Source organism: Salmo trutta, chromosome 13 (genome assembly GCF_901001165.1).
Source record: "Salmo trutta chromosome 13, fSalTru1.1, whole genome shotgun sequence".
Taxonomy (NCBI): domain Eukaryota; kingdom Metazoa; phylum Chordata; class Actinopteri; order Salmoniformes; family Salmonidae; genus Salmo; species Salmo trutta.
Window position 1 is genome coordinate 753,152 of NC_042969.1, and position 72,089 is coordinate 825,240.

Consider the following 72,089-nt stretch of genomic DNA (forward strand, 5'->3'; position numbering starts at 1 on the left):
CTTTATTCTAAAATTGATTACATTATTTTTTTCTCATCAATCTACACACAATACCCCATAATGACAAAGCAAAAACTGGTTTTCAGAAATGTTAGCAAATGTATTAAAAATATAAAACAGAAATACCTTATTTACATAAGTATTCAGACCCTTTGCTATGAGACTCAAAAACAAGCTCAGGTGCATCCTGTTTCCATTGATCATCTTTGAGATATTTCTACAACTTGATTAGAGTCCACCTGTGGTAAATTCAATTGATTGGACATGATTTGAAAAGGCATACACCTGTCTATATAAGGTCTCACAGTTGACAGTGCATGTCAGAGCAAAAACCAAGCCATGAGGTCGAAGGAATTGTCCGTAGAGCTCAGGATTGTTTCCAGGCACAGATCTGGGGAAGGGTACCAAAACATTTATGCAACAATGAAGGTTCCCAAGAACACAGTCGCCTCCATCATTCTTAAATGGAAGAAGTTTGGAGCCACCAAGACTCTTCCTAAAGCTGTCCTCCAGGCCAAACTGAGCAATCGGGGAGAGGGCCCTTGTTCAGGGAGGTGAGGGCTTTGGTCTCCAGAACTCCACCAATCAGGCCTTTATGGTAGAGAGGCCAGAGGGAAGCCACTCCTCAGTAAAAGGCCACATAGCAGCCCAATTGGAGTTTGCCAAAAGGCACCTAAAAGACTCTCAGACCATGAGAAACAAGATTCCCTGGCCTGATGAAACCAAGATTGAACTCTTTGGCCTGAATGTCGAACGTCACGTCTGAAGGAAACCTGGCACCATCCCTACGGTGAAGCATGGTGGTGGCAGAATCATGATGTGGGGATGTTTTTCAGCGGCAGGGAATGGGAGACTAGTCAGGATTGAGGGAAATATGAACGGAGCAAAGTACAGAGAGATCCTTGATGAAAACCTGCTCCAGATCGCTCAGGACCTCAGACTGGGGCGAAGGTTCACCTTCCAACAGGACAACGACCCTAAGCACACAGCCAACACAACACAGGAGTGGCTTCGGGACAAGTCTCTGAATGTCCTTAAGTGGCCTAGTCAGAGCCCGGACTTGAACCCGATCGAACATCTTTGGAGAGACTTGAAATAGCTGTGCAGCTGTGCAGTGCCAATTTATCCTACCATTTCTAAATATCTGCGTGCCAGTTATGATTTTCCTGTATGCGTTTTAGGCTACCTACCTGTGCCCAAAACATTTTTAACTGCCCACAAACTAAATTGCTGGCTACTAGAGAGAGGTGCTGTCCATTCAGCACCACGGCACAGAGTTCCAGTATACCTACCTGTACCGAGGCGCTGAATCACTGGTGCGGCCTTAGCTCCCAATTATAAGGCATGTGTAGATTTTCCTTTTGTATTTCCTGATTTTCGCCATTCTTTGGTCAGGTTCGTTTGTCTTCATGCATCCTTGTCAATTGTAGGCCTAAGTAAGTCCATTGATGTAGGCTATGCCTTTTATTTCAATGCATGTGTAGGATTTATCTGGCATACTCAGCTGTTATATGCACCAGTTACTTTCACATTGATGTCGACATTTGAAGTTGGCCTTGTTGTGACTTGATAGCGTGCATTATGCAGCTATTTCATGTTCACTGTATGCGCCGTTCCACAAGTAAATTAGTCAATTTCTGATGAAGTTGAGTAGTGGTTGACATTGTAGCCTACACGCAGTTCCACAGACCTTAAAGATAATATTGTGGTGAAGAAATACACATTAGACATGGGGTGGGGGAGATCATTTTTGTTTGTTTTTGCTGTTCTACAAAATAGCATTTTAGAGTTTAAAAATGATGTAGAAATGCAGTAAATTACAATTTGCCATACCCTAGGTTTAGCTGAGGTGATGCTACTGAATACCAGTAGTTAAAAGGTACTGCAGTCTGTATTTGTGGGAGCATGGCTAATGTAATGTAGTATTTTAGTATTGTTATAGTATTAAACGGCTGATCTTAAAGTTAGACGGTTGGGTCAAGGTAAATGTATATAATGTAAAAACATATAGTACATTAGCCCGGTCCCAGATATGTCTTGCCAACTCCTATCTATGGTCATTGTTAGATTTGGGACCAGGCTAACAGTGCATACCCCTTTGTCCAGATCATTGTCGTAGTAGGCGATCTTGTCCGGTGTGAGGATGAACAGCCTCTCCTTGAAGTTTAAAGGGGAGGTCTTCTTCTTCTGCTGGGAGCGTTTTATAAAGATCTCTTCCAGGAGATTGTCTGACATGGTCTGATCAGATGTTATTTCCCTACCTGGAGACAAGACCCATTAATATAACAGCTACAGTCAGAGATGGAACTTAACGGGCAATGAAATGTAATATTTTTGTCCCATAAATTCAAGGCCTTATAAGGTATAAAAAGAGACCAGTGGCTTCAACCACATCAAGTGCTGTAGCAAACCTTGATAGTGATCATAGCTATTGAAGGAAATGTATGGTTGACTGTTCGTCATCGGGAAAATCATTAATGCTGTACTGTACATGTACTTTACTCATAATATGCATGGGTTTCCCTGAAACACAGCTTATCACATGCACCCAGGCTGTTTTCACATCTAAGAACTGTGACTGTGTGAAACCAGTTCCCACAGTGCTTAACAGAGTATGGCGAAGTTGCCCTCTAGAAACACATCGTCACCCCTCATGGTTAAGGTTAGGATTTTGGGACAGTAAAGCTGATCCTAGATCTGTGCCTATAAGACCAACTAATACCCAGTCCTTATACTACTAACTACTTACCCACTATTCATGAGCTCTGTGCTGTGCCACTACAGCATAGATCTGAAAGCATATAGAAACTATAGTAACAGATGAGATCCGAAGCAGGTATCAGTGTATGACTAACCCCTGGTTTGCATGAGCACTCCTTCTAATGCCAATGACACCCTTGTTGCCAGTATTTCCTCCTTCGCTGTGGCACAACTGTTTCCTTTACCGACCACTTCCGGCTTCTCTGTGTTCCATACCACATTGACCCACTTTTTCCCCCCATACGATGAAGGCATGACATGTCTGATATAGTTAAAGGGAAAGTTCACTGAAGATTTGAGTTTGTTGACTTACTGTTTAGTGTTAATGTTGCTTCGTGAAAAACAATGTGGATTTCTGTTGGCATGCTGGCATACACTATCCCTTTTATTTGATAAATGTCCACAAACTCTATTTTTGGTAATGCAGTTCTATTGAAGATACAATACTTTGTTGAACAAATATGAAATATGGGGAGAAATAGGTCCCTTTTGTACTTTGTTGAAATCATAAGACACAGAGACTAAAGGAATCCTATTGTAACGGTTGTCGTTGGGTGGAGAGGACCAAGGCGCAGCGGGTTGCATGTTCATCATTATATTTTATTAAATAAATGTGAACACAGAAAAACAAGAAAACAAAGAACGACAGACCGACAGTTTCACAGGCTAATACTCACAGCAGTGCGAAATACAACTACCCACAAACTACAATATTCACACTCAACCTAAACCATACAAAACAAATACCCTTCTGCCACGTCCTGACCAAATACTAATACAATTACTCCCTCTGCTGGTCAAGACGTGACACCTATGCTCGCTGTATCTACCCAAAGGAGGCTCATTGCACCTTGCAGGGTTCACGAACCACACCATTATAGCTGTGAACCTCCCACACAAGACAAGGCCTCTTTTAATCCGTTCCAGCATCAGATGGAAGTGGAGCAAGTTTGACAGATAGAGAGAGAGATAGTGACAGGCATTTGTTAATTATTTAGGGATCAGAATAATGGCTCCACTATGGATAGTGGTGGGTGGTGTAACCTCAGCTGATACCATAGGCCAAAAATGCACAGAGTATAATCATCTGATAACATCAAATATAAAGCATGAAAACACCATACAGCTGACCTGGGTCCAAATTCATATGTCAAATGCTTTGTATTTGAGGTACTCTTGATTTACTGGTATTTTGAGGTTTGCACTTTTATGACTATTCCATTAGATACACTGCACACTTTGGCAAACTAAATCAAGCACACCTCAATTATTCTGTATTTGACCTGTTTACCATGCAATTCACAAAATCAACATGTTTTTTGTTGTTGTTGTTGATTTAACCCCATTGAGGAATTCTGTCAAACAACCATGTACAATTCCCTGCTGCATCATCAATACAACCCTTTAGTTCTCTCCTAATATAGGCAGTGTCCTAAAATGAACACGGCACTCAAAAAATAATATTTCAATGTCACAGACATGTAATGGCAGATCAACTCCAATTCACCCATGTTCCTAAAGGGCCTCTCATGTCTCCATGTTAGAAGTTCACTCAGCTCAGCTCAGCCTATTTTAAACACCCTCCTCACTTACTGGTTGCATCTGCTGCTGATACCCCCTTTCCTTTCACACCACGATACAACTGCCACATCCAACTAACCATGAGTGTCATCTTTTTTTCACTCTAGCTTGCTGACTTGCAGTAACCTCTCTCCTTTTCATAATGTGCAGTATGCCAACAACAGTATTATCATTCCCCGTAAGGTTACAAATATTCTTATTTGATACACACATAATCAAACCACTTACCTCTGCTGCAAGCGCATATACTGTACAGTACACAAAATATGTCAAATGAATGTCATTAACATGCAGATATAAGCCTGGGGAAACACTGACCTAAAGCTGCTAGGTAGAGCAAGTACCAATTTATCTTTGGCTGCAGCTGTCCTATCACTAATCTAAATATCTTGTATTACAACAGTTGTGTTTAGCTTGTCAGCCACACAATTGCTAGGCTTTTTCCCGAGTCACTCGGGCGGACACAGTAGAATGTATAGGGAAGTTGCAACAATGCGAAAGGAAAATAGACTATGTTTGAAAGGATCAGTGGTGCCACAGTGGTTCAACTTGTCACTGTTACATACCATAGTGTGTCCCTATTTTGATCCTATCATAATACAAATAATACATAGCCTGTTACTATCTTATAGGATGCAACATACCACCACAGTATTTATTTGTTTGATACAAGCCTTGTGCCAATTTTTGCCAATAATGAGGGACAACAAAATTCCAGGGACACAGCATCCAATCAATGACACTGAGGATGTGTCTCTTATATCTACCAACAAATGGGGAGGAGGAATACAGACTTGGTGCACAATAACATATATGGGTTGAGTATCATTTTATGAAGTACTTTGACTTATTTCAGTACAGATTTCTCTTATTTTCAATCACATATCTCTCTTCCAATGAAAGTGTTGGTTTGATGACACAAAAACCTTGCAAAAATGCTCTCTCAGGACGTTTCCTGTCTGATAAGTGTGTTTGTGTGTGTGTGTGTGTGTGTGTGTCGCATGTACTCTTTATAACACACACACACACACACACACTGAGTTTATCTGACCACAAAAGGAACCTAAAGCGAGACCGATTCAAGACAGGAGCAAATTGAGTCCAAGTCAAGACCAAGACTGGAGGGGGGGGGAGACAGAGTCAAGGCCCAGACCAGAAAAATGCCAGGCCACTTCAAGACCATGATTGTAATTTTGTCAAATCACCACCATAATAAGAGTTCAAACTCTCCAGTATTTCTGTGTTCATACTTCAGAACAACATGTGGTTTCTTTAGACATTCAGAATAGTGAAAAAAATCATAATGAGGGAAAATAGATCCACTCTATAAATTATTACTAACCCAAACACAATGGGGAACAATGGGCCTTCTACGCCTTCAGAGAAGGGCTAAGGATTTATAAAATAATGATTATAATAATAATGATAATTATATTATTATTATTTCCAATGATGTTCTGATTTAATCTCTTCACTTATTGTTGAAAATGAAAACTTTAACACTAAAGACAAAAAAAATATCCAATCAGGACTTTTCTTTGCTGGTTTCTGGGGAGATAAATCTAGCTAACTAAGTCAGCCATTGGCTAGGCCATCAGAAGCTACAGTGCCTTGCAAAAGTATTCACCCCCTTGGCATTTTTCCTATGTTGTTGCATTACAACCTGTAATTTAAATAGATTTTTATTCAGATGTCATGTAATGGACATAAACAAAATAGTCTAATTTGGTGAAGTGAAATGAAAAAAATAACTTGTTTAAAAAAATTCTAAAAATAAAAAAACGGAAAGGTGGTGCATGCATATTTATTCACTCCCTTTGCTATGAAGCCCCTAAACAAGATCTGGTGCAACCAATTACCTTTAGAAGTCACATAATTAGTTAGATTGCACACAGGTAGACTTTATTTAAGTGTCACATGATCTGTCACATTATCTCAGTATATATATACACCTGTTCTGTAAGGCCCCAGAGCCTGCAACACCACTAAGCAAGGGGCACCACCAAGCAAGCGGCACTATGAAGACCAAGGAGCTCTCCAAACAGGTCAGGGACAAAGTTGTGGTGAAGTACAGATCAGGGTTGGGTTATAAAAAGATATCCAAAACTTTGAACATCCCACGGAGCACCATTAAATCCATTATTAAAAATGTGAAGAATATGGCACCACAACAAACCTGCCAAGAGAGGGCTGCCCACCAAAACTCACAGACCAGGCAAGGAGGGCATTAATCAGAGCGGAAACAAAAATACCAAAGATAGCCATGAAGGAGCTGCAAAGCAGAGATTGGAGTATCTGTCCATAGGACCACTTTAAGCCTTACACTCCACAGAGCTGGGCTTTACAGAAAAAAGCCATTGCTTAAAGAAAAAATATGCAAACATGTTTGGTGTTCGCCAAAAATTTGGGAGACTCCCCAAACATATGGAAGAAGGTACTCTGGTCAGATGAGACTAAAATTGAGCTTTTTGGCCATCAAGAAAAACGCTATGTCTGGCGCAAACCCAACACCTCTCATCACCCTATCCCCACAGTGAAGCATGGTGGTGGCAGCATCATGCTGTTGGGATGTTTTTCATCGTCAGGGACCGGGAAACTGGTCAGAATTGAAGGAATGATGGATGGTGCTAAATACAGGGAAATTCTTGAGGGAAACCTGTTTTAGTCTTCCAGAGATTTGAGACTGGGACGGAGGTTCCCCTTCCAGCAGGACCATGACCTTAAGCATACTGCTAAAGCAACACTCGAGTGGTTTAAGGGGAAACATTAAAATGTCTTGGAATGACCTAGTCAAAGCTCAGACCTCAATCCAATTGAGAATCTGTGGTATGACTTAAAGATAGCTGTACACCATCCAACTTGAAGGAGCTGGAGCAGTTTTGCCTTGAAGAATGGGCAAAAATCCCAGTGGCTAGACGTGCCAAGCTTATAGAGACATACCCCAAGAGACTTGCAGCCTGAATTGCTGCAAAAGGTGGCTCTACAAAGTACTGACTTAGGGGGGGGGGGTAGTTATGCACGCTCAAGTTTTCTGTTTGTTTCACAGTAACAAATATTTAGCATCTTCAAAGTGGTAGGCATGTTGTGTAAATCAAATGATACAAACCCCCCCAAAAATTCATTTTTAATTCCAGGTTGAAAGGCAACAAAATAGGAAGAATGCCAAGGGGGGTGAATACTTTCACAAGCCACTGTAGATAAAGGCATCTGCCATTCAACTGTATTAGGGCAACATTTTGTAGTGATAGTGGATATAACCAATCACATTTTGACTTAATGAGTGGGACCGTTTTCACAAAAAAACGTATTTAAGGCCAACAGGTCACTGCGCATTTGCAAGCTGTAGTTTTCCCACGGTCTAGCTAACTAGCTTTTGTTGTCGACTAGTTTGCAGTGGCTGTAGTAGGTGTCATCAAAGAGGATGTTGCTAATTTGTTAGCTTCTCCCTTTTCAAGAACAACTTTCAACAAGAAACTACGTTTCAAATGATCATCATCTGGCGAGTGGAACTGTGGTTTTTTTCATTGTTTTACAAAGAGTGCACTCCTACTGTAAAAGGGTGGCTACTTTGAAGAATCTCAAATATACAACATATTTTGATTTAACACTTTTTTGGTTACAACATGATTTCATATGTTATTTCATAGTTTTGATGTCTTCACAATTATTCTACAATGTAGAAAATAGTACAAACAAAGAAAAAGGTGTTCGCCTTAGCAATCTCACTAGAATAAAGACCTCCTCCATTCCTGCCATTATTGAAAGAGATATACAAAAATCAGTTAACCACCTAACTGAAGAACTCAATTTAACTTTGCGCAATACCCTAGATGCAGTTGCACCCCTAAAAACTAAAAACATTTGTCATAAGAAACTAGCTCCCTGGTATACAGAAAATACACGAGCTCTGAAGCAAGCTTCCAGAAAATTGGAACGGAAATGGCACCACATCAAACTGGAAGTCTTCCGATTAGCTTGGAAAGACAGTACCGTGCAGTATCGAAGAGCCCTCACTGCAGCTCGATCATCCTATTTTTCCAACTTAATTGAGGAAAATAAGAACAATCCGAAATTTATTTTTGATACTGTCGCAAAGCTAACTAAAAAGCAGCATTCCCCAAGAGAGGATGACTTTCACTTCAGCAGTAATAAATTCATGAACTTCTTTGAGGAAAAGATCACGATCATTAGAAAGCAAATTACGGACTCCTCTTTAAATCTGCGTATTCCTCCAAAGCTCAGTTGTCCTGAGTCTGCACAACTCTGCCAGGACCTAGGATCAAGGGAGACACTCAAGTGTTTTAGTACTATATCTCTTGACACAATGATGAAAATAATCATGGCCTCTAAACTTTCAAGCTGCATACTGGAGCCTATTCCAACTAAACTACTGAAAGAGCTGCTTCCTGTGCTTGGCCCTCCTATGTTGAACAGAATAAACGGTTCTCTATCCACCGGATGTGTACCAAGCTCACTAAAAGTGGCAGTAATAAAGCCTCTCTTGAAAAAGCCAAATCTTGACCCAGAAAATATAAAAAACTATCGGCCTATATCGAATCTTCCTTTCCTCTCAAATTTTTTTGAAAAAGCTGTTGCGCAGCAACTCACTGCCTTCCTGAAGACAGGTTCTCTAGGTTTCTTCCTAGGTTTTGGCTTTTCTAGGGAGTTTTTCTTAACCACCGTGCTTCTACACCTGCATTGCTTGTTGTTTGGGGTTTCTGTACAGCACTTTGAGATATCAGCTGATGTAAGAAGGGCTATATAAATAAATTTGATTTGATTTTGATTTGAAAAACCCTTTAATGAGTAGGTGTCCAAACTTTTGACTGGTACTGTATATATTTTTTTGTAAATGGAGAACTTGTCCCCCTAGATCAGCGGCCCCAACTGGGGACCCCATTTTCTCTCCAAGAATTTCTTGCGACCCCACCCCAAATCTAATGTCAGAACCTTAAAATCAGTAAACTTAGATTTTTTACATCAACAAATAACCTTCAATTCATTTTAATCTCTTATCAAAATGAAAAGAATCCAATAAATACATTTAATCAATAAAAGGTGTAGACTTAATTTTAAGGGGTCCTTATTCCAGTGTAATTACATGTGTGATTACACTCAAGTATTGTAGTTAACTGTAATAACTCATAGTTACAGTGTAATATCAACATGTAACTGGTAGTAATTGTGGTGTGTAATTACAGCGGTGTAACATGGATGCTTGTTAAGTTGCTTGTTACAAATGGTTAGGTTTCCACAAAATTCACCAACATACAGTAACAACTGTCAGAAAGATTGTGATCTCTCGTGGATGTGCTGGGTGTCTGAGAGATTATAGCCTAAACTCAATGGGCTCTAATTACTTACCCTTAAACGTGGACTGCTCAAACCATATTGCCACTGTGTTATTGCTAACACTTGCCCCCCAAATAATGTCTACCGTCTGGGTAAACTTGATTGAGCTGCTAAAAACAGTAGGCGATCTAATATGGGCAGTAGAGGTGCCTGGGTAAAATCACCGGGGAAGCCAAGTCTGAAATAAATTCCATATTACAATTTGTGTGATGTGATAATTGCGTTATTTTCTATATAACCTGTTAGTTAGCCTTGAAGTCGGAAGTTTACATACACTTAGGTTGGAGTCCTTAAAACTCGTTTTTCAACCACTCCACAAATATCTTGTTAACAAACTATAGTTTTGGCAAGTCAGTTAGGACATCTACTTAGTGCATGACACAAGTCATTTTTCCAACAATTGTTTACGGACAGATTATTTCACTTATAATTCACTGTACCACAATTCCAGTGGGTCAGAAGTTTACATACACTATGCTGTGCCTTTAAACAGCTTGGAAAATTCCATAAAATTATGTCATGGCTTTAGAAGCTTCTGATAGGCTAATTGACATTATTGTGGATGTATTTCAAGGCCTAGCTTCAAACTCAGTGCCTCTGCTTGACATCATGGGAAAATCAAAAGAAATCAGCCAAGACCTCAGAAATAAAATTGTAGACCTCCACAAGTCTGGTTCATCCTTGGGAGCAATTTCCAAACGCCTGAAGGTAGCACGTTCATCTGTACAAACAATAGTACGCAAGTATAAACACCATAGAACCACGCAGCCATCATACCGCTCAGGAAGGAGACGTGTTCTGTCTCCTAGAAATGAACGTACTTTGTTGCGAAAAGTGCAAATCAATCCCAGAACAACAGCAAAGGACCTTGTGGAAACAGGTACAAAAGTATCTATATCCTCAGTAAAACGAGTCCTATATCGACATAACCTGAAAGGCGGCTCAGCAAGGAAGAAGCCACTGCTCCAAAACCGCCATAAAAAAGCCAGACTACGGTTTACAACTGCACATGGGGACAAAGATTGTACTTTTTGGAGAAATGTCCTCTGGTCTGATAAAACGAAAATAGAACTGTTTGGCCATAATGACCATTGTTATGTTTGGAGGAAAAAGGGGGAGGCTTGCAAGCCGAAGAACACCATCCAAACCGTGAAGCATGGGGGTGGCAGCATCATGTTGTGGGGGTGCTTTGCTTCACAAAATAGATGGCATCATGAGGGAGGAAAATTATGTGGATATATTGAAGCAACATCTCAAGACATCATTCAGGAAGTTAAAGCTTGGTCGCAAGTGGGTAGTCCAAATGGACAATGACCCCAAGCAAACTTCCAAAGTTGTGGCAAAATGGCTTAAGGACAACAAAGTCAAGGTATTGGAGAGGCCATCACAAATCCCTGACCTCAATCCTATAGAAAATGTGTGGGCAGAACTGAAAAAGTGTGTGCGAGCAAGGAGACCTACAAACCGGACTCAGTTACTCTAGCTCTGTCAGGAGGAATGGGCCAAAATATCACGACTTCCACCGAAGTCGGTCCCTCTCCTTGTTCGGGCAGCATTCGACGGTCTACGTCACCGGCCTTCTAGCCATCACCGATCCACTTTTCATTTTCCATTTGTTTTGTCTTTGTCTTAAACACCTGGTTTAATCCCCCAATTACTTGTTAATTATTTAACCCTCTGTTCCCCCATGTTTGCTTGTGAGTAATTGTTTGTCTTGTATATGGTCCGTTATTTGTGGGCCCGGTATATTGTTTTGTATTTTGTTGAATTGTTGAGTAAATACGTTGATTACTCATATCTGCTGTGCTGCGCCTGACTCTCTACACCAGCTACACACAGGCCGATTACAGAATTACTCACCAGTCAAATGGAGTCAGCAGGAGCAGACGCCCTCCCTGTGGCGGTAGAGGAGCGCATCCAGCAGCACGCGACCATGTTGCAACGTCTGGGCACAGCCATGGATCGCGTGCTGCAGACGATGGATCGTTTGGAGAGAGGGTGTTTTCCAGCTCCTCCACCAGCCCATCTACAGCAGGTCCCACTGTCCACCCGTCCTTCACCCGGTCCCAGCGGGATTCGATTCCCGCTCCCGAGGGAGTATGATGGGACGGCTGCCGGATGCCAGGGGTTTCTACTCCAGCTGGAGCTCTACCTGTTGACCGTCCACCCGGCTCCTTCGGGGCGTGAGAGCATGTCCGCCCTCGTCTCCTGCCTCTCAGGCAAAGCCCTGGAGTGGGCCAACGCCGTATGGAGTGAGGGAGACACGGCGTAGGACCATTACATAGAGTTCACCTGCCGCTTTCGGGCAGTGTTCGACCACCCACCTGAGGGTCGAGCGGCGGGTGAACGTCTGTTCCACCTGAGGCAGGGGACGAGGAGCGCTCAGGATTTCGCCTTGGACTTCCGGACCCTGGCCGCCAGCGCGGGATGGAACGACAGGGCCCTGATCGATCACTACTGGTGCAGTCTGCACGAGGACGTCCGTCAGGTGTTGGCCTGTCGAGACACCACTTTCACATTGGACCAGCTGGTGGACCTGTCCATCCGGCTGGACAACCTGCTGACTGCCCGCGGATGTCAGGATCGGGGTCTGTCAGTTCCATCCCCCAGCACCTCCGCTCTGACGCCCATGGAGCTGGGAGGTGCTGCACTTAGGGCGACCAGAGGAGGGGCCATTCCCTGCACCATCTGTGGCGGCAGAGGGCACACTGCTGGTCGGTGACGGAGGGGTTCCTTAGGGAGTCGAGGTAGCAGGCAGGGCACTGTCGTGTCACCCCAGGTGAGTCGGCACCAGGCTCACCCAGAGCCCCCTGTTGCTCACATGTATGTGTTTATTTCATTTCCTGAGTTTTCCCTGCATTCCCAGCATAAGGCGCTCGTAGATTCAGGCGCAGCTGGGAATTTTATTGACCATTCATTTGCCCATAGTTTAGGGATCCCCCTTGTTCCTGTGGATATGCCCTTCCCTGTGCATGCCCTAGATATAATTTTTTGTGAAGAAGAAGGATGGGGATCTGCGCCCATGTATTGACTATCGAGGTATCAATCAGATCACTGTCAGATCGCCAGTGTGATTGAGTCAATGCACGGGGCGCGCTTCTTCACAAATTGGATCTCAGGAGCACTTACAACCTGGTGCGTATCCGAGAGGGGGACGAGTGGAAGACAGCATTTAGTACCACCTCAGGGCACTATGAATACCTCGTCATGCTGTACGGGTTGATGAATGCTCCATCAGTCTTCCAGGCCTTTGTTGACGAGATTTTCCGGGACCTGCACGGGCAGAGTGTAGTGGTGTATATCGATGACATTCTGATATACTCCGCTACACGCGCCGAGCATGTGTCCCTGTTGCGCAGGGTGCTTGGTCGACTGTTGTTGCTTGACCTCTATGTCAAGGCTGAGAAATGTCTGTTCTTCCAACAGTCCGTCTCCTTCCTAGGGTACCGCATTTCCACTTCAGGGGTGGAGATGGAGAGTGACCGCATTTCAGCCGTGGGTAATGGCCGACTCCCACCACGGTAAAGGAAGTGCAGCGGTTTCTAGGGTTTGCCAACTACTACCGGAGGATTATCCGGGGTTTTGGTCAGGTAGCAGCTCCCATTATCTCACTGTTGAAGGTGGGACCGGTGCGGCTGCAGTAGTCGGCTAAGGCGGACAGGGCTTTTGTTTACCTCGGCTCCCATGCTGGCTTATCTGGATCCCTCTTTGGCGTTCATAGTGGAGGTGGACGCGTCCGAGGCTGGGATAGGAGCCGTGCTCTCTCAGCGCTCAGGCACGCCATCAAAGCTCCGCCCCTCTGCTTTCTTTTCGAAGAAACTCAGCCTGGCAGAGCGAAACTATGATGTGGGGGACCGGGAGCTGTTGGCTGTTGTCAAGGCTCTGAAGGCGTGGAGACATTGGCTCGAGGGGGCTAAACACCCTTTCCTCATCTGGACTGACCACCGCAATCTGGAGTACATTTGGGCGGCGAGGCGACTGAACCCTCGCCAGGCAAGGTGGGCTATGTTTTTTACCTGTTTTGTTTTCACTCAATCCTACAGACCAGGTTCCCAGAACGCTAAGGCAGATGCACTGTTCCGGATGTATGACACAGAGGAGCGGTCCATGGATCAAACTCCCATACTTCCGGCCTCTTGCCTGGTGGCACCGGTGGTGTGGGAGCTGGACGCGGACATCGAGTGGGCATTACGCACCAAGCCCACTCCCCCCCAGGTCCAGCTGGGCACCTGTACCTTCCGTCTGCTGTCCGCGACCGTTTGATATATTGGGCCCATACGTCACCCTCCTCTGGTCATCCTGGCATCGGTCGGACGGTGCATTGCCTTAGTGGGAAGTACTGGTGGCCCACCTTGCCCAAGGACGTGAGGGTTTTTCCTTCTGCTTGGTGTGTGCCCAGTGCAAGGCTCCCAGGCACCTGCCCAGAGGGAAATTACAACCTCTACCCATTCCACAACGGCCATGGTCACACCTGTCGGTGGACTTCCTGACGGGTCGTCCTCCCTCACAGGGCAACACCACGATCTTGGTCGTTGTGGATCGGTTTTCTAAGTCCTGCCGTCTCCTCCCTTTGCCCGGTCTCCCTACGGCCCTACAGACTGCGGAGGCCCTGTTCACACACGTCTTCCGGCACTATGGGGTGCCTGAGGACATAGTTTCTGATCGGGGTCCCCAGTTCACGTCCAGGGTCTAGAGAGCGTTCATGGAATGTCTGGGGGTCTCGGTCAGCCTCACCTCAGGTTTTCACCCCGAGAGTAACGGGCAGGTGGAGAGAGTAAACCAGGATGTGGGTAAGTTTCTGCAGTCATATGGCCAGGACCGGCCGGGGGAGTGGGCAGCGTTCATCCCCTGGAAAACTCACTCCGACACTCCTCCACTAACCTCTCTCCTTTCCAGTGCGCACTGGGGTATCAGCCGGTTCTGGCACTGTGGCATCAGAGCCAGATCGAAGCTCCTGCGGTGGATGAATGGTTTAACCTCTCTAGGGTAGGTGGGACGAAATCGTCCCACCTACTCAACAGCCAGTGGAATCCCGTGGCGCGTTATTCAAATACCTTAGAAATGCTATTACTTAAATTTCTCAAACATATGACTATTTTACACCATTTTAAAGACAAGACTCTCGTTAATCTAACCACACTGTCCGATTTCAAAAAGGCTTTACGACGAAAGCAAAACATTAGATTATGACAGCAGAGTACCCAGACAGAAATAATCAGACACCCATTTTTCAAGCTAGCATATAATGTCACATAAACCCAAACCACAGCTAAATGCAGCACTAACCTTTGATGATCTTCATCGGATGACAATCCTAGGACATTATGTTATACAATACATGCATGTTTTGTTCAATGAAGTTCATATTTATATCAAAAACCAGCTTTTTACATTAGCATGTGACGTTCAGAACTAGCATACCCACCGCAAACTTCCGGTGAATTTACTAAATTACTCACGATAAACGTTCACAAGAAACATAACAATTATTTTAAGAATTATAGATATGGAACTCCTTTATGCAATCGCTATGTCCGATTTTAAAATAGCTTTTCGGTGAAAGCACATTTTGCAATATTCTGAGTAGATAGCCCAGCCATCACGGGCTAGCTGTTTAGACATCCACCAAGTTTAGCCCTCACCAAAGTCAGATTTACTATAAGAAAAATTGGATTACCTTTGCTGTTCTTCGTCAGAATGCACTCCCAGGACTTCTACTTATATAACAGATGTTGGTTTGGTTCAAAATAATCCATAGTTATGTTCAAATATCCTCTGTTTTGTTCGTGCGTTCAAGACACTATCCGAAGGGTGACGAAGGGTGACGCGCCCGACGCGTTTCGTGACAAAAAATTCTAAATATTCCATTACCGTATTTCGAAGCATGTCAACCGCTGTTTAAAATAAATTTTTATGCGACTTTTCTCTGAAAAAAGCGATAATATTCCGACCGGGAAACCCTGTTTACGTTCAAAGACAGAGAAAATAAAAACATAGTGTCGCCTCGTGCACGCGCCTCAGTCTCATTGTCCTCTGATCGACCACTATCCAAATGCGCTAATGTTTTTCAGCCAGGGGCTCCAAAGACATCATTCACCGGTTTGCCGCCTTCTGAGAGCCTATGGGAGCCGTAGGAAGTGTCACGTTACAGCAGAGATCCTCAGTTTTCAATAAAGAGAGTGTAGAAGCCCAAGAAATGGTCAGAGAGGGCACTTCCTGTAAGGAATCTTCTCAGGTTTTTGCCTGCCATATGAGTTCTGTTATACTCACAGACACCATTCAAACAGTTTTAGAAACTTTAGGGTGTTTTCTATCCAAAGCCAATAATTATATGCATATTCTAGTTTCTGGGCAGTAGTAATAACCAGATTAAATCGGGTACGTTTTTTATCCGACCGTGCAAATACTGCCCCCTATCCCCAGGAGACCTGGGACACCGCCCATGTGCACCTACAATGGGCCGTGAGGCGGCAAGAAGCGAGCGCCAACTGCCACCACAGCGAGGCCCTGGTGTTCGCACCGGGGGACCTGGTCTTGCTCTCGACCCAAAATCTGCCCCTCCGCCTGCCCTGCCGGAAGCTGGGTCCACGGTTTGTGAGGCCATTTAAAGTCCTGAGGAGACTGAACGAGGTATGCTACAGGTTACAGCTTCCCCCAGATTATAGTATTAATCCCTTGTTCCATGTGTCTCTCCTCAGGCCGGTGGTGGCTGGTCCACTCCAGGAAGCTGAGGTGCAGGAGGTTCCTCCACCCCCTCTGGACATCGAGGGGGCCCCGGCGTACGCTGTTCGAGCCATCCTGGACTTGAGGCGTCGGGCGAGGGGCCTTCAGTACCTCGTAGAGTGGGAGGGGTACAGTTCGGAGGAGAGAGGCTGGGTGCCGGTGGAGGACATCCTGGACCCTTCGTTGCTGCTGGATTTCCACCATCTCTATCCGGATCGACCTGCGCCTCGTCCTCCGGGTCGTCCCCAAGGTTGATGTCGGCGCACTGCTAGAACCACGCGTCAAGGGGGGTACTGTCACGACTTCCGCCAAAGTCGGTCCCTCTCCTTGTTCGGGTGGCGTTCGGCGGTTGACGTCACCAGCTTTCTTGCCGCCGCTGATCCATTTTTCATTTTCCATTTGTTCTGTCTTTGTCTTACACACCTGGCTTCACTCACCAATTACTTGTTTATTTTTTAATCCTCTGTTTCCCGTGTTGTGTTTGTGAGTGTTTGTTTTGTTGTAATTCAGTCCGTCTTTGTGGGCTTGTGATTTACTTTGTATATTTGTCTCTTTGAGTAAAGAACTTTGATTATTCATATCTGCTGTCCTGCACCTGACTCTCTATACCAGCTACACATAGGACCGTTACAGGAGGTGATATGATACTTGACTAGTCTCTCAAAGCACTTCATGATGACGGAGGTGAGTGCTTCGGGGCGATAGTCATTTAGCTCAGTTACCTTATCTTTCTTGGGAACTGGAACAATGGTGGCCCTCTTGAAACATGTGAGAACAGCAGATTGGGATAAGGATAGATTGACTATGTCCATAAACAGCCAACTGGTCTGCGCATGCTCTGAGGATGTGGCTAGGGATGCCGTCTGGGCCGGCAGCCTTGCGAGGGTTAACACGTTTAAATGCTTTACTCACGTTGGCTGCGGTGAAGGAGAGCCTGCAGGTTTTGGTAGCGGGCCGTGTCGTTGGCACTGTATTGTCCTCAAAGCGAGCAAAGAAGTTGTTTAGTTTGTCTGGGAGCAGGACATCGTGGTCCACGACAGGGCTGGTTTTCTTTTTGTAATCCATGATTGACTGTAGACCCTGCCACATACCTCTCGTAACTGAGCCATTGAATTGCGACTCTACTTTGTCTCTATACTGACGCTTAATTAGTTTGATTGCCTTGCGGAGGGAATAGCTACACTGTTTGTATTCGGTCATGTTTCCGGTCGCCTTGCCCTGATTAAAAGCAGTGGTTCGCGCATTCAGTTTTGCACGAATGCTGCCATCAATCCACAGTTTCTGGTTGGGGAAGGTTTTAATAGTTGCTGTGGGTACAACATCACCGATGCACTTTCTAATAAACTCGCTCACCGAATCAGCATATTCATCAATGTTATTGTCCGATGCTATGCGGAACATATCCCAGTCCACGTGATCGAAGCAATCTTGAAGCGTGGAATCAGATTGGTCGGACCAGCGTTGAACAGACCTGAGCACGGGCATTTCCTGTTTTAGTTTTTGTCTATAGGCTGGGAGCAACAAAATGGAGTTGTGGTCAGATTTTCCGAAAGGAGGGCAGGGCAGGGCTTTGTATGCGTCGCGGAAGTTAGAGTAACAACGGTCCAGGATTTTTTATGCCCGGGTAGTGCATTCGATATGCTGATAAAATTTAGGGAGTCTTGTTTTCAGATTAGCCTTGTTAAAATCCCCAGCTACAATGAATGCAGCCTCAGGATATGTGGTTTCCAGTTTACATAGAGTCCAATGAAGTTCATTCAGGGCCATCAATGTGTCTGCTTGGAGGGGTGGATAAATACGGCTGTGATTATAATTGAAGAGAATTCTCTTGGTAGATATGCGGTCGACATTTGAATGTAAGGAATTCTAGGTCTACATCTAGCTACATGTTGAACTTCCATCTTCTCAGTCCAGGGGCACAATGTGTGAATTTATGGTTGGATCAGAATCGCCGTCATAATCATTGGACAGTACGAAGAATTAAGTAAAACCACAAGTCCAAATCCTTATCTCCATCCATGTCTAGTTAACTAGCTAGCCACCGGAGGACAACAACACAATGAGATGCAACAAATTGCAACAAGGTGATGTGATTGGTCTGAATCCAAATCCAAACTGGCTTCCCTTTACACTTTTTTTTGGTGCGGCAGGACCATTCACAGTTGAGCTCTCTCAGTTTAGCTCAATGCTGATTGGCTATTATTTTATTTATTTTTATCAAGGGAGGCCAAATGCCCGCTGGCATCCCTTGCATTGAATGCTGTGGGCTGCAACAATGTCATATTATTTTTTACAAGACAGCATCAGATATATACGCTAGACATACTGAGACAGAGTGGCACTGTTTTGCTCGCTCGGATGCTTTCTCCAGTGAGATACATTCAGCCTCTTGAGAATTGAAGGACATTTTTGAAACACAAAGAGACGAAAAATAAATTATTGTTTTTATATATCTTTTTTTTTATTGGTCAATTTTATATGGGTGGTATTCCAGATGTGTAAAAATACACTATTTCAAAGCATAGTACAAGCATAATACATGCAATGTAATTACTAGTTGTTATGCAGGATTTAGCTAATTAAAATTAAGCGAATCTTGAGGGGTACTTACTTGTAATTAATGTGTACTTATACAGTACATTACCCATCCTGACAACCTAGTCCTCATTTTAAAGCTTCTGGAAGATTCACTTCATTTCTGTACCTTATTGTGAATTGAAGTGAAACTTCCAGAAGCTTTAAAATGAGGACCAGGTTGTCAGTACTTTGTAGGTATACATTAATTACAAGTAAGTACCTGCTCAAGATACACTTCACTGTAACTAGCTAAATCCTGTATAACACCTAGTAATTACATTGTACTTATACAGATATTACATGTACTCTGTGGTGTACTAATGTCTCTATCCTCCCACTTGGATCACGCTTCCAGAAGCTTTAAAATGAGGGCCAGGTTGTCAGGATGGGTAGTGTACTGTATGAGTATACATTAACAACAAGTAAGTACACCTCAAGATACACAGGATTTAGTTAGTTAAAATGAAGTATAACACCTAGTAATTACATTGTGCTTAGGCAAACATTACATGTATTATGCTTGAAATAGTTTTTTTCCTAATCTGGGATGACCAAATTAACCCAGATGGTACACTTTATTCTGGTGGCAAGTGCTAGCAATAACGTTGAGTGTAGATATATTTTTAACAGTGCACATTCATTGGTAAGTAATTAGAGCCTAATGAGCATAATCTCTCAGACATCCAGCGCATGGACAAGGGGTCACAACCCTTGTAACAGTGGCTACTGCAGCTGAGAAGTAACAAAACACTAAGTTTGTGAATTTAGTGGAAACATGCCCATTTGCAACAAGCATGGTAAGAAACATGAATTGTTACACCTTTGTAATTACAGACCACAATTACTACCAGTTACGTGTCATTACAGTGTAACTATTGGTTGTAACAGGTAACTACAAAACTTGTTAGAGTGTAATTACACTGTAATAAGGACCCCTTAAAATAAAGTGTTACCTAATAAATATTGATCTTTCAAATTATCTTTCTCATAAACATTTGTATGTTGTCCCATACAATAATCTATACTCTTAATTTTTTGTGTTTTCTAAAAGCTAAAATAACGATAGACTGTTGTTTTTCTTTGCTTATTTGAGCTGTTCTTGACATAATATGGACTTGGTATTTTACCAAATAGGGCTATCTTCTGTATACCACCCCTAACTTGTCACAACACAACTGATTGGCTCAAACGCATTAAGAAGGAAAGAAATTCCACAAATGAACTTTTAACAACCCACACCTTGAAATGCATTCCAGGTGACTCCCTCATGAAGCTGGTTGAGCGAATGCCAAGAGTGTGCAAAGCTGTCATCAAGGCAATGCGTGGCTACTTTGAAGAATCTCAAATATAAAATATATTTTGATTTATTTAACACTTTTTTTGGTTACTACATGATTCCATATGTGTTATTTCATAGTTTTGATGACTTCACTATTATTCTACAATGTAGAAAATAGTAGAAATAAAGAAAAACCCAAACTTTTGACTGGTACTGTATATATAAAAGTATGTGGACACCCCTTCAAATTAGTGGATTCAGCTATTTCAGCCACACCACTTGTTGACAGGTGTATAAAATTGAGCACACAGCCATGCAATCTCCATAGACAAAGATAGGCAGTAGAATGGCCTTACTGAAGAGCTCAGTGGTTTTCAACGTGGCAACGTCATAGGATATTATGACCCTTCTAACAAGTCAGTTTGTCCAATTTCTGCCCTCCTAGAGCTTCCCCGGTCAACTGTAAGTTATGTTATTGTGAAGTGGAAACATGTAGGAGCAACAACGGCTCAGCCGCTAAGTGGCACACAAGCTCACAGAACGGGACCGCTGAGTGCTGAAGCTGCATAGCAGGTAAAAATCGTCTGAAGTGAGAGATCCAAACTGCCTCTGGTGGCAATGTCAGCACAAGAACTATTGGTCAGGAGTTTCATGAAATGGGTTTCAATGGCCAAGCAGCCGCACACAACCCTAAGATCACCATGCGCAATGCCAAGCGTCGGCTGGAGTGGTGTAAAGCTCGCAGCCATTGGACTCCGGAGCGGAAAAGCGTTCTCTGGAGTGATGAATCATGCTTTACCGTCTGGCAGTCTGGCGGACAAATCTGGAATTGGCGGATGCCAGGAGAATGCTACCTGCCCCAATGCATAGTGCCAACTGTAAACTTTGGTGGAGGAGGAATAATGGTCTGGGGCAGTTTTTCATGGTTCGGGCTAGGTCCGACTGCAAGCCAGGCCTAATCGCCCAACATCAGTGCCCGACCTCACTAATGTGGTTGAATGGAAGCAAGTCCCCACAGCAATGTTCCAACATCTAGTGGAAAACTTTCCCAGAAGAGTGGAGGCTGTTATAGCAGCAAAGTGGGGGACCAAATCCATGCCCATGACTTTGGAATGAGATGTTTGACGAGCATGTGTCCACATACTTTTGGTCATGTGGTGTACCTTAATAGAAAGTGACTCAAGTAAAAGTCACCCAGTAAAATACTACTTGAGTAAAAGTCTAAAAGTATTTGGGTTTTAAAATAGGCCTAGTTAAGTATCACAAGTAAATGTATAAATAATTTCAAATTCTTTATACTAAGCAAACCAGACCGCACAATTGTTTATTATTTTTACATTTATGGATAGCCAGGGGCACAGTCCAACACTTTGACATAATTTACAAACGAAGCGTTTTTGTTTAATGAGATCAGAGGCGGTAGTGTTGGGTTGTGTCAATCGAATCTGGTATTAGGATATAAACAAACCATGCAACTTAGTTTTGCAATGATTATTTAATTCATCTTTAAGTAAATAGAATGATAGTACAAATGGTAAATATGATGTTCGTATATACGGGCTCACTGCACCACCTCGCAGGGTATACAGAGAACTCACTGTTTAAGCACAAAGTTCTTCTTTAATACTCTGACAGAGATAGTTCCCGCTCAACGTAGAGGCTGAGCGTGGTTTAGACCTACTCAGCTTATCGCAGGCGCACAGGCTGGTCCAAGCTTCCTGGCGCATCACATGTTGCCAGGCGTTGGATCTTATCTTCTTAGTGTATACTCAAGAGTCAGCAACCACTCAATTTCCAGTGATTTACTTATACAGTTGTTTCTCCACTCTATCTGCTCCTCACATGCTCCCCTTGTGATGGGTTTCACAACCTCCTATCACTAAGTCAGCTGCCTACACCTTGTTACACAATGTTCTCTTTCTCTACCCATTATGCTGTCCTGTTTAAGTTCTGATATACACTGCTCAAAAAAATAAAGGGAACACTTAAACAACACAATGTAACTCCAAGTCAATCACACTTCTGTGAAATCAAACTGTCCACTTAGGAAGCAACACTGATTGACAATAAATTTCAAATGCTGTTGTGCAAATGGAATAGACAACAGGTGGAAATTATAGGCAATTAGTAAGACACCCCCAATAAAGGAGTGGTTCTGCAGGTGGGGACCACAGACCACTTCTCAGTTCCTATGCTTCCTGGCTGATGTTTTGGTCACTTTTGAATGCTGGCGGTGCTTTCACTCTAGTGGTAGCATGAGACGGAGTCTACAACCCACACAAGTGGCTCAGGTAGTGCAGCTCATCCAGGATGGCACATCAATGCGAGCTGTGGCAAGAAGGTTTGCTGTGTTTGTCAGCGTAGTGTCCAGAGCATGGAGGCGCTACCAGGAGACAGGCCAGTACATCAGGAGACGTGGAGGAGGCCATAGGAGGGCAACAACCCAGCAGCAGGACCGCTACCTCCGCCTTTGTGCAAGGAGGAGCAGGAGGAGCACTGCCAGAGCCCTGCAAAATGACCTCCAGCAGGCCACAAATGTGCATGTGTCTGCTCAAACGGTCAGAAACAGACTCCATGAGGGTGGTATGAGGGCCCGACATCCACAGGTGGGGGTTGTGCTTACAGCCCAACACCGTGCAGGACGTTTGGCATTTGCCAGAGAACACCAAGACTGGCAAATTCGCCACTGGCGCCCTGTGCTCTTCACAGATGAAAGCAGGTTCACACTGAGCACATGTGACAGACGTGACAGAGTCTGGAGACGCCGTGGAGAACGTTCTGCTGCCTGCAACATCCTCCAGCATGACCGGTTTGGCGGTTGGTCAGTCATGGTGTGGGTGGCATTTCTTTGGGGGGCCGCATAGCCCTCCATGTGCTCGCCAGAGGTAGCCTGACTGCCATTAGGTACCGAGATGAGATCCTCAGACCCCTTGTGAGACCATATGCTGGTGCGGTTGGCCCTGGGTTCCTCCTAATGCAAGACAATGCTAGACCTCATGTGGCTGGAGTGTGTCAGCAGTTCCTGCAAGAGGAAGGCATTGATGCTATGGACTGGCCCGCCCGTTCCCCAGACCTGAATCCAATTGAGCACATCTGGGACATCATGTCTCGCTCCATCCACCAACGCCACGTTGCACCACAGACTGTCCAGGAATTGGCGGATGCTTTAGTCCAGGTCTGGGAGGAGATCCCTCAGGAGACCATCCGCCACCTCATCAGGAGCATGCCCAGGCGTTGTAGGGAGGTCATACAGGCACGTGGAGGCCACACACACTACTGAGCCTCATGTTGACTTGTTTTAAGGACATTACATCAAAGTTGGATCAGCCTGTAGTGTGGATTTCCACCTTCATTTTGAGTGTGACTCCAAATCCAGACCTCCATGGGTTGATAAATTGGATTTCCATTGATTATTTTTGTGTGATTTTGTTGTCAGCACTATGTAAAGAAAAAAGTTTTTAATCAAATTATTTCATTCATTCAGATCTAGGATGTGTTATTTTAGTGTTCCCTTTATTTTTTTGAGCAGTATATTATAAACCGTAATTATAGTTGCACATTCAATATCTGCAGAAGCATAAAACCGAAAAATAACCCCACAGGGGATGACCAGTGATCGTGTAGTAGGCTATTCTATATTATTTAATTTGTTTCTGAACAGACTTTGGCAAATGCATCTCAATTCATCAGGGGTGCTGCAGCTCCTCCAGAACCCTTCTCGCAGGTTGCAACGAGAGGGAGATAGATCGTAGAAAGTGAATCTCATTCTAGTTCCGTGAGAGATACAGGCGGGCTTCTCACGCAGCCTTGCTTTGGTCTCAAACATAGATTGCAAAATTGCACAAACCCTAAACCTGTGTCGGCTCAACCCGAATCAACTCAAAATATCAGGCCAGGGCTGAAATTCTACTTTTTCACATTAACAAAGAGAATTAACAAAGAGTCAACTCGAATTAACTTTGATCGATTTTATTATAATTTTTTTACATTGCAAAAAGTTGACATTTTTCATGCCACGAGAAGTACTGGATCCGGCCAAATCGTTTCCGGTGTTGTGCCGAAAATCTCCCCCTGCCAGAACCCCCCCCCCTTCTAACTAGAGACAAATACTTTCTGTGGCACACGTCAGAGTTAAATACTTTCTATAGAACAAGCTTCACGTCAGGATAGGCAACCGAAATTAATAATAAATGTATATGTGTTATATTAAACATAGAGGATGGGAGTAATATGTTGGTAAGCAATAAACATTTCAGAAAAACTTCGGCTGAATTAGTATCCTTACATTTTCAAAAATACTAGTCGAATTAGACATGGGAGAGATGACGAATTTTGGCAAAGAGATTTATGTATAGACTAATACAAAATTAGTAGCGGATTTCAGTACGGGCGACATGGGCAGCCACCCAGGGCGGCATCTTGCCGGGGACGACACCGGGCGCCATACAAGCTAGAACAGTCACATACACTTGAAACAAATAGCCAAATCGAAAACTGCTTTCTGCTACTAAAATCAGTGAAATGTAGGCTAAACTGACAACGGAGTGAAGAGCAGAAATCTCAACAAGCAAGCAAGACGCAGCAATGAAGAACGCGAAGGGGGGGAATTCTGGCAGGGGGAGACTTTCGGCACAACATCGGAACGAAACAGTCCAAAACAGAGGTGCCAGATCCTTGTGCAGTATGATGAGGCTTTGTACTGAAGGCCTACTTCTGTAATATATAGCATTTGGTTCTATTCCACACTCCTAAACATAAGGTGGCAGTGTTCAAAATTAGGACCTATACTTCTGCATCAGCGACTGGTCTTTACGAAGGAGTGCTACCGGCTTCGTTCTTCCTTTTTTTTCGTCTGGATCGGGTCGTTACAATGGTATGAAACTTCACCATGAATACGCTTAAAACATCTACTGTAATCTTTGAAATATACATACACTTGCTACGTTCTAAAGTACCTAATGTGTGAACGCAATAGTTAGGGACACATTATTAGTGATTGTATCTATATATCCCAATATAGTTGCCTATAACAAAACTCGAGCGAATGGTTACATCGATGATATCGCTAGCTACATGAAATCGCTCATATTATTGTATTTTTGGCAACATAATTAAGTTGGTATTGCCATTTTAGATGTGCATCATTGCTAAGTACTTGTTAACGTTTTTAAACATAGCAAATGCACTATAGGCTGGTCATCAAGTAGCTAAGTGGTGGGCGTTATGGAGACAATGGTGTCTACGTTACCTTATAGATCCAGGTGGTCACCAAAGCGATTGTTGGTAGACTTGATTATACAACTTTGTGGCGGAAAGTATGCACATGTAACTAGTATTTTGAACAAAAATGCCATATAGATGGGAAAAGGCTCTTGTCTGGGTAGTAGCCCCTTAGGTTGAATGGTAGTGACCTGACCACCATACTGGATATTTGTTGTGAAGCCCAGTGTTCAGTGAATGAATACGAATGCAGAGCTACTGTAAATGACAATGTACCATACTACTGCACTGTCGGTGTAGATGTTTCTAAATTAATGTTTGTGTGATTCAGGTGAACGTACCAAAGACACGCAGGACCTACTGCAAGAAGTGCAAGAGGCACCAGCTTCACAAAGTTACCCAGTACAAGAAGGGAAAGGATTCCCTCTATGCACAGGGTGAGTTTCAAGTCTCAAAATGAGCATTGGCAGGTAGCATTGACCGCAATGTGTTCCAAGATAAGTAATTGATATCTGTGTTTTAGGTAAGAGAAGATATGACAGAAAGCAGTCCGGTTACGGTGGACAGACCAAGCCTATTTTCCGCAAAAAGGTGAGTTTGCGAAGCTTTGTGTGTACTGGAAACGTTACCAAAGGGTACCTTATCAGTTAACACTTTTATTTGAGTAACCCCAACAGTACAGTTGTCATGGACAACCACAAGTGTGGGTCTGGGGCAACATAACTGTACTTTGGTGGTTACTCAAGGAAAGGAATTGAACCACTGGTATAAGGTACCCTACAATGTATCCAATAATGTATACTACAAATGTAGACTGTGCAGGCCGTTGTCAGCGAGCCTTGGCCTGTAGTGACTTTGTCCTTTCCTAAAGTGTCTGCTAGAGATAACTGGGATGGTTTGAGGCCCTGCTGTTTCTCCTCCATGGCAAGGTTATAGGTAAACCTCAGACAACTTAATGAATGCTTCTGTTTTTTTCCTTTATTTTTTCCACATACACTACCGTTCAAAAGTTTGGGGTCACTTAGAAATGTCCTTGTTTTTGAAAGAAAAGCGAAAAAAATGTCCATTTAAAATAACATCAAATTGATCAGAAATATAGTGTAGATGTTGTAAATGACTATTGTAGCTGGAAATGGCTGATTTTTAATGGAATATCTACATAGGTGTACAAGAGGCCCATTATCAGCAACCACCATTATCAGCAACCATCACAGTCTGAGATATGGCTTGTTCTTTGCAACTCTGCCTAGAAGGCCAGCATCCCGGAGTCGCCTCTTCAGTGTTGATGTTGAGACTGGTGTTTTGCGAGTACTATTTAATTTCTTATGGCACAAATCCCGTTAACTTCTTTGGGCTAGAGGGTAATATTTGGATGATTGAGGTGCTCAAAGTAAACTGCCTGTTACTCAGGCCCAGAAGCTATGATATGCATATAATGTGTAGATTTGGATAGAAAACACTCTAAAGTTTCCCAAACTGTTCAAATAATGTCTGTGAGTATAACAGAACTCATATGGCAGGAAAAAACCTGAGGAGAATCCATCCGGAATGTTTTTGTTTTTGAGGTGTCTGCCCATCCAAATCCTTGTTTATGGGAAAATCAAAGGTATACCTCCCAGATTGCAGTTCCTAGGGCTTTCACTAGATGTCAACAGTCTTTAGAAATAGTTTCAGGCTTCTATCCCAGCTTCTGGGCCTGAGTAACAGGCAGTTTACTTTGGGCACGTCCGTCATCCGAAATACCGAATACTGCCACCGGCCCTCAAGAAGTTAATGAAGCTGCCAGTTGAGGACTTGTGAGGCGTCTGTTTTTCAAACTAGACAATCAAATGTACTTGTCCTCTTGCTCCTCTTTCTATTCTGGTTTGCGCTGTTCTGTGAAGGGAGTAGTACAGTGTTGTACGAGATCTTCAGTTTCTTGGCAATTTCTTGCATGGAATAGCCATCATTTCTCCGAACAAGAATAGACTGATGGAGTTTCAGAAGAAAGTAATTTTTTTCTGGACATTTTGAGGCTGTAATCGAACCCACAAATGCTGATGCTCCAGATACTCAATTAGTGTAAAGAAGGCCAGTTTTATTGCTTCTTTAATCAGGACAACAGTTTTCAGCTGTGCTAACATAATTGCAAAAGGGTTTTCTAATGATCAATTAGCCTTTTAAAATGATCAACTTGGATTAGCTAACACAACATGCCATTCGAACACAGGAGTGATGGTTGCTGATAATGGGCCTCTGTACGCCTATGTAGATATTACATAAAAAATCATGTGTGCTTGAATCCTGGATTATTTTCTAAATTTGTTACATGGATTCTCTCCTCAGGCTAAGACTACAAAGAAGATTGTGTTAAGGCTGGAGTGCGTGGAGCCCAACTGCAGGGCCAAGAGAATGGTGCCCATCAAGAGATGCAAACACTTTGAGCTGGGAGGTGACAAGAAGAGAAAGGTAAGCAAGTACAAACTCTCATTCCAACGAAGTAGTGAAACACTGCTTTTCCTGGACAATGTTTATTCGGCTTCTGGAAAGGGTTGTGTATTTGTTCCAGAACCATAAAAAGCAACGTATATGGTTTGTGGACGTCTAAATTACGTTTATTGTTAATCAGTGACATTTGACACGTGGTTCAACTATTGATACACGTCTTTGCTCATTCACTTTAGATCGTTCCTCTGTATACAGTTTAGTAAATTCCAAACATACATGCTTCCTCAGAAGTCTCTGTGGTTAAGATACTGCCTAGAGAGGAATTGGTAATAGCACACTGAAGGCCTTCACTGGCCAGCCGTGTGCTACTCTGGAACGGTTTGCCTTTTAGATATGCCCTAAAGAATGTTAACAAGTCCTAATTAATTTTGCCTAGATTTGTCAGATTTAAAGATGATTGGATTCGGAAGCAGTGTTTGTATTTTTCATTTTTGGAAAGGTGAACGTGAATGATTAATTGTGCTGTTTGAATATCTATGAGCTGTCTTGTAAAACATTTTCATTTTCTCCTTTCAGGGCCAGGTCATCCAGTTCTAGACTGTGGCTCAATTCGTTGGGTGGACTTGTCACTTTTTTCAATAAATGTATTGAAATTGTACCCGCTGCAATCTCTCCTTAACTGTATCTTAGTGGTTAAAATGTGGCAATTAAAGATGGTGTGTATATAGATTAGAGGTAGACCGATTAATCGGCATGGCCGATTAATTAGGACCAAGTTTAAGTTTTCATAACAATCGGTAATCTGCATTTTTGGATGCCAATTATGGCCGATTACATTGCACTCCACGAGTAGACTGCTTGGCAGGCTGACCACCTGTTACGCGAGTGCAGCAAGGAGCCAAGGTAAGTTGCTAGCTAACATTAAACTTATCTTATAAAAAACAATCAATCTTAACATAATCACTAGTTAACTACACATGGTTGATGATATTACTAGTTTAACTAGCTTGTCCTGCGTTGCAAATAATCAATGCGGTGTCTGTTAATTTATCATCGAACCACAGCCTACTTCGCCAAACGAGTGATGATTTAACAAGCACATTCGCGAAAAATGCACTGTCGTTGCCCCAATGTACCTAACCATAAACATCAATGCCTTTCTTAAAATCAATACACAAGTATATATTTTTTTACCTGCATATTTAAGAAATTCATGTTAGCAGGCAATATTAACTAGGGAAATTGTGTCACTTCTCTTGCGTTCTGTGCAAGCAGAGTCAGGGTATATGCAGCAGTTTGGTCCGCCTGACTCGTTGCGAACTGTGTGAAGACCATTTCTTCCTAACAAAGACCGTAATTAATTTGCCAGAATTTTACATAACATTGAAGGTTGTGAAATGTAACAGCAATATTTAGACTTATGGATGCCACCCGTTCGATAAAATACGGAACGGTTCCGTATTTCACTGAAAGAATAAACGTTTTGTTTACTAAATTATAGTTTCCGAATTTGACCATATTAATGACCTAAGGCTTGTATTTCTGTGTGTTTTACTATATTATAATTAAGTCAATGATTTGATAGAGCAGTCTGACTGAGCGGTGGTTGGCAGCAGCAGGCTCGTAAGCATTAATTCAAACAGCAGCTCTAGGGATGCACAGCGCTGTTTATGACTTCAAGCCTATCAACTCCTTAGATTAGGCTGGCAATACTAAAGTGCCTATAAGAACATCCAATAGTCAAAGGTATATGAAATACAAATGGTGTATATATATATATATATAGAGAGAGAGTCCTATAATAACTACAACCTCAAACTTCTTAACTGGGAATATTGAAGACTCATTTTAAAAGAAACCACCAGCTTTCATATGTTCTGAGCAAGGAACTTAAATGTTAGGTTTTTTTACATGGCACATATTGCACAGGAGAAATACTACAGATATAACAGACTGACCCTATTGTACTTTCTTCTCCAACACTGTTTTTGCATTATTTAAACCAAATTGAACATGTTTCATTATTCATTTGAGACTAAATTGATTTTTATTTATGTATTATATTAAGTTAAAATATAAGTGTTCATTCAGTATTGTTGTAATTGTCATTATTACATATATATATATATATATATATATAAAAATTGTCCGATTAATCGGTATCAGCTTTTTTTGGTCCTCCAATAATCGGTATTGGCGTTGAAAAATCATAATCGGTCGACCTCTAATATAGATATGTAATTGGCCATCCAGTGAAATGTTTAGTTGCCATTAGAAACGTACAAATCTAATTTGTCACATGCGTGTTACAATGGCATCAACCGAAGTGTAACCACTCCAGAAAACACCAACTAAATAACCTCTCCGAAAGTAGTTAAAGCATGTTACAGTACATTGCAGTATATATTCACTCTGGTGAATAACCATGCCTCAATCATATCCTTATGCGCTGTCTTACCCCATCAGAATCCAAAATATTAAGTTAATCTTGCGTCCATATCCTGGAATTTTGGGTGATTACATTTCTCTAGCCCATCCCCAAGTTTACCGAAAAGGTTTGGCAGGGTGACAACGTTTTGAGATTTGAATTCCAGATTCATATCAAGACACTGAAATAACATGTTTTACTTTGGTACAACAATCAGGTAAAATTGTTACAGTACTGCTGTTATTTGATATCTGAACATTCAGGTGTTAGCCAGCCAGCAAATCTCCCTTTTTGTGACCAGAACAATTGGAATACAGAACATGGACAATTTACTAACTCATTCCATACTTCATTTTTATTTACTTTATTATTTAAAAAAAACCTCAGGACTTGAGGTTCAATCTTTCTAGGGTAGGGATGCCAACAAATAACCTATTCAAGAGGGCGTATACATGTCTCTTTAGCACGTAAACACCACCTAGAATTAAAACATAAAAAGGCAATGTAACTTTAGCTGCGTTTACACAGGCACCCCGATTCTGATATTTTCTCAATTGACCAATTGGATCAGCTCTGAAAAAGATCTGTGACGCCCAATTAGTAAGGAAATGGAACAATTAGGCTGCTTATGTAAACGCAGCCTTTCTGTGCCTGTGAGTTAGTGCTGAGCCAGGGCCCATATGCTTGTCTGCTAGCAAGATTATACTAAAGAACTGAGTTGTGTGTTTGACATGTCCTTCCATAATTGCCATTGGGTCTTGAAGTCACCCTTGATGGGAGTGACAGTTGACAGTGCTGTGCCAGAAGGGTTGACAACCACTACCAGTTTGCTGAGGGTTAGGACCCCTAGCTCCTTGTAGCTGGGCAGGACCTGGTGACACACTGGGGGTGTCAGATCTTCCAGCTAGGCACTGTGGGAAGGGTGTGGGGAAAGCCTCTGGCACCGCCATCTGCTTGTTCATCACTGCCAGAGCCAACCGGACGCCAGACAAGAATCTCTCCCACACCTGATTTTTTTAATATATATATATATATAATGATGTGAACTGTAGGCAGTGGTGTAAAAGTACCCAATTGTCATACTTGAGTAAAAGTATAGATACCTTAATAGAAAGTTACTCAAGTAAAACTCACCCAGTAAACTACTACTTGATTAAAAGTATTTGGTTCTAAATATACTTAAGTATCAAAAGAAAGTATGAACAATTTCAAATTCCTTCTATTAAGCAAGGCAGGCGGGACCATTTTCTTGTTTTTAAAATGTATGGATAGCCAGGGGCACACTCCAACACTCAGACATAATTTACAAAATATGCATTTGCTAGTGAGCCCGCCAGATCAGAGGCAGAAGGCATGACCATGTGTTGTCTCGATAAGTCCGTGAATTGGACCATTTTCCTGTCCTGCTACGCATTCTAAATGTAACGAGTACTTTTGGGTGTCAGGGAAAATGTATGGAGGAAAAAGTACATTATTTTCTTTAGGAATGTAGTAAAGTAAAAATTGTCAAAATATAAATAGTGAAGTACAGATACCAAAAAAAAAGAGTTAATAGTACTGACTGTAGGGAACTTACACAATAAGAACTACAATGCCACTGAATGTAACTTTTGCATTTGTCAATTTTACAGTGTCACCTGCTTTATAGTCAGTATCATATTGCCAGTAGATGGCAGTATATACAAAGACATTGCTTGACTGTCTGATGTGGCTACACAACAGGTTAATGCCGTGTGGTTGAATGCATGATATTACACCGAACAAAACAATTTGTAAAACATGTAAAGTATTGGTCCCATGAGCTGAACTAAAAGACCCCAGAAATGTTCCATATGCACAAAGCATTTTTCTCTCATTCTGTGCACAAATGTTTACATCCCTTTTCCAAGATAATCCATCCACCTGTTAAACAGCATGATCATTACACAGGCATGCCTTGTACTGGGGACAAAAGACCACTCCGTTTTGTCACACAACACAATGCTACAGATGTTTTGAGGGAGAGTACAATTTGCATGCTGTCTGCAGGAATGTCCACCAGAGCTGTTTGGCACCAGATCATTTAATGTTCATTCTTCTACCATAAGCTGCCTCCAGCATTGTTTTAGAGAGTGGCAGTACGTCCAACCGGCCTTAACTGTGGACCATGTGTAACCATGCCAGCCCAGGATCTCCACATCCGGCTTCTTCACCTCTGTTATCGTCTGTGACCAGCCACCTGGACAGCTGACAACTGGGATTGCACAACCGAAGAATTTCTGCACAAACTGTCAAAAACCGTCTCAGGAAAGCTCATCTGCATGCTCATCGTCCTCACCAGGGTCTTGACCTGACTGCAGTTCGACGTTGTAACCGACTTCAGTGGGCAAATGCTCACCTTCAATGGCCACTGGCACGCTGGAGAAGTGTGCTCTTCACAGATGAATCCTGGTTTCAACTATACTGGGCAGATGGCAGACGTGTGTGTGAGTGGGTTGCTGATGTTAACGTTGTGAACAGAGTGCCCCATGGTGGCGGTGGGTTTATGTTATGGGCAGGCATAAATAAGGTACGGACAACGAACACAATTGCATTTTATTGAGATCCTGAGTCTTATTGTCGTGCCATTCATCCCCTGCCATCACCTCATGTTTCACCATGATAATGCATGGCCCCATGTCGCAAGGATCTGTAAACAATTCTTGGATGCTGAAAATGTCCCAGTTCTTCCATGTTTGGGATGCTCTGGATCGTCAACGTGTTCCAGTTCCCGACCATATCAGCAACTTCGCACATCCATTGAAGAGGAGTGGGATAACATTCCATGGGTCACAGTCAACCGCCTGATCAACTCTATGCAAAGGCGATGTGTGGTCATACTAGATACTGACTGGTTTTCTGATCCATGCCCCTACTTTTTTTAAGGTATCTGTGAGGCATTAGCTTGGGGGCTCACGAGTGGCGCAGTGGTCTAAGGCACTGCATCTCAGTTCTAGAGGCATCACTAGAGACACCCTGGTTCGAATCCAGGCTGTATCACAACCAGCCATGATCGGGAGTGCCATAGGTCGGCGCACAATTGGCCCAGCGTTGTCCGGGTTTGGCCGGTGTAGGCAGTCAATGTAAATAAGAATTTATTCTTAACTGACTTGCCTAGTTAAATAAAGGTAAATATATACTTTTTAAAAAAAATACTCATTCCAGGGTTTTTCTTTATTTTTTACTATATTGTGGAATAATAGTGAAGACATTAAAACTATGAAATAACACATGGAATCCTGTAGTAACCCAAAAAGTGTTAAACAAATCAAAATATATTTTATATTTGAGGTTCTTCAAAGTAGCCACCCTTTGATGCAATTAAATCAAATCAAATGTATTTATATAGCCCTTCTTACCTCAGCTGAATCCACAAAGTGCTATACAGAAACACAGCCTAAAACCCCAAACAGCAAGCAATGCAGGTGTAGAAGCACGGTGGCTAGGAAAAACTTCCTAGAAAGGCCAAAACCTAGGAAGAAACCTAGAGAGGAACCAGGCTATGAGGGGTGGCCAGTCCTTTTCTGGCTGTGCCAGGTGGAGATTATAACAGAACATGGCCAAGATGTTCAAATGTTCATAAATTACCAGCATGGTCAAATAATAATAATCACAGTAGTTGTCGAGGGTGCAACAGGTCAGCACCTCAGGAGTAAATGTCAGTTGGCTTTCATAGCCTATCATTGAGAGTATCTCTACCGCTCCTGCAGTCTCTAGAGAGTTGAAAACAGCAGGCCTGGGACAGGTAGCACATTCGGTGAACAGGTCAGGGTTCCATAGCCGCAGGCAGAACAGTTGAAACTGGAGCAGCAGCACGTCCAGGTGGACTGGGGACAACAAGGAGTCATCATGCCAGGTAGTCCTGAGGCATGGTCCTAGGGCTCAGGCCCTCCGAGAGAGAGAAAGAGAGAATTAGAGAGAGCATAATGACATTCACACAGGACACCGGATAAGACAGGAGAAATACTCCAGATATAACAGACTGACCTTAGCCCCCCGACACAAACTACTGCAGCATAAATACTGGAGGCTGAGACAGGAGGGGTCAGGAGACACTGTGGCCCCATCCGATGACACCCCCGGACAGTGCCAAACAGGCAGGATATAACCCCACCCACTTTGCCAAAGCACAGCCCCAACACCACTAGAGGGATATCTTCAACCACCAACTTACCATCCTGAGACAAGGCCGAGTATAGCGGGGAACCGGCCAGGTAGAGACAGCAAGGGCGGTTCGTTTCTCCAGTGCCTTTCCGTTCACCTTCACACTCCTGGGCCAGACTACACTCAATCATAGGACCTACTGAAGAGATGAGTCTTCAATAAAGACTTAAAGGTTGAGACCGAGTCTGAGTCTCTCACATGGGTAGGCAGACCATTCCATAAAAATGGAGTTCTATGGGAGAAAGCCCTGCCTCCAGCTGTTTGCTTAGAAATTCTAGGGACAATTAGGAGGCCTGCGTTTTGTGACCATAGCGTACGTGTAGGTATGTACGGCAGGACCAAATCGGAACGATAGGTAGGAGCAAGCCCATGTAATGCTTTGAAGGTTAGCAGTAAAACCTTGAAAATCAGCCCTTGCCTTAACAGGAAGCCAGTGTAGGGAGGCTAGCACTGCAGTAATATGATAAAAATGTTGGGTTCTAGTCAGGATTCTAGCAGCCGTATTTCGCACTTAATGAAGTTTATTTAGTGCTTTATCCGGGTAGCCGGAAAGTAGAGCATTGCAGTAGTCTAACCTAGATGTGACAAAAGCATGGATTCATTTTTCTGTGTTATTTTTCGACAGAAAATGTCTGATTTTTGCAATGTTACGTAGATGGAAAAAAGCTGTCCTTGAAACTTGATATGTTCGTCAAAAGAGAGATCAGGGTCCAGAGTAACGCCGAGGTCCTTCACAGTTTTATTTGAGACGACTGTACAACCATCAAGATTAATTGTCAGATTCAACAGAAGATCTCTTTGTTTCTTGGGACTTAGAACAAGCATCTCTGTTTTGTCCGTTTAAAAGTAGGACGTTTGCAGCCATCCACTTCCTTATGTCTGAAATACAGGCTTCCAGTGAGGGCAATTTTGGGGCTTCACCATGTTTTATCGAAATGTACAGCTGTGTGTCATCCGCATAGCAGTGAAAGTTAACATTATGTTTTCGAATGACATCCCCAAGAGGTAAAATATATAAGATCTAAACCAGGCCAGAACTTGTCCGTGTAGACCAATTTGGGTTTCCAATCTCTCCAAAAGAATGTGGTGCTCGATGGTATCAAAGCAGCACTAAGGTCTAGGAGCACGAGGACAGATGCAGAGCTTCGGTCTGATGCCATTAAAAGGTCATTTACCACCTTCACAAGTGCAGTCTCAGTGCTATGATGGGGTCTAAAACCAGACTAAAGCGTTTTGTATACATTGTTTGTTTTCAGGAAGGGATTTTTCTCTTTTTTTTGAGAGTAATGGGAGATTCGATATAGGCCGATAGTTTTTTTTAGATTTTCTAGGTCAAGGTTTGGCTTTTTCAAGAGAGGCTTTATTACTGCCCCTTTTAGTGAGTTTGGTACACATCCCGTGGATACAGAGCTGTTTATTATGGTCAACATAGGAGGGCCAAGCACAGGAAGCAGCTCTTTCAGTAGTTTATTATGCAGCTTGAAAGTTTAGAGGCCATGATTATTTTCATCATTGTGTCAAGAGATATAGTACTAAAACACTTGAGTGTCTCCCTTCATCCTAGGTCCTGGCAGAGTTGTGCAGACTCAGGACAACTGAGCTTTGGAGGAATACACAGATTTAAAGAGGAGTCCGTAATTTGCTTTCTAATGATCATGATCTTTTCCTCAAAGAAGTTCATGAATGTATTACTGCTGAAGTGAGAGCCATCCTCTCTTGGGGAATGCTGCTTTTTAGTTAGTTTTGCGACAGTATCAAAAATACATTTTGGATTGTTCTTATTTTCCTCAATTAAGTTGGGAAAAAGGATGATCGAGCAGCAGTGAGGGTTCTTCGATACTCTTCGATAATTACTATGGTCCCGTGTCACAGTCGACATTGCACATGTATCCAACTTATTTTAGGCTTGAGTGCGAGACCCTCCCGTTAGGCAAGATTAGACGGCGCGCACTGAATTTGGGGCAGCATTTTGTAAATTGGCTGCAGCCCTCAGGAGCCCCTGATTGGCTACTACACCGCTGGCGGTGCCCCAGCCATCAGCTCATAGCCATTGCTGCAGCCATTGCTCCACCCCATTCCCATTTCTCCCGAAGTTCACTGGGATTATCCAATTGTGAAACATGAATAAAAATTAATCTTCCAATAAACTATTGTATGGTTTAAAAATATATACTACAAACACAACCATTAAAGAGGCAGAAACTCAATTTCGAGGCTCATGTAACAATGTGCGCTGAGAGTTGGGGAGTGAGTGTTAATAAATAAATGAAAAGTAAAATAAAACAAGAAACACGAACAATGCACAGACAGGAAACAGAAACAATGGCGTCTGCGGAAGGAACCAAAGGGAGTGACATATATAGGGCAGGTAATCAAGGAAGTGATGGAGTCTAGGTGAGTGATGACGCTCTGGCCTGCTCGCCTCCCTACCTCTGAGGAAGCACAGTTCCCGCTCAGCCCAGTCAAAACTGTTCGCTGCCCTGGCACCCCAATGGTGGAACAAGCTCCCTCACGACGCCAGGACAGCGGAGTCAATCACCACCTTCCGGAGACACCTGAAACCCCACCTCTTTAAGGAATACCTGGGATAGGATAAAGTAATCCTTCTAACCCCCCCCCTAAAAGATTTAGATGCACTATTGTAAAGTGGTTGTTCCACTGGATATCATAAGGTGAATGCACCAATTTGTAAGTCGCTCTGGATAAGAGCGTCTGCTAAATGACTTAAATGTAAATGTAGGTGCGCGTAACAATGGTGACAGGTGTGCGTCATAATGAGCAGCCTGGTGACCCAGAGAGGGAGCACACGTGACAGTACCCCCTCCCCGAATTGTGGCTCCGGCATCAGGACGCTGACCAAAATGACCACCAAAATGACAAACCCGGGGATCAGGGTGAGGCGCCGAAACCTGTCAGTCCGGCTGAGACGCGGGAGCATGGTGACCTAGAACGCTGGACGGTACCCCCTCCCCAGCGTGTCCGGCTCCAGCCGCAGGACGCCAACCCAAGGGACGATCCCGGGGAACAAGAGTGGACCGGTCACCCCTGCTGATGCGCAGGAACCTGACGCCGGCTGGGATGCAGGAACCTGACAGACCCGGCTGAGGTAGGAGAGCCTGACCAGCCGGCTGAGGCAGGGGAGCCTGGCGATCCGGCTGAGGCAGTGGAGCCTGGCGATCCATCTGACACATGAGAGCCTGACGAGCCGGCGGAGGCAGGGGAGCCTGGCGATCCGGCTGAGGCAGGGGAGCCTGGCGATCCGGCTGAGGCATGAGAGCCTGGCGATCCGGCTGAGGCATGAGAGCCTGGCGATCCGGCTGAGGCATGAGAGCCTGGCGATCCGGCTGAGGCATGAGAGCCTGGCGATCCGGCTGAGGCATGAGAGCCTGACGAGCCGGCTGAGGCATGAGAGCCTGGCGATCCATCTGAGGCAGGGGAGCCTGGCGATCCATCTGAGGCAGGGGAGCCTGGCGATCCATCTGAGGCAGGGGAGCCTGGCGATCCATCTGAGGCAGGGGAGCCTGGCGATCCATCTGAGGCAGGGGAGCCTGGCGATCCATCTGAGGCAGGGGAGCCTGGCGATCCATCTGAGGCATGAGAGCCTGACGAGCCGGCGGAGGCAGGGGAGCCTGGCGAGCCATCGGAGGCATTAAAGCCTGTAGCGGCTCCCGGACTCGACGTCATTCCATCTGACACAAAAATAAACAAAAAACACTCCCTGATGCTTCCCATAGGTGAGGCGTCATTCTGCACACGTGACAGTTCTGTAAACTGCAGGTTTCCTCCAGATTTTCAGTAAACAGAGGGAAACATTTCCCTGGTGTCCTGCAGCTCACCTGTCAGTCTCAACCCCAAGGTTAGCGGTTTAAAAGCCCACCATAATTGATGGTGCCTGGAGGTCACAGAGAGACAATATTTGTAACCAAATTTCTAAAACTCAGCAGAGCCTGTTCAGAAGGGAGGAGTGGAGGGAAGACAGCCTTCAGCAATCATTTCAGCCGTCCGGCTCCCTGTCCCTGTGGCTGAGGTTTCAATCATTCTGCTAGATTTACTCTCTTGGTTGAAGCCCCCGACCCCACCCCTCCCCCTCCAAAAAAACACACCTGCCTTTCAGGCTTTCAACATTGGCCAGGTGCCCTGGTTGAAAATAACTAAACAAACAGACTATGCTGAGAGGAGTTGACAAGCCGCAAGCAGCTCCTGGTCTATGGACTCTCAATGAATCACACTGAAGTTTCAGACAATAATACAGTCCAGAGTGTGATCAGTCCTCCAAGTGGGAAGGGAGGAACATTACTGAGAATTTTTGTAAAATGTTGGAAAAGTAGATAATAGACTGAAGGGAAACCCTCCCTTGAGCAACCTACACTCTTAGATAAAAGGGTTCCAAAAGGATTCTTCGGCTGTTCCCACAGGAGAACCCTTTGTGGTTTCCAGGTAGAACCATTTTTGGTTCCGGGTAGAACCCTCTGTGGAAAGAGTTCTACATGGAACCGAAAAAGGTTCTACATGGAACCAAAAGGGTTCTTTCTACCTGGAATCAAAAAGGGTTCTTCAAAGGTTTCTCCTATGTGGACAGCGGAAGAACACTTTAAGGTTCTAAACAGCCCATTTCTTTCTAGGAATGTACTTTAAAATGTGCATGATTGCGAACATCCATTCCAAAAAAGCATAAGTGCACACTATTCTGCACACTACAGTAGCCTACATAGAAAATCCATACGGTTTCATTTTCACTAATCCCCCTCATTGATTCTGCATTTCTATAATTTGGTAATCTGAGAGAAATGAATTTACACTGAACAAAAATATAAACACAACATTTAAAGTGTTGGTACCATGTTTCATGAGCTGAAATAAATAAAATCACAGAAATGTTCCATATGCACCAAAAAATCTTATTTCTCTCAAATTTGTTTATATCCCTGTTAGTGAGCATTTCTTCCTTGCCAAGATATTCCATCCACCTGACAAGTGTGGCATATCAAGAAGCTGACTTTTATTTAACTAGGTAAGTCAGTTAAGAACACTTTCTTATTTTCAATGACAGCCTAGGAACAGTGGGTTAACTGCATTGTTCAGGGGTTGAAAAACAGAATTTTACCTTGTCAGCTCGGGATTCGATCTTGCAACCTTTCGGTTACTAGTCCAACGAGGATACAATCCCGATAACGGGATTGGTTGGACAACAACCAGTGAGATAGCACGGCGCGATATTCAAAACAAAATAATCTCAAAATTAAAAGTATTATACGGCATTTTAAAGATACTCTACTCGTTAATCCAATCACATTGTCCGATTTCAAAAAGGCTAAAAAAATAAAAACTTTCCAAGCACGATAGCCATCACAAAACCAGATATACAGCTAAAATTAAGCACTAACCTTTGACAATCTTCATCAGATGACACTCCTAGGACATCATGTTAGACAATACATGCATTTTTTGTTCGATCAAGTTTATATTTATATCCAAAAACCCAATTTTTACATTGGCGCGTGACGTTCAGAAAAAGTTCTCCCCCCATAACTGCGAATAGGCACATTTAATTTACGGAAGAACTCATAAACGTTGGAAAAATGTATAACAATTATTTAAATAATTAGAGATAATCTACTCCTTTATGCAACCATTTTGTCAGATTTCAAAATAACGTTACGGAAAAAGCACATTGTTCAATATTCTGAGTACAGAACTTAGCCTTCAATGCTAAGCTATACAGTTAGCCTACAACCACGGCGTCGACAAATCTCTAACAATATGTTCGAAATATTTACTTACCTTTGCTGATCTTCGGCGGAATGCACTCGGATGGGCACCCACTTCCACAAGAAATGTTCATTTGTTCTGCAAAGTCCATCATTTATGTCCAAATACATCCGTTTTGTTGACCCATCCAGAACACTTTACAATGCCATGTGGCGTGGACGCAAATCCATAGACGAAATGTTCAAAGTTCCATTACCATTTGTAGAAACACGTCAAACGATGTTTACAATCAATCCTTTAGGATATTTTTTTTACGTAAAATTGTGACAATTTTACAACCGGGCAATAGCTATTCATCCCAGAAGAAAAATATAAAATCGATGACGTCACGTGTACGCACATCATAAGACACCTCTCCTCAGACTGGCCAATGATTGACTGAGCCAAAATGATCTGCCCGGTAACCGCTGACGGTTGAAACCAGTTCATAAAGATTGTTGACAGCCAATGGAAGAGTTAGAAGGTGTAACGTAAATCCTAGGTCACTGTAGTTTTCCAAGGGATTCAAAACAAAAACTACATTTCTAAATTCTCCCACTTCCTGATTCAATTTTTCACAGGTTTTTTGCCTGCCATATGAGTTCTGTTATACTCACAGACACCATTCAAACAGTTTTAGAAACTTCAGAGTGTTGTCTATTCAAATCTACTACTAATATGCATATTCTATTTTCTGGGCCAGAGTGGTAACCTGTTTAAATTGGGTACGTTTTTCATCCGGCCGTGAAAATACTGCCCCCTAGCCCCTAGAGGCTAACCACTAGGCTACCCTGCTGCCCCAGCATGAGCATTACACAGGTGCACCTTGTGCTTGGGGACAATAAAAGGCCACTTTAAAATGTGCAGTTTTGTCACACAACACAATGCCACAGATTTTGTCAAATTTTGAGGGATCAGGCCTCCAGAGTGCCACAGTGGTCTAATGCACTCTAGCTGTGCCACTAGAGATTCTGGGTTCGATTCCAGGCTCTGTCGCAGCAGGCCATGACCGGGAGACCCATGGATGGATTATCTTGGCGCACAATTGGCCCAGCATCGCCTGGATTAGGGGAGGGTTTGGCCGGCAGGGATATCCTTGTCCCATCGCACACAAGCAACTCCTGTGGCGGGCCTGGCACAAAAGTTTGAGGGAGCATGCAATAGGCATGCTGACTGCAGGAATATCCACCAGAGCTGTTGCCAAATAATTGAATGTACATTTCTCTACCATAAGCTGCCTCCAATGTCGTTTTATAGAATTTGGCTGTATGTCCAACCGGCCTCACAACTGCAGACCACGCATAAACATGCCAGCCCAGGAAATCCACATGCGGCTTCTTCCCCTGTGGGATCGTCTGAGGGGTGGTTGGGGTGGTGCTGAGGAGTAATTCTGTCTGTAATAAAGCCCTTTTGTGGGGGAAAACTATTTCTGATTGACTGGGCCTGGCTCCCTAGTAGGTGGGCCTGGCTGCCAAATGGGTGGGCCTATGCCTTCCCAGGCCTCACCCATGGCTGCACCTCTGCCCAGTCTTGTGAAATCCATAGATTAGGGCCAAATGAATTTATTTCAATTGACTGATTTCTTCAGTAGAATCTTTGCATGTTAAGTTTATATTTTTGTTCAGTATATATGCTTCACGGTTTACATGGAATGGTTATAGGCATTTGTTCCCACTACTCTTCCACTCTTTGTGTGAGAACATGAAATAAGCAGAATTAGCACCTTGGCAAATCCCTCAAAGTTGTGGAAAAGAATCACCAAAATGACTGCCAGGCCCCTCACATGAGGTACAAATGAACTTTTTGCTCTAAATGTTGTTCTCTCAGAGTTCTCAGGTACCTCAGCTGAGTTAATGGCTCCATCTCCTCCTTGACTCACGGTAGGACAGGTAAGTCTATTGATTAGCATGGTAGACCTATGTATACATCTCACTGAGGATGACATGTCAAGTGGAGTCATGTAAATTTCACTCTTATCAAAGAACTCACGCAATCTCAGATTACGGAAAAACTTGAATAGATCTATCTGGACATCAGTCATTCATGTATGCAGTGGGTACAAGGAACTAGAGGTCGACCAATTATGATTTTTCAACGCCGATACCGATTATTGGAGGACCAAAAAAATCCGATACCGATTAATCGGCCAATTTAAAAAATGTATTTGTAATAATAACAATTACAACAATACTGAATGAACACTTATTTTAACTTAATATAATACATCAATAAAATCAATTTAGCCTCAAATAAATAATGAAACATGTTCAATTTGATTTTAAATAATGCAAAAACAAAGTGTTGGAGAAGAAAGTAAAAGTGCAATATGTGCCATGTAAGAAAGATAACGTTTAAGTTCCTTGCTCAGAACATGAGAACATATGAAAGCTGGTGGTTCCTTTAACATGAGTCTTCAATATTCCCAGGTAAGAAGTTTTAGGTTGTAGTTATTATAGGAATTATAGGACTATTTCTCTCTATACGATTTGCATTTCAAATACCATTGACTATTGGATGTTCTTATAGGCACTTTAGTATTGCCAGTGTAACAGTATAGCTTCTGTCCCTCTCCTCGCTCCTACCTGGGCTCGAACCAGGAACACATCGACAACAGACACCCTCGAAGCAGCGTTACCCATGCAGAGCAAGGGGAACAACTACTCCAAGTCTCGCTATTAGCGCGCACCCCGCTAACGAGCTAGCCATTTCACATCGGTTACACCAGCCTAATCTCGGGAGTTGATAGGCTTGAAGTCATAAACAGCGCAATGCTTGAAGCATTGCGAAGACCCAAACTGTTGCATATACCCTGACTCTGCGTGTAATGAACGCAAGAGAAGAAGTGTCACAATTTCACCTGGTTAATATTGCCTGCTAACCTGGATTTCTTTTAGCTAAATATGCAGGTTTAAAAATATATACTTCTGTGTATTGATTTTAAGAAAGGCATTGATGTTTATGGTTAGGTACAGTCGTGCAACAATTGTGCTTTTTTCGCAAATGCGCTTTGTTAAATCATCCCCTATTTGGCGAAGTTGGCTGTCTTTGTTAGGAAGAAATAGTCTTCACACAGTTCGCAACGAGCCAGGTGGCCCAAACTGCTGCATATACCCTGACTCTGTTGCAAGAGAAGTGACACAATTTTCCTAGTTAAAAGAAATTCATGTCAGCAGGCAATATTAACTAAATATGCAGGTTTAAAAATATATACTTGTGTATTGATTTTAAGAAAGGCATTGATGTTTATTGTTAAGTACACGTTGGAGCAACGACAGTCCTTTTTCGCAAATGCGATTATATGCAACGCAGGACACGCTAGATAAACTAGTAATATCATCAACCATGTGTAGTTAACTAGTGATCATGAATGATTGATTGATTGTTTTTTATAAGATAAGTCTCAGGTTTTGGCCTGCCATATGAGTTCTGTTATTCTCACAGACACCATTCAAACAGTTTTAGAAAATTTAGAGTGTTTTCTATCCAAATCGACTAATTATATGCATATTCTAGTTTCTGGGCAGGAGTAGTAACTAGATTAAATCAGGAACGTTTTTTATCCGGCCGTGAAAATACTGCCCCCATCCCAAAAAAGTTAAACAATTATGTATGTTGATGCTAATATGATGTACAGTATTCAATTATGTTTCTATATGATAACAATAGCGTAATATATTTAATATGCCACAAACAATTGTTTTTTAACAGTTTCACTAATTCATTTGAATTAACTTAATCATTATGACACACCCCTCACTATTGTCATTGGTTGCACTAATTGCACTGTTTGTCTACATAACCTGGTTCAAGTATTCATGACATTACCCTGAGGAAGGCACAGTGATGCGAAACATTGGTAAATACCCATTAAATTGCTGGGAGTTTATACATGGAGTGTGTGACTTTCTTTATTTTGATAGTTTATAGTTTATTCGCCATTAGACAGCACCTCCACAACAAACACATTTTTCTGGGTTTGCGTCAGCTCATGTTTTTTAATCCAGTAAATACTTTCTTAACACTTATTTTTCTTAAAACTGCATTGTTGGTTATGGGTTTGTAAGTAACAATTTCACTGTAAGGTCTGCAGCTGTTGTATTCGGCGCATGTGACAAATAAAATGTTATTTTATTTGGTGATGCTATGTCAACGTGTTTCACAAGTCACAAAGCAGAACAAGGGGGCATGCTATGTCAGGGATTACATTTCTTCATCTAACCTCTAACTGAAGTAGATTCACAGCACATCTCTCCAAACTTCCTCCCATGGCTCTGAAAAGAGCAGAAGCTGAACAAACTGATACATTATTAAAAGAGAGAAAAATCCTTTATTTTTAATAACAAATCTCAGGGGATCTGTTTACACTGACCCATGCAGACAAGGAACGGACCGACACTCCGGAATCCCTCCCTTCCTTCCTTCTTCCCTCCACCTCCCCTCGTGCCGGTTAATTCCCCTCGTTCTCTCCATCTGCCCAGGCACTATTTTATTAACTGAGCTTATTTAAGCAGCCTGCAGGTAGGTGACTAGACCCGGGAACTTTGACAGTTTTGAAAGGAGTGGGAGGTAAGCAGGTACAATGCATATGCTGCTGTCTCTGCCTGACTCTCTCTCTTTCTACAGTGTGTCCAACTCAGCCCTCATCCACCTGCACTCTTATGTCTACCACCAGTTCTTCTCTCTCCCACTACAGTCTGACATCGCTCACACTGGTGTAAATGCCCAGGAGAACGGGCAAGTGAGACAGCCCCGTGCCGCTTTCCACCGACACTCTGACACCGATTCAGTGCTGTAGGTTTGGGTCAAGAGAGACGTGAGCAAAGGGGGGAAATAATTATTTCCCTGGGACAGATGTGTGTGCATGGGTGCGTGTGGCTCACTGTTCCTGAAGCTCAGACACACGGCGCAGGGTTAAAGTAACACAGCTAAACACCTCCTTGCCTCCTTGTAAAGGAAATATGGAGGACACCCCCACCCCCTTCCTCTGGCTCACCTCTCATTACCACACCACTGAGTGATGACCATTATAGTGTGTCAGTCTGTCTGTCTCACAATGGCAAATGTCTGTCACTGAAGGGAGGGTACATGTCTGTGCTTTGATTCCAATTGACTACCTTTCTCTATGATTCCCTTTATTGCGGGGGCAGACATGGTGTCAAGAATATACGAGACATACTGTACACATCAGAGTTTGTCAGACTTGACAGGGACACTGTCAATCCTTTATACTTTGCCAGTTGGGCTCTCTTAAAAGTTCATACCTTGCCTGCCTTGTAACTTTACAAGACACTGTCTTAAGAAATACTGTACAATAACCATAGAGTAGACAGAGAGGGGAATGACATCTAAATGTATAGTGATGGGGGTTGGAAATCAATACAGTTACATATTGGGATATTATTTCAGACGATATGTTGTATCGTTTTGACAATATCGTAATATTATTTTTGCACTAGTTGGCTGTACCTGCATCAAAACTCCAGTATCTTCTTTTTAAATAGGGAGACAATATGTTTTCATCAGCAATTTTATTTCCATGACTGACCAAAACTTGTTTTCTCATAGCTCACTCTTGTCCCTCTACAGCAGACCTATGGTAAGCAATATGTTTGGAACATCAAATTGCAATAAAATCACAGTATTGAATCGCAATGCATATAGAATCGTGAGATTGATGAGAATCGCAATACATATCGTATCGGCACTAAAATATCATGATAATACAATATTGCGAGGTCCCTGGCAATTCCCAGCTCTTTAAATGCAGTCTTCAAAGTTCAAACCTCTTATTCATCAAGTATACGACAGCATCTTTAATCTCTTAATAGTGAAAGTGATGACTGTCTGACTCCTCAGTCTTCTCTCAGAATTTCATGTACTTGAATGCTTTAGTATGCTAAGAGTCTTTCAAAAGATGTGGCCTTGCATTAGCATACAAGCATCTTTCAGTCACTTCCTCCATGCTAATTACCAGGGTTGGGGGGGGTAAAAGTCCCTCTGCTAAATATCACATTGGATCCCTGTGAATGCCACACTCTGCATGATAATGAGCAATGGCAATGTTTCTTAAGGTTAGCCTGTCCGTTCGCGTCGTCCTCATGCTTGTTTCCACAGACAGGTGACAGGCGAGGCAATAAGGAAGAAGATCCTCTCATACTAGGTTTATAGTCTCAGCTAGGGTATTTTTTTTACACCTTGCCTGCATTTAATCAATACACGAAAAGGATTTAATTAATGAATGTCACCCGAACACTGTGTTTGTTTGTTTGAGATAGGACTCGGAATAAGTTGAACTGGGAAAGTGACAAACATGCAATTAATCTAGGTAAGATTGTCAAATTAGTGTGACCTCGCCAAAATATTTAGAGAGAATTTTTCTTAAACTGTGCCTTAGGGCTGAAGCGTTACTGATTGTGTGATATACATTTTAAGGTAATTTCCAATTAAGCCGACATACGGTATGCAGCGTTTACCGTGAATGCAGTTTCCATCAACGTGTTAACATTGACTTAAAATTTCAATAGGAAATCCTGTTCTCACTTTTTACACCGTCTGCTCTTCTCAGCTACAAAACTATAGAAACTTCTGCAAGGAAAAGGAGTTTGTTACAGAAGAACAAAACTTCTGGACTCCGTTAATGAGAAGATTAATGGTTTGTTTTGATTTCTTTTACTGTCATTTTCATTTGAACTGCTGCTTTGTTTTTCTGATAAAGGAAGTTTGGAGAAGTCCCCTGCCAGCTAATACTTTCGAGTTTTCTTTTTGACTGTCAAACTAATTGACGAAGAGCATTGATAAGAACCTCGTTCCTTCATATACACTGCAGCTATACGTCTACCGAAAGAGATTTGAGTCATTAGAGAGGACAAAAGAGTTGGAAATGTAAGATGTCTTGTATTGTTTAACATTATCTGAAGTTGTAACTTTCATTTTCTCTATCAAGCCTTTGCTTCTCTTATCTGTGGTTGCCAAAATAATGATGATTGTCTAGACTAGACAAGCCTCCCAGATACACGGCAACATCTTGTTGCCTTGGAAACAAGGGCCTGCTAATAAGCTAGGGGGTAGTAATTCTTAGGCCCACGGTGATTTTATTATTTGGCCCCACACGTTTTCTGAGCAAAAAAAAAAAGGTTTTATTTTATTGTTAAACATAAAAGACTTTAAAACACCAGCAAATCAGCTCCAAGTGAGTTTCATTTTGGAAAGTATTCTATGCATAATAGAGAGATATGATCTTTACAAGGTTTGAAATTATTATGTTTTAGTTGAATATTATACCTGTTTGGCTTTTTGTGGTCGATTTGCTGTTAACAAATTATTTGTAATTATTGTCATGACTATCTCTCCTTGGTGAGGATCAAAGATGCCAGATCAGCTCGGCACAGAGCTGACAGATAGCCAGACTCCCCTCTCTCCCACCAGAGGGGGAGTTGGGCCGGTTTTATGACTTAATGCAGGTTGTAAACTTTCTCTCTCTTGCCCTGCAGTATTGAACAAAGGAATGTGCTCTGTGTAGAGAGAGACGATTGCCAAAACTTCAACATCAAACAACAGACACTGGGACAATATATTTCATCATCCAAATGTCGGGGATGATGAGGGATGGAATATGGAAAATGTATGTCTGTTTTGTGATGTATAACAAGATAACTGTAACTCTGAAAGTGTACACGTCCTAGTTAACAGGTTCGCATCTAAATGTTGTATAACCTCTCTAGGGTAGGGGGCAGTATTTGTACGGCCGGATAAAAAACGTACCCGATTTAATCTGGTTATTACTACTGCCCAGAAACTAGAATATGCATATAATTGGCTTTGGATAGAAACTTTAGGGTGTTTTCTAAAACTGTTTGAATGGTGTCTGTGAGTATAACAGAACTCATATGCCAGGCAAAAACCTGAGAAGATTCCTTACAGGAAGTGCCCTCTCTGACCATTTCTTGGGCTTCTACACTCTCTTTATTGAAAACTGAGGATCTCTGCTGTAACGTGACACTTCCTACGGCTCCCATAGGCTCTCAGAAGGCGGCAAAACGTTGAATGATGCCTTTGCAGGCCCTGGCTGAAAAACAGTAGTGCATTTGGATAGTGGTCGATCAGAGAACAATGAGACTGGGGCGCGTGCACGAGGCGACACCATGTTTTTATTTTTTCGTCTTTGAACGAAAACAGGGTTTCCCGGTCGGAATATTATCGCTTTTTTTACGAGAAAAATTGCATAAAAATTGATTTTAAACAGCGGTTGACATGCTTCGAAGTACGGTAATGGAATATTTAGAATTTTTTTGTCACGAAATGCGTCGGGCGCGTCACCCTTCGTCACCCTACGGATAGTGTCTTGAACGCACAAACAAAACAGAGGATATTTGAACATAACTATGGATTATTTTGAACCAAACCAACATTTGTTATTGAAGTAGAAGTCCTGGGAGTGCATTCTGACGAAGAACAGCAAAGGTAATCCAATTTTTATTATAGTAAATCTGAGTTTGGTGAGGGCCAAACTTGGTGGGGTTCAAAATAGCTAGCCGTGATGGCAAGCTATCTACTCAGAATATTGCAAAATGTGCTTTTGCCGAAAAGCTATTTTAAAATCGGACATAGCGATTGCATAAAGGAGTTCTGTATCTATAATTCGTAAAATAATTGTTATGTTTATCGTGAGTAATTTAGTAAATTCACCGGAAGTTTGTGGTGGATATGCTAGTTCTGAACGTCACATGCTAATGTAAAAAGCTGGTTTTTCATATAAATATGAACTTGATTGAACAAAACATGCATGTATTGTATAACATAATGTCCTAGGAGTGTCATCTGATGAAGATCATCAAAGGTTAGTGCTGCATTTAGCTGTGGTTTTGGTTTTTGTGACATATATGCTTGCTTTGAAAATGGCTGTGTGATTATTTTTGGCAGGGTACTCTCCTGACATAATCTAATGTTTTGCTTTCGTTGTAAAGCCTTTTTGAAATCGGACAGTGTGGTTAGATTAACGAGAGTCTTGTCTTTAAAATGGTGTAAAATAGTCATATGTTTGAGAAATTGAAGTAATAGCATTTCTAAGGTATTTGAATATCGCGCCACTGGATTCCACTGGCTGTTGAGTAGGTGGGACGATTTCGTCCCACATACCCTAGAGAGGCTAAAATAAATTATTAAGTATAAGAATACTTTTGAAAAGATAGAAATGTGATTTAAGCCTTCTAAATTAGGTAATGGCTTTTCATATAAACCTGGGCCCAGTCAATAACCACACCCACGTGAGCACAGACATTGTGTCAACAGGACGGAACGCCCTCCAAGGCCAGATTGCTTAAAAGGACTCGCTGATAATTTAAATATAGACCAGAGAACGTTTAGATGTGGTCCACACGTTGACCCGATTCAGGAAACTAGGCGTATGTTGCAAGTCACGACTTCACAGGAGAGCTGTTTGAATGTGAAAAATATTTTTGTTCTTCTAAATATGTTGTTTTTGCAGAAATGCCTTCTCGAACATGTGAACTTTCTTGTGTCTAAATATCAAACTTGTATGCCATCTGTAAATGTGTTTAAAATTGTTAACCTCTTACATCTAGACGTTCCGCTAGCGGAACACCTGCTCCAATAGCCAATGATGGACGTGGCGCGAATTACAAATTCCTCAAAAATACAAAAACTTAAATTTTTCAAACATATGACTATTTTACACCATTTTAAAGACAAGACTCTCCTTTATCTAACCACACTGTCCGATTTCAAAAAGGCTTTACAACGAAAGCAAAACATTAGATTATGTCAGCAGAGTACCCAGACAGAAATAATCAGACACCCAGTTTTCAAGCTAGCATATAATGTCACATAAATCCAAACCACAGCTAAATGCAGCACTAACCTTTGATGATCTTCATCAGATGACACCCCTAGGACATTATGTTATACAATACATGCATGTGTCATAGTCCGTGTATGTAGGTGGCAGGGAAGTCAGGCGCAGAAGAAAACAGAGTGGTTTAAAAAATGGAATATTTATTTCCAAAACCAACGTCGAAAAGAATCCGGGTAAAACAATAACCCGTCGCACACCGATATAGACACAACACGTACATAACAAACAAACAATCACCGACAGGGAAATGAGGGGAATCAGAGGGTTAAATACACAACATATAATTACTGGGATATGAAACAGGTGTGTAAAGAGACCAGACAAAACCAATGGAAAATGAAAAACTGATCAATGGTGGCTAGAAGGCCGGTGACGTCGACCGCCAAACACCACCCGAACAAGGAGGGGCATCAACTTCAGTAGAAGTCGTGACAGCATGTTTTGTTCAATCAAGTTCATATTTATATCAAAAACCAGCTTTTTACATTAGCATGTGACGTTCAGAACTAGCATACCCCCCGCAAACTTCCGGTAAATTTACTAAATTACTCACGATAAACGTTCACAAAAAACATAACAATTATTTTAAGAATTATAGATACAGAACTCCTCTATGCACTCGCTATGTCCGATTTTAAAATAGCTTTTCGGTGTAAGCACATTTTGCAATATTCTCAGTAGATGGCCCAGCCATCACGGCTAGCTATTTAGACACCCAGCAAGTTTAGCACTCACCAAAGTCAGATTTACTATAAGAAAAATGTTATTACCTTTGCTGTTCTTTGTCAGAATGCACTCCCAGGTCTTCTACTTCAATAACAAATGTTGGTTTGGTCCCAAATAATCCATAGTTATATCCAAACAGCGGCGTTTTGTTCGTGCGTTCAAGACACTATCCGAATGGTAAAGAAGGGTTACGAGCACGACGCATTTCGTGACAAAAAAATTCTAAATATTCCATTACCGTACTTCGAAGCATGTCAACCGCTGTTTAAAATCAATTTTTATGCCATTTTTCTCGTAAAAAGCGATAATATTCTGACCGGGAGTGGTGGTTTTCGTTCAAAGAGAGAGAGAAAGTAACATGGAGTCGACTCGTGCACGAGCCTTAGTCTCATAGTACTGTGACCGGCCACTATCCAAACGCGCTAATGTTATCAGTCAGGGGCTGCAATGCCACGATTCAGCTTTTTGCCGCCTTCTGAGAGCCCATGGGAGCCGTAGGAACTGTCACGTAACAGCAGAGATCCCCTGTATTGGATAGAGATAATCAAGAAGGCCAAGAAATGGTCAGACAGGGTACTTCCTGTTTGGAATCTTCTCAGGTTTTGGCCTGCCAAATGAGTTCTGTTATACTCACAGACACCATTCAAACAGTTATATAAACTTTGGAGTGTTTTCTATCCAAAGCTAATAATTATATGCATATTCTAGTTTCTGGGCAGGAGTAATAATCAGATTAAATCGGGTACGTTTTTTATCCGGCCGTGAAAATACTGCCCCCTAGTCATAACAGGTTAAATTATGAGCCTATGTTTTTGCCACAGAAAACGTAAGCAACCTTCCCGCTAGACATGATAGGCTGAGATAATGAGTAGGCTGGACATGCCGAGAGATGAGTTTGGATTGGTCTTCCATATAGCACGTGTCTGTCTATTGGAGCTGGTCAGTATGTTTAGGTAATCCTGTCAAATGTGGCTTTAAAAAAAAAATGTATCACGTAGTAAAACTGCATTAACCTAATGTCAAGTTAAAGTGTACTGTTAGCTAGCTAATGTTAGCTGGCTGGCTCGCAAGCTAACATTATGGTATGCTCTCCACTTTCTGGAGGACCAAGTTTTGAAATCAGTGGAATTCGAGTATGATAGCCAAGGAGAAAACACCAGTCTGGATTCAATCGTCAAACTAAGGGCAACCATGCATGGCATCAGACAGGAGACGTGTCCAACACCGATGTATACTGGTAAGAGTTTCAGATATTACACGTTTCTAATTTTGGCAGAAAGTGGTTTCATTTCAAGTGTACTGTTAGCTAGCTAACGTTAGCTGGCTGGGTCGCTAGCTAACGCTATGTGTATGATCTTATTCTTCGTATCTCAGACACATTTGCTTGACTAGTTATAGCCATAGAACCTGGTTGGTTAGCTAACAGCAGATTCATGCAGGGTAGTAAAGTCATGAGTTATGATTATGGTCCATTGTTTAGCTAGCTAGCTAGCTAGCTTCGTGTCTTAACAAAAGACTCCACTCTAATTTTGACAAAGTATTTTCATTTCAAGTTAAAGTGTACTGTTAGCTAGCTACCTAACATTAGCTGGCTGGCTCGCTAACTAACGTTACGTCATGCATTGGGATTCATGGTTTACCTAGCTCGCTATCTAGCTACTTTTCTTAACAAAAGACTCTCGTCTTAGTGTGCCAGAGCGCAGAATATCTGATGCATTTTTGAACACTCAACACCCGTTGAATATGTCAGTAAACGTCGGCATCAAAGCGTAATTCAATTGTTGCCAGCATCACAGTTAGTCACCAACGCTCTGGATAACATGAAAAAAGCCTAACCAGCTCTGCTAGGGCGAGTAAAATGGTCAGAGTGGGGTGTTCTCTCATTATGTGTCTGGAAGTAGCTAGCCAATGTTAGCCAGTTAGCTTGGGTGCTTGACTGTTGTTGTGAGGTCAGAACTTTCGGAACAACCCTATTTATTGGCCAGAGTGTCCAGTGTGCGAAACCCCAGATAGGGCGAGTGATGTTCAGTGAGCTGCTCTCTCTCTTAGATGTCTGGAAGTAGCTGGCAAGTTAGTACAGAACAGTGGGATTAACCCTTAAAGAGATGGGTGGGGCTAAGGCTTAAGAGGGTGTGAACAATGCTGAATGGGTGTAGACAAAGAAGGGCTCTCTAATAGTAGTACCAGAACATTGAAAGACGGTTTACAACTAAGAAGGACATTGTGATCTCTGGTGGACAACCAGAGACTTCCATCGAACTACTTACCATAGACATACTGAGTGGTTTTAACAGAGCGACGACAAAGAAAGACCTCTACACGTAAATATATGTTGCATTTCTAATCCAAATGAGCGGTTTGTAGGGTGCTAAATATTCATATTTACGGTAAGCGTAGTTTCCAAATGTATGTACGATACATCCACTCTCTTTGTCTCTCTCGCTCTTTATCTTTCCACACCCCCTTTTCATTGTGTAACAAGCCATCATATCGGGTCAGTCCACTAGGGGCTGTGTTCATTGCATTATGTTAGTAATCAATATCCTGTACCGTGTGTGTGTGTTTATGTATTTCTGTGTGATTATTTAGTTAGTTACTAAATAAATAATTAAGCCAATTTGTGTATTACTGATTCATCACTTAGGTTAGGGTTCGTGCAGATTTAGGAAGTCAACGACATTCAGAATGAGTGATATGAGGAAATGATTGATTGATGACTGGTATGATGGCGCCGCAGAAGAAGGCAGACGTGCCCCCAGCCGATTGTGTTTTTTTTGTTCGTTTATAACTTATTTTTGTACTCATTTTGTACATAATGTTGCCACTACCGTCTCTTATGACTGAAAATAACTTCTAGACATCAGGACTGCGATTACTCACCATGGACTAGCAGAATCCTTTTTTTCCTTTCACGACTCTGACGAGTCCGACGTGAAGGATATACTGTTTCCTAGGGAACAGGCCCCGATCCCCGTGATCTGCGAGAAGACGAGGCGGAGAAAGAGGGGCCAAAGGTCGGGCTGCCTTCTGAGAATTTGTAGGCGATCGAATAAACCCCCACTTCCCTCCATTCTGCTATCAAACGTGCAATCTTTGAAGAATAAAATCGACAAGTTACGCGGAAGATTAAACTACCAATGGGACATTATAAACTGTAACATCTTATGCTTCACGGAGTCGTGGCTGAACGACGATAATATCAACAGCTGGTTATACGGTGTACCGGCAGGATAAAACAGCGGCGTCTGGTAAGACAAGGGGCGGCGGTCTATGTATTTTTGTTAACAACAGCTGGTGCATGATATCTAAGGAAGTCTCGAGCTGTTGCTCGCCTGAGGTTGAGTTTCTCATGATAAGCTGTAGACCACACTACCTACCGAGAGAGTTTTCATCTGTATTATTTGTAGCTGTTTACAGACCACCACAGTCAGAGGCTGGCACTAAGATAGCATTGAATGAGCTGTATTCCGTCATAAGCAAACAAGAAAACGCTCACCCAGAGGCGGCGCTTGTAGTAGCCAGGGACTTTAATGCAGGGAAACTTAAATCCATTTGACCAAATTTCTATCAGCATGTTAAATGTGCAACCAGAGGTAAAATAACTCTGGACCACCTATACTCCACACACAAAGACGCATACAAAGCTCTCCCTCGCCCTCCATATGGCAAATCTGACCATAATTCTATCTTCCTGATTCCTGTTTACAAGCAAAGTAAAGCAGGAAGCACCAGTGACTAGATCAACAAAAAAGTGGTCAGAGGAAGCAGATGCTAAGCTTCAGGACTGTTTTGCTAGCACAGACTGGAATATGTTCCGGGATTCCTCCGATGGCATATCAGTCATTGGCTTCGTCAATAAGTGCATTGATGACGTCATCCCCACTGTGACTGTACAAACATACGTCAACCAGAAGCCATGGATTACAGGTAGCATCCGCACTGAGCTAAAGGCTGGAGCTGCCGCTTTCAAGTAGCGGGACTCTAACCCGGAAGCTTATAAGAAATCCTGCTATGCCCTCCGACGAACCATCAAACAGGAAAAGCTTCAATACAGGACTAAGATCAAATCGTACAACACCGGCTCTGACGCTCGTCGGATATGGCAGGGCTTGCAAACCATTACAGACTACAAAGGGAAGCACAGCCGAGAGCTGCCCAGTGACACGAGCCTACCAGACGAGCTAAACTACTTCTATGCTCGCTTTGAGGCAAATAACACTGAAACATGCATGAGAGCACCAGCTGTTCCAGAAGACTCTGTGATCATGCTCTACGCAGCCGATGTGAGTAAGACTTTTAAACAGGTCGATATTCACAAGGCCGCAGGGCCAGACAGATTACCAGGACATGTACTGCGAGCATGCGCCTACCAACTGGAAATTGGTAGGCGCATGACATTTTCAAACTCTCCCTGTCCGAGTCTGTAATACCAACATTAAGCAGACCACCATAGTCCCTGTGCCTAAGAACACTAAGGTACCTGCCTAAATGACTACCGACCCATAGCACTCATGTCTGTAGCCATTAAGTGCTTTGAAAGGCTTGTCATGGTTCACATCAACACCATCATCCCAGAAATCCTAGACCCACTCCAATTTGCATACCGCCCCAACAAATTCACAGTTGATGCAATCTCTATTGCACGCCACACTGCCCTTTCCCACCTGGACAAAAGGAACACCTGTGTGAGAATGCAATTCATCGACTACTGCACGGCGTTCAACACCATAGTGCCCTCAAAGCTCATCAATAAGCTCAGGACCCTGGGACTAAACACCTCCCTCTGCAACTGGATCCTGGACTTCCTGACGGGCCACCCCCAGGTGGTAAGGGCAGGTAACAACCCATTTTCCACGCTGATCCTCAACTCAGGGGCCCCTCAGGGGTGCGTGCTCAGTCCCCTCCTGTACTCCCTGTTCACTCATGACTGCACGGCCAGGCACGAGTCCAACACCATCATTGAATTTGCCGATGACACAACAGTGGTAGGCCTGATCACCGACAACAACGAGACAGCCTATAGGGAGGAGGTCAGAGACCTGGCCATGTGATGCCAGGACAACAACCTCTCCCTCAACATAATCAAGACAAAGGAGATGATTGTGGACTACAGGAAAAAGAGGACCAAGCACGCCCCCATTCTCATCGACGGAGCAGGTTGAGAGCTTCAAGTTCCTTGGTGTCCACATCACCAACAAACTAACATGGTCCAAGCACACCAAGACAGTCGTGAAGAGGTTCTACAGCTACACCATCTAGAGCATCCTGACTGGTTGCATCTCTGCCTGGTATGGCAACTGCTCGCTCTCCGACCGCAAGGCACTACAGAGGGTACTGCAAACGGCCCAGTACATCACTGGGTCCAAGCTTCCTGCCATCCAGGACCTTTATACCAGGCAGTGTCAGAGGAAGGCCCTAAAAATTGTCAAAGACTCCAGCTACCCTAGTCATAGACTGCACGGCAACCTGGACCCGAGATTTAAGTCTAAGTCCAAGAGGCTTCTAAACAGCTTCTGCCCCCAAGCCATAAGACTCCTGAACATTTAGTCAAATGGTTACCCAGACTATTTGCAGTGCCCCCCTCCCCACACTGCTACTCTCTGTTGTCATCTATGCATAGTCACAATAATAACTCTACCTACATGTACATACAGTTGAAGTCGGAAATTTACATACACCTTAGACAAAACCATTTAAACTCAGTTTTTCACAATTCCTGAATTTAATCCTAGTAACAATTCCCTGTCTTAGGTCAGTTAGGATCACCACTTTATTTTAAGAATGTGAATGTCAGAATAATAGTAGAGAGAATGATTAATTTCAGCTTTTATTTCCTTCATCACATTCAAAGTGGGTCAGAAGTTTACATACACTCAATTAGGTAGCATTGCCTTTTAATTGTTTAACTTGGGTCAAACATTTTGGGTTGCCTTCCACAAGTAAGTTGGGTGAATTTTGGCCCATTCCTCCTGACAGAGCTGGTGTAACTGAGTCAGGTTTATAGGCCTCCTTGCTCGCACACACTTTTTCAGTTCTGCCCACAAATGTCCTATGAGATTGAGGTCAGGGCTTTGTGATAGCCACTCCAATACCTTGACTTTGTTGTCCTTAAGCCATTTTGCCACAACTTTCGAAGTATGCTTGGGGTCATTGTCCATTTGGAAGACCCATTTGCGACCAAGCTTTTACTTCCTGACTGATGTCTTGAGATGTTGCTTCAATATATCTACATAATTTTCCTTCCTCATGATGCATTCTATTTTGTGAAGTTCACCAGTCCCTCCTGCAGCAAAGCACCCCCACAACATGATGCTGCCACCTCCGTGCTTAACGGTTGGGAGGGTGTTCTTCGGCTTGCAAGCCTCCCCCTTTTTCCTCCAAACATAACGATGGCCATTATGGCCAAACAGTTTATTTTTGTTTCATCAGACGAAAGGACATTTCTCCAGAAAGTACGATCTTTGTCCCCATGTGCATTTGCAAACCGTAGTCTGGCTTTTTTATGGCGGTTTTGGAGCAGTGGCTTCTTCCTTGCTGAGCGGCCTTTCAGGTTATGTCGATATAGGACTCGTTTTACTGTGGATATAGATACTTTGTACCTGTTTCCTCCAGCATCTTCACAAGGTCCTTTGCTGTTGTTCTGGGATTGATTTGCACTTTTCGCACTAAAGTACGTTCATCTCTAGGAGACAAAACATGTCTCCTGAGCGGTATGACAGCTGCGTGGTCCCATGGTGTTTATACTTGCGTACTATAGTTGGTACAGATGAACGTGGTTCCACCAGGCGTTTGGAAATTGCTCCCAAGGATGAACCAGACATGTGGAGGTCTAAAAAAAATATTCTGAGGTCTTGGCTGATTTCTTTTGATTTTCCCATGATGCCAAGCAAAGAGGCACCGAGTTTGAAGGTAGGCCTTGAAATACATCCACAGGTACACCTCCAATTGACTCAAAAGCTTCTAAAGCCATGACATCATTTTCTGGAATTTTCCAAGCTGTTTGAAGGCACAGTCAACATAGTGTATGTAAACTTCTGACCCACTGGAATTGTGATACAGTGAATTATAAGTGAAATAATCTGTCTGAACAATTGTTGGAAAAATTACTTGTGTCATGCACAAAGTAAATGTCCTAACCAACTTGCCAAAACAATAGTTTGTAACAAGAAATTTGTGGAATAGTTGAAAAACGATTTTTAATGACTCCAACCTAAATGTAAGTAAACTTCCAACTTCAACTGTTCACACACACACACACACACACACACACACACACACACACACCACTGACACTCCCACACAAATCCACACACTAATAATTCGCTGCTGCTGCACTGTTCTTTATTTTACTCTATTATTATGATTTATTATTATTATTATCTATCCTGATGCCTAGTCACTTTAACCTGCCTTCTTGTACATATCCTTGTACCTCTGCATATTGATTTGGTACTCCCTGTATATAGCTCCATTCTTGTGTATTTATTTTATTCCTCATGTTACTATTCCCAACGTTGTTGGGAAGCACTCATAAGCAAGCATTTCACAGTAAAGGCTACACCAGTTGTATTCCGTGCATGTGACAAATAAAATTAGATTTTGGTTGGTAATGTCTCCAATATTTTATTGGTGACTTCCCAAATGCCCTGCAGATGTGTTGGCTCTGCTTTTGTCAGGCAATTCATTTGTATCAATTATTCAATGCTTATGTAGTAGGCGGAAACACACACGCATGCTTATCAACTAAGAGTGCGTCTCAATAGTGGCATCGTTTCATCGTCTCCTTCACTCATTCAGCACAGATCTGAAAACAGGGTAGGTGAAAGCCACGTCTGAAGCTTAGTGATGATATACTTTTGACACCCACTCTCCGGTCAAAAGTTTTAGAACACCTACTCATTCAAGGGTTTTTCTTTATTGTTACTATTTTCTACATTGAAGAATAATAGCAAAGACATCAAAACTATGAAATAACGCATATGGAACCATGTAGTAACCAAAAAAGTGTTAAACAAATCAACATATTTTATATTTGAGATTCTTCAAATAGCTAGCCTTGCCTTGATGACAGCTTTATATACTCTTGGCATTCTCTCAATCAACTTCATGAGGTTGTCACCTGGAATGCATTTCAGTTAACAGGTGTGCCTTCCTAGAAGGTAATTTGTGGAATTTCTTTCCTCAATGCGTTTGAGCAAATGAGTTCTGTTGTGACAAGGTAGGGGAGGTATAGAGAAGAAAGCCCTATTTGATAAAAGACCAAGTCCTTATTATGGCAAGAACAGCTCAAATAAGCAAAGAGAAATGACATTCCACCATTACTTTAAGACATAACAGTCAGTCAATACGGTGCAGTTGCAAAAACCATCAACCGCTATGATGAAACTGGCTCTCATGAAGACCACCACAGGAAAGGAAGACCCAGAGTTACCTCTGCTCCAGAGGATATGTTCATTAGAGGTACCAGCCTCAGAAATTGCAGCCAGTTCAAGTAAGAGACACATCTCAACATCAACTGTTCAGAGGAGACTGTGAATCAGGCCTTCATGATCAAATTGCTGCAAAGAAACCACTACTAAAGCACACCAATAAAAAGAAGAGACTTTCTTGGACCAAGAAACACGATCATTGGACATTAGACCAGTGGAAATCTGTCCTTTGGTCTGATGAGTCCAAATTTGAGATTTTTGGTTCCAACCGCTGTGTCTTTGTGAGACGCGGTGTGAGTGAACGGATGATCTCTGCATGTGTATTTCACACCGTAAAGCATGGAGGAGGAGATGTTATGGTGTGGGGGTGCTTTGCTGGTGACACTGTCTGTGATTTATTTAGAATTCATGACACACTTAACCAGCATGGCTACCACAGCATCCTGCAGCGATATGCTATCCCATCTGGTTTGCGCTTAGTGGGACTGTCATTTGTTTTTTAACAGGACAATGTTAAATTGTCCTGTTTTAACAATGTTAAAATAGCCCTTACACACCTCCAGGCTGTGTAAGGGCTATTTGACCAAGAAGGAGAGTTGTGTAGTGCTGCATCAGATGACCTGGCCTCCACAATCCCCAACCAAAATGTGATGGTTTGGGATGAGTCGGACCGCAGAGTGAAGGAAAATCAGCCAACAAGTGCTCAGCATATGTGGGGACTCCTTCAAGACTGCTGGAAAAGTATTCCAGGTGAAGTTAGTTGAGAGAATGCCAAGAGTGTGCAAGCTGTCATCAAGGCAAAGGGTGGCTACTTTAAAGAATCTTAAATATAAAATATATTTTGATTTGTTTAACATCTTTTTGGTTCATAGTTTTGATGTCTTCACTATTATTCTACAATGTAGAAAATAGTAACAATAAAGAAAAAACCCTTGAATGAGTAGGAGTTCTTGTCACGGATCCCTCTGGAACTTTCATTACGCACACCTGTCTCCTGTTCCCACTGATTAGTACTTGTTTAAATGTGCCGTTTGGTTTACATTGGGCTGTCAATTATTTTTTACAATGTCCGTTGGTGTGTGTGAGTACCTGCCCTGTGTGTTTTGGGCTTTCGTGCCCTTGTGGATTGCGCAGATGATTACTGGTCAAGTCCCGTGTGTTAATCATTGTGCGCAGAAAATTGGAACGGAAATGGCGCCACACCAAACTGGAAGTCTTCCAACTAGCTTGGAAAGACAGTACCGTGCAGTATCAAAGAACCCTCACTGCTGCTCGATCATCCTTTTTTTCCAACTTAATTGAGGAAATTAAGAACAATCCAAATTGTCTTTTTGATACTGTCGCAAAGCTAACTAAAAAGCAGCATTCCCCAAGAGAGGATGGCTTTCACTTCAGCAGTAATAAATTCATGAACTTCTTTGAGGAAAAGATCACGATCATTAGAAAGCAAATTACAGACTCCTCTTTAAATCTGCGTATTCCTCCAAAGCTCAGTTGTCCTGAGTCTGCACAACTCTGCCAGGACCTAGGATCAAGGGAGACACTCAAGTGTTTTAGTACTATATCTCTTGACACAATGATGAAAATAATCATGGCCTCTAAACCTCCAAGCTGCATACTGGACCCTATTCCAACTAAACTACTGAAAGAGCTGCTTCCTGTGCTTGGCCCTCCTATGTTGAACATAATAAACAGCTCTCTATCCACGATATGTGTACCAAACTCACTAAAAGTGGCAGTAATTAAGCCTCTCTTTAAAAAGCCAAACCTTGACCCAGAAAATATAAAAAACTATCGGCCTATATTGAATCTCCCATTCTTCTCAACAAAAAAAAATAAAAAATGTAACTCACTGCCTTCCTGAAGACAAACAATCTATACGAAATGCTTCAGTCTGGTTTTAGACCCCATCATAGCACTGAGACTGCACTTGTGAAGGTGGTAAATTACCTTTTAATGGCGTCAGACCGAAGCTCTGCATCTGTCCTCGTTCTCCTAGACCGTAGTGCATCTTTTGATACCATACGATCACCACATACTTTTGGAGAGATTGGAAACCCAAATTGGTCTACACGGACAAGTTCTGGCCTGGTTTAGATCTTATCTGTCGGAAAGATATCAGTTTCTCTGTGGATGGTTTGTCCTCTGACAAATCAACTGTAAATTTCGGTCTTCCTCAAGGTTTCGTTTTAGGACCACATGACAGTTCTAAAACTTTTGACCGGTAGTGTTTCTTGTTTTTTCAGTTCTATAAACATGGGAATGAGACAGAAGACCGAATGCGCTTATATATAATTTTATATTGGTTGCTGTTATGAAAATGGTTTTCAATAATGGCTTCCTCATGATTATAATCTAAAATATTATTAGTAATGATCTAGCAGAGCGAGTCGAAAGACTGTACCTCAACGGCGAGTTACAAGGCCTCGGTGAAGGGCCTTTCAGTATATTTGAAAAATATAGATCTATTTTAATAGTGTAATCGATACATTATTCAGCTTGTAGTCCTTTAAAGAGTCTGAGAGTACAGTGATTATCATTCGCAGCACTGTACTGTAGGGTTGCCATGACTAATCTCAACTGTAAGGGGCCTTGACGGAAATCTCATGCCTCCTGTAATAACTAAATCTCCATATTACTGCTTATTGCTGGAGTAGGAGCTGGGAAACGAAGCTCCACTGCAAAACGCCAAGCAAATCGTAGCAGCAATATGTTTCCCACAAAAATAGGCTGCAGACAGGCTGGTGGAGAGAGTAGCTCAAGGATCTCTGCAGACAGTCTTCCAACGTTTGTCTGAGCTTATTGTTCTCCAGCACTGTCACAAATAATCTCTGTCCAAGTAGGACTTGAATAGACAGGTAGATTCATGGGTACTGGTACACGATTTTATAGTCCTAGACCTCTGCTATTTCAGAGAGGTAGTATTTGCACCTGGTATGGCTTCGAGGGATTTCACTTAAAATAATTCAACACAATTAGCAACTACCTGATACCAACTTATTTATTTTACCTTTATTTAACAAGGCAAGTCAATTAAGAACAAATTCTTATTTTCAATGACAGCCTAGGAACAGTGGGTTAACTGCCTTGTTCAGGGGCAGAACGACAGATTTTTACCTTGTCAGCTCAAGGATTCGATCTTTCAACCTTTCGGTTACTAGTCCAACGCTCTTACCACTAGGCAACTTTCCGCCTCACTTACACTGTGTGATGCTTGTTTTAATGTTTCACAAAGAATGTGAAACGGAAGGGAAAAAAATTATTTCCATCAGAAGGCTTTGATGGGAGACTGATGGGTGCATCACTTCCTAGTCCTTTGTGTCATCCAGCTACTGCCAAACTGAACTTTACAACACTGGTCCTTCACGCTGAGTAAGCTACTTCAGCATGACCTTTGTTTTTGTGCTCACTAGCTGATGAGGTAAATAATATCCGTAGGTGATTGTTTTTATTGGATAATTATTGTGTTGCTGGACAGAGAGGAGACGGCGGTCACACTGTAGAATGCTCTGTCCCTCTATCACCTAACCTTGCCATATGGCACAAAGCAAGAGATTTTTACTAGAATAAGATCCTCGTTGTCTCATGATTCGTAGAACAGTTTGCTGCATCCGTGTGATGGAGTACAGGAATTACCTTTTCATTCGGAGATAAAAACTATAGTGCCAGCAATAGCCCTTGTAAATCAACACACTGGTTGTAAATGTAATAAACTACTGGAGAAGGAGCGAGTAAGTAGGTTCTAACATTATTTACTATAGAACACAAATGATCATCAACAAGTATATCCGGAACGTGTACTGTATAGCTCTACAGGCCTATATAGCACTTGGCATAATGACAGTAGGGATCACAATGGAAATCACTATGGAAACTAGAGGAGGTAAAATCATTGAAACGTATGATCCATGGTAGCAGTTTGTCCCCATGGCTGATGTCAGAAAGATTTGATTTTCATTCTTGAAGCATTACACACATGAGGATAAGACTGTGACGTTGAAAACTGCAACCGTTATCCGTATTATAACACCTTGCCTTCACGTGGTAAAATATTATTTAGTACAGTATGAATTTTTTTCTGTCGAAAAAAAGAGCAAGATCCAATGTTGTAGTGTGCTATTTCTTCTCTGTCCTTAGAGGGGAGAAGAAAATAAATTGCTAACAGTTTAAGAAGTGTGAGTGCCTCAATTCTTTATGAGTTTTGTGTGAAGCGTCAAACATGCTCAGGGTTTTCAGCAATAAGAGACCTCTTGTTAAAAAAACAACTGGTTTTATATTTGCAACCACCAGTAAACCAGTAAGTAACTCTTTCCCTGCCAGAAAACTAACAAGAAAGCGGACAATATGTAGCCCACAAGTTTTTGCTCCATCTATGGTAAACATAAAAGTTGAGTTTGGAAGCTAAAGCCGATAATCAATTTTCTCCACATTTCTCATTAATGAAAATTCCAGGGCTGGTATTAAAAGGTTGGCACTTCAAGCCCTATCAACGATTGATTCAGTCAAACAATGCTCTCAGGTACCTCTTATTGTTGTTGTAACGGGCGTCGCAAGGATTGGATCAAGGTGCAGCGGGAACGTGTATACTCATCTTCTTTATTTATAGAAAAGAAGGAAAAACAAAAAGAAACACGTATACAAAACAATGAACGACACTAAACAGTCCTGTTAGGTGCACAGACACAAAACAGGAGACAACTACCCACAAACCTCCATAGCACAAACACCCCTATACATAGGACCTTCAATCAGAGTCAACGAGGAACAGCTGCCTCCAATTGAAGGTCAATCAACAAACCCTAAACATAGAAGTAGAAAAACTAGACTGAACATAGAAAACACTAACCTAGAACATAGACCAAAAACCCCGGAACACTCTAAACAAACACCCCTCTTACATAATAACATAGCCCAACAAACCCCGAAACACTCTAAACAAACACTCCCTGCCACGTCCTGACCAAACTACAATAACAAATAACCCCTTTACTGGTCAGGATGTGACAGTTGTCTATGAATACAAATAAAAAATATATTAATGAATAATTCAGTTCAGTTTAAATTAATTTAAGTTCAAGTACTAGAATGTAGAGAAGAGTAGTGAACACAGTCAAACATTTTGTTTAGCCCAGGGAAAAGTGATAACTTTTATAACTGGGAGCAGGGTTGAGTGCTTGACAAATGGCATTCGAGGCATCATTTTCCATATCTGCGTTAGTTATTTACATTATGATCCATGGTAGGGCCCCAGACAAATTTGAGTTTGTACAGCACATTTTATGCCCGGTAGTTAAGTTGACACATTGCCCGATGCGGTGGTGAGTGTGTAGTGGGATGACTAGACTGGATGGGCAACCAGCAGCATGTGGCACTTATGATGGTGCGCCGACTGTAAATAATGGGACAAAGGAGCACCTCCGGAGCCTTGCCTTCCTGGTTCTCTCCATCCACCAATTGGTGGGCCAGCCCACCCCTACGCAGCCCTCCACCTCCTCCCAAACACTCTACACACCAGGAGTGGTGCAGCAAGGCTCCTCTCCTTCAACGCAGAGGTAATAAAGAGAGATTATGTGATTTTTATGATGGAGGCCCCAGTGGAGACAAATGTTGTTGATGGTGATGATGATGTCAGGAGTTGGGGTCGTCTATGGGGGATTGCGAGTGGGGAGGAGAAGAAATGTTTCATGAGCTCAATTCAGCATGGTTCCAGTCGCATCTTCGCCAACTTCTCCTCTTCTCCCCATCCCTTCTCACCCAACAGCCCTTATGGCAGGGACCATCAACTAGATTCAACTGCAGGTGATTTTTTTTCTTGAGCGGATGGTCAGGGGGCCGGAAAATAATGTCGTGACGTGACTCATTAATGTGATGAATGCTATTTTTTTGAATAATTACCTGCTACGTTTAATTATTACTCTATTAAATTATTAATGTAAGAATTAACTCATTAGGAATTTGGGGCACCATGGGAAAAGTTTATTTAATTAGTTAACATTTCCCAAATTAACTCAAGAATATATTGATATCAAATCAAATTTTATTAGTCACATGCGCCGATTACAACAGTGAAATGCTTACTTACGAGCCCCTAACCAACAATGCAGTTTCAAATAATATGGATAAGAGATAAAAGTAACAAGTAATTATAGAGCAGCAGTAAAATAACAACAGCGGGACTATATACAGGGGGGATCCGATACAGAGTCAATGTGCGTGGGCACCGGTTAGTTGAGGTAGTACAGATGAAGTCGGAAGTTTACACTCAGGTTGGAGTCATTAAAACTTGCTTTTCAACCACTCCACAAATTTCTTGTCAACAAACTATAGTTTTGGCAAGTTGGTTAGGACATCTACTTTGTGCATGACACAAGTAATTTTTCCAACAATTGTTTAAAGACAGATTATTTAACTTATAATTCACTGTATCACAATTCCACTGGGTCAGAAGTTCACATACACTATGTTGACTGTGCCTTTAAACAGCTTGGAAAACTCCAGAAAATGATGTCATGGCATTAGAAGCTTCTGATAGGCCAATTTACATCACTTGAGTCAATTGGAGGTGTTCCTGTGGACATATTTCAAGGCCTACCTTCAAACTCAGTGCCTCTGCTTGACATCATGGGAAAATCAAAAGAAATCAGCCAAGACCTCAGAAAAAAGATTGTAGACCTCCACAAGTCTGGTTCATCCTTGGAGCAATTTGGAGCAATTTCCAAACACCTGAAGGTACCATGTTTATCTGCACAAACAATAGCACGCAAGTATAAACACCATGGGACCGCGCAGCCGTCATACCGTTCAGGAAGGAGATGCGTTCTGTCTCCTAGAGATGAACATACTTTGGTGCGAAAAGTGCAAATCAATCCCAGAACAACAGCAAAGGACCTTGTGAAGATGCTGGAGGAAACAGGTACAAAGGTATCTATATCCTCAGTAAAACGAGGCCTATATCGACATAACCTGAAAGGCCGCTCAGTAAGGAAGAAGCCACTGCTCCAAAACCGCCATAAAAAAGCCAGACTACAGTTTGCAACTGCACATGGGGACAAAGATTGTACTTTTTGGAGAAATGTCCTCTGGTCTGATGAAACAACAATAGAACTGTTTGGCCATAATGACCATCATTATGTTTGGAGGAAAAAGGGGGAGGCTTGCAAGCCGAAGAACACCATCCCAACCGTTAAGCACGGTGGCAGCATCATGTTGTGGGGGTGCTTTGCTGCAGGAGGGACTGGTGCACTTCACAAAATATATGGCATCATGAGGCAGGAAAATTATGTAGATACATTGAAGCAACATCACAAGACATCAGTCAGGAAGTTAAAGCTTGGTCGCAAATGGGTCTTCCAAATGAACAATGACCACAAGCATACTTCGAAAGTTGTGGCAAAATGGCTTAAGGACAACAAAGTCAAGGTATTGGAGTGGCCATCACAAAGTCCTGACCTCAATCCCATAGAAAATTTGTGGGCAGAACTGAAAACGTGTGTGCGAGCAAGGCCTACAAAACTGACTCAGTTACACCAGCTCTGTCAGGAGGAATGGGCCAAAATTCACCCAACTTATTGTGGGAAGCTTGTGGAAGGCTACCTGAAACGTTTGACCCAAATTAAACTGTTTAAAGGCAATGCTACCAAATACTAATTGAGTGTATGTAAACTTCTGACCCACTGGGAATGTGATGAAAGAAATGAAAGCTGAAATAAATCATTCTCTCTACTATTATTGTGACATTTCACATTCTTAAAATAAAGTGGTGATCCTAACTGACCTAAGACAGGCAATTTTTACTAGGATTAAATTTCAGGAATTGTGAAAAACTGAGTTTACATGTATTTGTCTAAGGTGTATTTCTGATTTCAACTGTATGTATGTATGTATGTATGTATGTATGTATGTATGTATGTATGTATGTATGTATGTATGTATGTATGTATGTATGTATGTATGCATGTATACGTTTTGTACACTGAACACAAATATAAATGCAACATGCAAAAATGTCCATTATTTTAGTTCATACTGCATAAGGAAATCAGTCAATTGAAATTAATACATTAGGCCTTAATCTATGGATTTCACATGACTGCTAATACAGATACACATCTGTTGGTCACATATACCTAAAAAAAGGTAGGGGCATGGATCAGAAAACCAGTCAGTATCTGGTGTGACCACCATTTGCCTCATGCAGCGCGACACATCTCCTTCGCATTGAGTTGATCAGGCTGTTGATTGTGGCCTGTGGAGTGTTGTCCCACTCCTCTTCAATGGCTGTGCGAAGTTGCTGGATATTGGCAGGAAATGCAACACGCCGAATTCTTCGGTTGTGCAAACCCACAGTTTCATCAGCTGTCCGGGTGGCTGGTCTCAGACGATTCCACAGCTTAAGAAGCCATATATGGAGGTCCTAGGTTGGCGTGGTTACACGTGGTCTGCGGTTGTGAGGCAAAATTCTCTAAAACTACGTTGGAGGCGGCTTATGGTAGAGGAATGAACATTCAATTCTCTTGCAACAGCTCTGGTGGACAAACTTGAGACATTTGTGGCAATGTGTTGTGTGACGGAGTGGCTTTTATTTGTCCCCAGCACAAGGTGCATGCTGTAATGATCATGCTGTTTAATCAAGTTCTTGATATGTCACATCTGTCAGGTGGATGGATTGGCAAATAAGAAATGCTCACTAACAGGGATGTAAACAAATTTGTACATTTTAGAGAAATAAGCTCTTTGTGCGTATGTAAAATTGAGGATATTTTATTTCAGATCAAAACATGGGACCAACACTTCACATGTTGCGTTTATATTTTTGTTAATTTTATGGCATGGGGGTAGAAGTTGTCTCAGTGTAGTGGTCTGGGTGTAGCTGGTGCAGAGGAGTCAGATGCAGGACAGCAGAGATGAGTAACACAAGTAACTTTACTCAAATATTCAAATAACATGTCATAATACCGAGCCCACAATAACGGACCGAACATACATAAAACAATCATGCACAAAAACCATGGGGAAAACAGAGGGTTAAATAATGAACATGTAATTGAGGAATTGAAACCAGGTGTGTAAAACAAAGACAAAACAAATGGAAAATGAAAAGTGAATCGGCGATGGCTAGAAGGCCGGTGACGTCGACCGCCGAACGCCGCCCGAACAAGGAGAGGGACCGACTTCGGCGGAAGTCGTGGAACTCGGAGTCTGTTGGCCGGACGGTAGCAGACTGAACAGTCTATGGCTTGGGTGACTGCAGTCTTTGGCTTCCTCTGACACCGTGTAATAGAGAGGTCCTGGATAGCAGGGAGCTCGGCCCCAGTGATGTACTGGGCTGTCCGCACCACCCTCTGTAGCACTTTGCAGTGAATCAGCCAGTCAAAATGCTCTTGTAGAACTTTCTGAGGATCCGAGGGCCCATGCCAAATCTTTTCAGCCTCCTGAGGGGGAAGAGGCACTGTCAAGCCCTCTTCACGACTGTGCAGGTGTGCATGGACCGTGTTAAGTCCTTAGTGATGTGGACACCAAGGAACTTTAAGCTCTTGACCCACTCCACAACGGCCCCGTCAATGTGGATGGGGGTGTGCTCTCCTCTCTTTCTCTAATAGTCCACGATCAGCTCCTTGGTATTACTGACGTTGAGGAAGAGGTTATTGTTCTGGCACCACACTACTAAATCTATGACCTCCTTCCTGTAGGCCAGGTATTCCAAAACTGGGGTATGTGCAATGCCGTCGGGGTTACGCCAAATAAAAATGTAATAAACATAAAAATATATATATATATATATAATATTTAAAAAAGTACATTTAGATTTTCCAACGAGGCCTTATATTTGGGTAAGTTTTTTTCCCCTCGCCTGAGTAGCCTCATTTCACTGGCAAAAATAAAATTTAACTATCTAGTGTTCAGCGAAATAACAACACAATGTCAAATACAGGTAGCCTAGTCATATAATTAACATCCATTCACATTAACCATTACTCTCTCGTGGGAAACCTTCACTCTTGCACAGACATTTAGAAACGAAACATGACAATTTGAAAAATAAGCCACATTTTAAGCCACACACTTTTTTGAGCCACACACTTTTTTGAGCGAGAAAAAAGACGACTTTCGAGTAGTAAGACATGTATGAAACCAACACATACCATTAATAAGAAGGGGCTAGAAGTGTCTTATATAGTGAGCTTCCGAGTGGCTAGGACAGGCAAGCCAAATGCTATTGTGGAGGACTTAATTATTCCTGCTGCCGCAGATATGGCTGGGACAATGCTGGGGGAAAAGGCCAAAGAAATCAATACAGACAATGCCTTCATCAAACAACATTGTTTCATGACGCATCAGTGACATGGCAGGATATGTTTTGAAACAATTACTGCTTCGCATACAAGCCAGTGAATTATATGCGTTAGAGCTGGATGAGTCAACAGACATGGCGGGCCTGGCACAGCTCCTGGTATATGTCTGTTATGTTTATGGGGGGTCAATTAAGGAAGACATCCTCTTCTGCAAACCACGACAGCATGATAAGATATTTTAAAGTACTGATGTACTGATGGTGCAAAAGCCAGGACAAGGAGACATAGTGGAGTGGTAACGCGCGTGCAAGCATTTGCTCCCGATGCCACTTGGGTACACTGTAGCATCCACTGAGACGCTCTTGTTGCCAAGGAAATACCTGACAGCTTGAAAGACATTTTCACTACAAGTGAAAATGGTAACTTTGTTAAAGCAAGGCCCCTGAACTCTCGTGTATTTTCTGCGTTATGCAATGATATGGGCAGCGACCATGTAACACTTTTACAACATACAGAAGAAGTGTGCTGGTTATCAAGGGGCAAAGTATTGACATGTTTTTTTGAATTGAGAGACGAGCTTAAAGTTTTCTTTACTGACCATAATTTTCACTTGTCTGACCGCTTGCATGATGACGAGTTTCTCACACAACTGACCTATCTGGGTGATGTTTTTTCTCGCCTGTATGATCTGAATCTAGGATTACAACTATATTCAACGTGCGGGACAAAATTGAGGCTATGATTAAGAAGTTGGAGCTCTTTTCTGTCTGCATTAACAAGAACAACACACAGGTCTTTCCATCATCGTATGATTTTTTTGTGCAAATGAACTCAAGCTTACGGGCAATGTCAAATGTGATATTGCGAAGCACCCGAGTGAGCTGGGTGCGCAATTACGCAGGTACTTTCCCGAAACGGACGACACAAACAACTGGATTCGTTATGCCTTTCATGACCTGCCTCCAGTCCACTTACCGATATCTGAACAAGAGAGCCTCATCGAAATTGCAACACGCGGTTCTGTGAAAATGTTATTTAAATCAGAAGCCACTGCCAGATTTGGATAGGGCTGCGCTCAGAGTTTCTTGCATTGGCAAATCACGTTAAGACACAGATGCCCTTTGCAACCACATACCTATGTGAGTGGATTCTCTGCCCTCACTAGTATGAAAACTAAATAAAGGCACAGACTGTATGTGGAAAATTATGTATGTGTTATGTGCATTCTTTCAAGCATACCCTTCTCATTAAAACCTGTTGGGGATAGGGGGCAGTATTTGCACGGCCGGATAAAAAACGTACCTGATTTAATCTGGTTACTACTCCTGCCCAGTAACTAGAATATGCATATAATTGTTTGATTTGGATAGAAAACACCCTAAAGTTTCTAAAACTGTTTGAATGGTGTCTGTGAGTATAACAGAACTCATTTGGCAGGCCAAAACCTGAGAAGAATCCAAACAGGAAGCGCTCTCTCTGACAAATTTTTGGCCTTCTTGATCATCTCTAACCAAAACAGGGGATCTCTGGTATAACGTGACATTTTCTAACGCTCCCATAGGCTCTCAGAAGGCGCCAGAACGATGAATGGTGACTTTGCAGGCCATGGCTGAAAAACATTAGCGCATTTGGATAGTGGTCGATCTGAGGACAATGAGACTGGAGGCGCGTGCACGAGCCGACACCATGTTTACTTTCTCTCTCTTTGAACGAAAACAACGACTCCCGGTCGGAATATTAGAAAAATCGCATAAAAATTGATTTTAAACAGCGTTTGACATGCTTCGAAGTATGGTAATGGAATATTTTGAAATATTTTGTCACGAAACACGTCGGGCGCGTCACCCTTCTTTACCCTTCGGATAGTGTCTTAAACGCATGAACAAAAACGCCGCTATTTGGATATAACTATGGATTATTTTGAACCAAACCAACATTTGTTATTGAAGTAGAAGTCCTGGGAGTGTATTCTGACGAAGACAGCAAAGGTAATCCAATTTTTGTTAGTGACACACTTAGTTAGTGACACACTTAGTTTGGTAAGTGACACACTTGGTGGGTGTCAAAATAGCTAGCCTGTGATGCCGGGCTATCTACTCAGAATATTGCAAAATGTGCTTTCACTGAAAAGCTATTTTAAAATCGGACATAGCGATTGCATAAAGGAGTTCTGTATCTATATTTCTTAAAATAATTGTTATGTTTTTTGTGAACGTTTATCGTGAGTAATTTAGTAAATTCACCGGAAGTGTTCGGTGGGAATGCTAGTCACATGCTAGTCACATGCTAATGTAAAAAGCTGGTTTTTGATATAAATATGAACTTGATTGAACAAAACATGCATGTATTGTGTAACATAATGTCCTATGTGTGTCATCTGATGAAGATCATCAAAGGTTAGTGCTGCATTTAGCTGTGGTTTTGGTTTTTGTGACATTATATGCTATTTTGAAAAATGGGTGTCTGATTATTTCTGGCTGGGTACTCTGATGAC

General features: G+C 42.5%; 1 protein-coding gene, 1 non-coding gene and 1 pseudogene across 2 annotated transcripts; 2 read left to right on the forward strand and 1 right to left on the reverse strand.

Moving 5' to 3' along the window:
- LOC115204993 (tyrosine-protein kinase BTK-like) overlaps positions 1 to 2,992 on the reverse strand; it is a 20,146-nt pseudogene extending 17,154 nt beyond the window's left edge.
- Positions 2,993 to 24,995: 22,003 nt separating this feature from the next.
- On the forward strand, positions 24,996 to 28,577 carry LOC115205049 (60S ribosomal protein L36a). The gene is made up of 5 exons (XM_029770615.1): positions 24,996 to 25,145; positions 25,824 to 25,929; positions 26,016 to 26,083; positions 27,818 to 27,940; positions 28,496 to 28,577. The coding sequence occupies exons 1-5, from the start codon at positions 25,143 to 25,145 to the stop codon at positions 28,514 to 28,516; spliced, it is 321 nt and encodes a 106-aa protein (XP_029626475.1). The 5' UTR covers positions 24,996 to 25,142; the 3' UTR covers positions 28,517 to 28,577.
- LOC115206901 (small nucleolar RNA SNORA9) lies at positions 26,309 to 26,445 on the forward strand. The gene has a single exon (XR_003880881.1). It is a non-coding gene; the product is annotated as a small nucleolar RNA SNORA9 (small nucleolar RNA).
- Positions 28,578 to 72,089: the final 43,512 nt, after the last annotated feature.

Coding starts and splice junctions, on each gene's coding strand:
- LOC115205049 (XM_029770615.1), top strand. Junction 26,084..27,817: donor AGCCTATTTTCCGCAAAAAG/GTGAGTTTGCGA, acceptor TTCTCTCCTCAG/GCTAAGACTACAAAGAAGAT. Junction 27,941..28,495: donor GAGGTGACAAGAAGAGAAAG/GTAAGCAAGTAC, acceptor TTCTCCTTTCAG/GGCCAGGTCATCCAGTTCTA.